General features: G+C 50.1%; 1 protein-coding gene across 2 annotated transcripts; it reads right to left on the reverse strand.

The window, feature by feature from the left end:
• Positions 1 to 17,239: 17,239 nt before the first annotated feature.
• On the reverse strand, positions 17,240 to 34,931 carry AMOTL2 (angiomotin like 2). 2 transcript variants are annotated; one of them, XM_025448884.3, is made up of 10 exons: positions 34,744 to 34,931; positions 31,385 to 32,179; positions 28,419 to 28,725; positions 27,283 to 27,427; positions 26,863 to 26,955; positions 22,785 to 23,080; positions 21,818 to 22,119; positions 20,851 to 21,068; positions 19,897 to 20,073; positions 17,240 to 19,094 (listed from the first exon to the last, which is right to left on the reverse strand). In XM_025448884.3, exons 2-10 carry the CDS (start codon positions 32,116 to 32,118, stop codon positions 19,036 to 19,038), a joined length of 2,331 nt encoding a protein of 776 aa, XP_025304669.1. In that variant the 5' UTR covers positions 32,119 to 32,179; positions 34,744 to 34,931; the 3' UTR covers positions 17,240 to 19,035. The 2 variants fall into 2 exon arrangements, with proteins under 2 accessions (XP_025304669.1, XP_025304668.1); XM_025448883.3 differs by having other exon boundaries at positions 19,897 to 20,076.
• Positions 34,932 to 70,676: the final 35,745 nt, after the last annotated feature.

The raw sequence follows: 70,676 nt of genomic DNA on the forward strand, positions 1-70,676 counted from the left end.
GGATGTGACTACTGGCCAGTGCTGGCTGCTGTGTGTGGGGTCAGGATGTACAGAAGGATGTAAAAGGGCCCAGGCATGAGGGTGCTGGAGGAGGCTGAACTTGTCTGCATGGTTGAACTCCATTCCCACTTGCTGGTCACCTCCAGAATCAAGGCTATAGGTGGAAAGTCAGTAACCACCCTAATACCTTGTGAGTGGCCCTGCCAGCCTGCCCTGGGACTCACTTGGTGCATCTTGTACCTGGTAAGGATGACCCTGGAGGCACCTGGCTCCTTAGCAACTGCCCACTCCAGTCATGCTGTTAAGCCTGGTCCACCAGGCCTTTCTGATCTGACCCTGCCTACTGCTGCACCTGAGCCTCAGCCCCAGGAAACACCTCTGTTTCCCAGGGGGGCTGTGTTGATCCACAACCCATGTCTTTATACACCCTTAACCTCTTTGTCTAAAATGTCCCCCATCTTTTCCTCACCCTCCTCCATCATCAGGGATACTCACCCACAGGCCTCAGGCCCAGGGTAGGCATCTCCCCCAAGCAAAGTGAAGCATGTCAGCTCCATGGCAGCCCCCATCACACTGCCTGCCGTCTCATGTACCCCCCCTCCCAACAGACTATGATCTCCCAGAGGAGAGGATCCAGGTCTTCTCTGTTGTATCTCCGGGGTTTGGCAAAGGGAATTGCTCAATAAACATTGAACAAATCAACTGTCTTAGTCCAGATTCTTTTGGTTACAAGTTTAGACAAAAAGGAATTTTGGGGGGGAAGGTCTCATAACTCCAGGAAGAGGAGGATATAGGTTGGCCTCAGAAAGAACTGGATCTAACAATAGACACAGCTCCAGGATTCACTTGCATTTCCTGCACCTCTTCTACTTCTTCCCTATGGTGAGAGACATGCCCACCAATGACTCCAGAACTTTCTGGCTCCAAACTTTTGGGGGAACTAGGCCACCTCTACGTTCTCACATTAAAAACAAACAACCCAGGGAAGAATACTGATTGGCCCAGATTGAGTCAACCACCCATCCTTGAATCAACCACTAGAAGGAAGGCATCTAGGAAGATGGCAGTTCCCATTTAGAGTGCAAAGTTGGAGAAAAGTGAAGAGCAGATCTTAGGAGGAAAGTACTGCTCTGGGCAGATGAAACAAAGTTAAACATTGCATGAGTGAATGAATGAATAAATGAATGGGCCAAGAGCAGCATATGTCCTTATAGATAATAGCACTGCTTCTGGGGTGTTTGCAAATCATTCTCATCAACTCTTACCAAACCCTTATCACCCAACATTTCAGAGATGAAGAAAGAAGCTCCAAGTCTCTCAGTAATGAAAGCAGCCAGGATTCCACCTCCGTATGGTATATGATATGTGAGTCCATGAAGGGTTTCCTCCTACACAGATGAGGGCCTTGTTGCCAAGGCAGTTGGATCTCTCCTGGGCAGTCTCCAGAGAAAAGGGCAAGTGTTGGCCTATGAAAGAGGGAAGAGGGGACTCTGCCAAGACTCAGTTGCAAACCCACTTCTGCACCAACTCTCCTGTTGGGCAGTCTTCTCTTGCCTCTATCAGCTTTGCACATGAGGACATAACTGCTGCTTTCCCCAAAGATCAGCAAGGATCATGCCATCCTTGCTGTGGGGTTAGACAATGATTATCTGAGCTTGTGGAGAGCCAGAAGGGCCAGAAGGGCCTAGGGCATGGGGGTCATTGTTTAGAAGCAGATGATGGTGAGATGGCCCTTGACCTGGGATTTGGTGGGCAAGGGGGCCTCTCAGTTTTCACCTCCTACTCTCTCCCCACATATGCACTAGGGGATGCACTGCCTTCGTCCTAACACAGTGACTTTCTCCAATTCATTGGTGTCAGGGTTATACCTGTTTCTTAAGGTAAGGCCTGCATTGATCAGTTCTTTTCCTCCCAGAGCTTGGGGTCTGTGTAGGCTATTTGCAAAATGGGTTCAGTAACTCCTTTCATCTCTCTATGTATGTCCCTTTGCTGCATGACTCTGCTACTTCTCCCATGAAAGGGTGGAGTCTATTTCCCCACCCTTGAATCTGGGCTTGCTTGTGACCTGCTTTGACCACTAGAATGCAGCAGCTTAGACCTCAAGAGGTCCTGTGGCCTTTGCTCTTGTATTCTTAGAATCTGCCAAACTGCATGTGAACATGCTTGGGCAAGCCTGCTGGAACACGAGAGGCCACAAGAAGAGATAAGTGCCATCCCTCTTGGGGTTCACTAGACGACTCCTGCCAGCACCTAAAAGCCAGCCATGAATAAGGTCTTCTTGGACCTGCAAGCCCCAGCAGAGCCACTAGAAGACTGTAGCCACACTAATGACTCAGGAGAGACTAGCAGAAGAATCTCCTAGCTGAGCCCAGCCCAAACTGCTGGCTCTCAGAATTGTGAGAAGATAAAATTGTTGCTGTTTTAAGCAGCCAAGTTTTGAGGTGGCGTGTTGCATGGTGATAGATAATGGGTACAGGGCAGTTCCTAGTTGTAGTGGGTTCCATTGTGTGCCCCCTAAAGATAAATTCAAGTCTTAATCTCCAGTACTGTGAATGTGACCTTATTTGGAAATAGGGTCTTTGCCAGTATAATTAATTAAGATGAGGTCATTTTGGGTTAGAAAGAGCCCTCCAGTGGGTCCAGTGGCTGATGTCTTAATAAGAGTAGGAAGAGGGAGATCTGGATACAGAGACGCAAAGGGGACACAGGAAAGAGGCGATGTGATAACAGGGGCAGAGATTGGGGAAGGGGAGTGATATAGCTATAAACCAAGGAATGGCAAGGATTGCCAGGAGCCACAAGGAACTAACAAGAAGTGAAAGGATTGTCTCCTACTGCCTTTGGAGGGAGCATGGCCGTATTGACACCTTGATTTCAGACTTATAGCCTCCAATAGAATAAGATAATAAATTTCTGTGGTTGGAAACAACATGGTTTGTGGCAATTTGTTACAGCAGACGTAGAAAATTAATACACTATTTCAAAAGCTTTGCTCAGAGAGTGCCAGCTGGAGGAGTGGGGAAGCTGAGAAACAGAGGGGAGGTTGTTCCCCTCTTGGGCACTTCTAGCGCTGGCCACTGTCACCACTGCCCAGGGCTCAGATATGCACATCTTCTGCTCAGCTCTGGAGGTCTGGCTCCAGGGCTGTCAGGCATGATGTTCATGGCTTCCTTTAAAATGCAGATATAATTGTATGTATGTGTGCACACACTTTTTCCTGCCCATAAAAGCAGTTTGTGAACCTTTAAATATGCTTAGAAAATATAACAAAGTAAAAAGAAGAAAGAAAAATTACCATAACTTTATCTTCTGGAGACAACTACAGTCAACATTGGCTTATAAATCATAAGTCTCTTATTTATATGAATATTGACATACTGTTTTGTGCCCTATGTCTCCCACTCAGTGATTATGCCATGGATTTTTTCTATGTCAAGAACTATGAGTCGGGACGCCTGGGTGGCTCAGTGGTTGAGCATCTGCCTTTGGCCCAGGGCGTGATCCTGGAGTCCCTGAATGGAGTCCCACATCGGGCTCCCTGCAGGGAGCCTGCTTCTTTCTCTGTGTATGTCTCTGCCTCTCTTTGTGTGTGTCTCTCATGAATAAATAAATAAAACATTTAAAAAAATAACTATGAGTCTATTTCAGCAGCACGTATTTATCGAATACTCACTACGTGTCAGACATTTTATGGAACCCCAGGATGCAATGATGAAAAGACAGTGCAGTCACAGTCTCTGTCTTCATGAACTTTAGAGCCTAGCAGGAGACACAGGCTTTGAGCAAATACTACACAACCCTTTTTTTATTTTCTATTTTGAGACCATTTTCAACTTACAGAGGAATTGCAAACATGATGTAGAATTCTCATATGTCCTTCACCCAGCTTCCCCAGACATTAGCATCTCCCACAACGGTTTTCCAACTCTGAAAACCAAGAAATTAACATTTGTGCAATACTACTCAGTATGAACTTCCTTTTCCATTTATATATATATTTCCTGTTCCAGGATCTAATCCAATGTCCATATCATATTTATTTGTCATGTTTCCCTAGTATCCTCCAATCTGTGATGATTCTTCAGTCTTTCGTGACCTCGAGACTTTTTAATAGTTCTGGTCAGTTACTTAGTAGAAGATCCCCTAATTTGGGTTTGTCTGATGTTTTTTCATGATTGGATTGAGGTTATACATTATCAGAAAGGATGCTGCAGAAGTGGCATGCTCTTCTCAGCACATGATATCAGGAGGTACACGATGTCTATCTATTATGACTGAAGATGTTAATCTTGGTCACTTAGCCTGAGATGAAATCTTCCAGGTTTCTCTACTCTAAAGTTACTATTTTCCCTTTTGTCATTAATAAAAATCTGGTGGAGAAAACTTTGAGACTACGTAAACATAAACATCATGTTTCCTCTTAAACTTCTCCTCACTAAGTCTATTTATTTATTTTTCTTTTCTTTAAAAATCAATGAATTAACATATAGTGTATTATTAGTTTCAGAGGTATTTAATGATTCATCAGTTGCATATAACACCCAGTGCTCATTCCATCATGTGCCCTCCTTAATGCCCATCACCCAGTTACCCCATCTCTCACCCACCTCCCTTCCGGCAACTCTCAGTTTATCTCCTAGAATTAAGAGATAATTGGTTTGCCTCCCTCTCTATTTTCCTCTTATTTTATTTTTCCTTCCCTTCCTCTATGTTCATCTGTTTTGTTTCTTAAATTCCACATATGAGTGAAATCATATGGTATTTGTCTTTCTCTGACTGGCTTATTTCACTTAGCACAATACCCTCTATTTCCATTCACATCATTGTAAATGGCATGATTTCATTATTTTGATGGCTGAGTAATATTCCATTGTGTATATGCACCACATCTTCTTTATCCATTTTTCTGTCAGTGGACATATGGGCTCTTTCCCTATTTTGGCTATTATGAACATTGCTGCTCTAAACACTGGGGTGCAGATACCCCTTCAGATCACAATGTTTGTATCCTTTGGGTAAATATCTAGTAATGCAATTGCTGGGTCATAGGATAGCTTTAATTTTAACTTCTTGAGGAACCTCCATACTACTTTCCAGAGTGGCTGCACCACCTTACATTCCTACCAACAGCGTAAGAGGGCTCCCCTTTCTCTGCATCCTCGCCAACATTGGTCATTTCCCGAGTTGTTAATTTTAGCCATTCTGCCCACGAAGTTTAATATCTGTGGGTGGATCTTGTCTGCAGAGATCCAGTGTTCTGATGGTCATTTCATATTTCCTTATTTCTTCTAAATTTATTAAGTGGAATTCTTCTGTAAGGGAGAGCTGTCACAAATACTTCCGTGACAGCAGTCAAGAGTTTTACAAGGATGCAATGAAAACACAAAACAAAGGGCCCTAACCTGGTCTGGAGTATTTAGGGAAGCCTTCCCTGAAGAAGTGACATTTAGGGTAATTCCTACAGGATCAAAATGAATTAGCCTGGCAAAGGGTTGAGGGTAAAGGGGAGAATATTCTAGGTAAGAGAATAGCATGACCAAGAGATCTACACCGAAATCCAATGGACACGGTATGAAACCTCACAGTTGACTTTGGCCAGGTAGAAACCTTAGCCTCCTGCAGGGCTTCCTCTCTTAAATGGAGCAGGCAATTGCCTCTTACTCTGGCCAGAGTTTTACCAAGTGGATGTGAGGGCCCAGAATTGGCAGTTTCTGGTGTTCAAGAGAAGCTGGACCACCTGGATTTTTTTTTTCCCATAAAATCTCTCAGTCTTTTTAATGTTGGCAAATAATCCCATTCTCCTTTAAAGCCAAACAAAACCTATGAGCTGTCAGAGTTTTTTGTTTTTTAAGACTTTATTATTTTAGAACAGTTTCAGGTTCATAGCAAAACTGAGAAGAAAGTGCAGAAATTTCCTATACGCCTCCTGGCCGCCCCCCATGCATACCCTCCTCCTTATCAACATCCCCCTCCACAGGGCTACACTTGTTATAATTGAATAATGTCTATTAACACATCATAAACACCTTAAGTCCACAGTTTAATCATTCAGTCTCGGTGGTGTATATTCTGTGGGTTTTGATAAATGTATAATAACACATATCTACCATTATAGTGTCATACAGAATAGTTTCACTGCCCTAAACATCCTATGAATTTTGTCAACACATCCCTCCCCCTCTCACCCCCCGCTGTCAGATTTTACCTGTGCATAGCTGAATCATAATTTAGTTATCTCTCTCCTGTGGTTGGACCTTGAACATATTTTCAAGTAGTCCCTGTTATAAACAATGCTGTAAAGAACATCCTTGTACAGACAATCCTGACACTTTCTCTAGCCACAAAAGTTTGCTCCAAATAGTCATTCATGGCCTCCTCATGTCAGGCCACACTCTCCATTACCCTCTATGCCTCATGTCCCCTGATGCCTCGGTTTTCCCTCTGTTGTTCAACTGTTCTTTTTCCATTTCCTTCAAGGTCTCAGTGAACTATGGCCGAAACCACACTGCAATCCACACCATCAGTAGAGTCTGTGGGGTGGTCTGGAATGTGGTTCCACAGAATGTACTCAGCTGTGCTCCCCTAGTTTGAAGGGGCACAGCTGGCCCTGGTCTTGGGGGCTAGCTCTGCTGATCTAGCTTGGCTGATCTGCTTCCTGGAAAAGAAGAGCCCAAGGCCAGCTCTGCAAACACTCTGCTTGTTGGAAGGGCAACAAATACATTCTTGGTGGATTCACTGGATTGCTCAGATAAGGCTAGTGTGGAGGAGATAAGATGCTCAGGCCTGATGCCAGAATCCAGAGAGGAATTCCCACCACATGGGGAAGGAGGAATCTGGGATCCACTCTTAGAGTGGGCAGGCAGAGGCATTGCCCTGGCTCTCTGGTCATGCCCAGCTCTCTTCCAATGGTGCCTTCTTGTGCCACTGCCTTTGTGTTGTGATTGGACTGTTCTTATTGTGAGAGTCAAAAGCCAGCCTGACATATGATCAGGGACGATGGAGGGGGCAAAAGGAAGGGCAGCTTTCCTTGCCCCTAAAGCTCCTACTCAGGAAGACAAGGGAAAATGTTTGGGCTTCTCCTGAAGATTTTCACCTGTGAGGTAGGAGGTGAAGGTGGAACCTTGATGGCTGCTCCTGGGATGGGAGCGGTGGCTTACTCATGTTCTTTGGGTCTTAGATTGGTCAAGTGGCACCTATCGTAGGATTTCTAAAGTTATGAATAAAATGAAAATACAAGAGAACCTGTTTGTCAGTGCACTTCCTCCTAGAATAATTTTAAATACTAGTTTTTTAATCTTTACACTCAATGTAGGCTCGAACTCATGACCCTGAGATCAAGAGTCACATGCTCTACTGATTGAACCAGTCCTGGAACAATTTTTAAGATAATAAACATAAACATAAAAATAATGATATGCATAAAATAATGATGATAAGAAGTGATTTACTGCACTTACTCTATTCCAGGCATCATCACGCTAAGGGCTCTTCATACATTATCTTGTTTAATCCTTCTGCCAACTCCTTTGGGTTCAGATTAATAGCTCTGTTTTCAGAGTGAACTTACAAACCTGCTCAGAAGTTGTATTAAGGCTAGGCCTGTCAGTGGGGACAGGCGTGGCTGCTGCAGTGTCCAGAAATCCCGTCACCCCCACCCAGACGCAACAGTCAAGATTCTGCTATCTCTAACACATGCACTTATCTGTCTTGTGTTTGCTCTTAGGATCCCTAGAGCGCATGTCAGCACCCTGAGACCTTGCCATGTTTCCCCAGCCTGGGGGGGGATCTGCATGTGGAGGGAAGGTCCAAGTCCCCAGTAGCTTCTCCCTCTGGAGTCTGGGCCCCAGATGAGGTATCCTGGCCTGGGGGACCAAGCTGCCCAATGTCCCCTCACCTGGGAAGGGCTTCATTCTAAGCTTGGATTTTTCCTAATCTCCCTGCCTCTGTGCTTCAAAAGGATCAGCACACGCAGACATTTGTGATAATATAATGGTCACTATTTTTAACCTGAGCTCCTTGGAAGCTGTTGAGAGCCTGCATTTTATAGATTCATTCTTCCATTCATTTGTTAGGGCTCATTGAGTCCTCCCTGTACCTGGCCCTGCTACTGGGACTAGGAATCATGCAGCAAGCAGGGCAGACGTGGCCTCAGCCTTCCTAGGCTTATATTCCTATGGGAAAGTCTTCAATGAAATATTAACAGAATCAATCCATATAAAAAAGATTACATACCATGACCAAGTGGGATTTACTCTAGGAATGCAAAGTTGGTTTAACACCTACAAATCGATGTAATCCTTCATTTTAATAAATTTAATGACAAAAACATATGATCATTTTGATAGTTGCAGAAAAGCATTTGGTAAAATTGAACACTCTTTCATGATGAAAACAACCAACAAACCAAGAGTAGAAGGAGACTTTCTCAACTTGATAAAGGGCATCTACAAAACCCCCACAGCTAACATCGTACTTAGTGGTGAAAAACTGGATGCTTTTGCCCCTAGATCAGGAACAAGACAACGATATCTGCTTTTACTGCTCCAATTCAACATATGTACTTGAGTTGTAGTCAGAGCAATTAGGTAAGAAAATTAAATCTAAGGCATCCAGTTTGGAAAGGAAGAAGTAAAACTCTATTTGTAGATGGCAAAAATCCCATCTATAGAAAATCCTAAGGAATCCACTAAAAAGTGATTGGGACTAACACATTCAGCAAGGTGGCAAGACACAAAATCAATATAAAAAAATCAGTTTTATTTCTGTACACTAACAATAAACAACCCTAAAATAAAAATCAAGAAAATAGTTACATTTACAGTAGTATCAAAAAGGATAAGATGTCTAGAAATACATTTAACAAAGGAAGTGTAAGACTTATACCTCAAAAGCTACATTCTGATGGGAACAGTTCAGAAAATGGGAACATCAGCTTGGTGGGGCCATACTGCAAGTGGGGAGCAAGCCGACCCGGTAAGTCTTCCCTGCTGTAGCCTCAGCAATTTGTGCCAGTTTGCAGAGTCCCAGAGCTTTGTGCCCTTCTGCCTGGCTCTGTCTGCCTTCAGTGCCCTTCTGTCTCATTGAGGAAGGGGATCCAGGTGGCCTTGACCATAACAGCCCTGCAATTAAAGTCTATATTTTCAGGTGGTGCAGGTGATAGGAAGTCAGTGGTACAAAATCCAAAATGGCCTTTTATTATGAGACAAGGGGGTGAGACGCTTTGCAGAGGCCCTTCCTTTTTCGGCCTTGAGCACAGAGGCGGTACCTTGGAATGTAAGTTATCTGTGGCCTTCTGCTTCTGGCAAGTAAGATTTACTTTCTTTTTTTAATCAACTTTTTATTTTTGGATAGTTTTAGATTTGCAGAATTATTATGAAGATAATACCAAGAATTCCTGTGTACTTGCACCCAGTTTTCTCTATTTTTAATATCTAATTAGTAGGGCATGTTGGTTACAGTTAATAAACCAACATTCTTATGTTATCATTAACTAAAGTCCATACTTTATTCAGATAGCCTCAGTTTTTCCCTAATGTCCTTTATCTGTTCCAGGATCCCATATAAGATTCCATAGTACATTTAGTTGTCATATCTCCTTAGGCTCCTCTCACTTGTGACAGTTTAAAGTGTAAGTCTTAGCTTCAACACGGGGATACAGTAAGAGTCTGAGCTCTGGAGTCAGACAGACCTGGACTCAAATCCTACTTCTGCCCTTATCGGCTGGCTATCTGGAGTCATTTATTTAAGCCCCCTGAGACTTAGCTTCCTTATCTGCGAAATGGAGGCAATAATCTCTACTGTGCAGAACTGTATCCTGCAAGGTAATACATGGGGACACCCACACAGTGTCCAGCACACACTTGCATTTAATAAGAACAGTATCAGAGATATGACCTCTTGCCTCCCCATCCATCCCATATTGCAGCCCCTCTAAAGCCCCTGACACCTGCTTCCTAGGGCTGCGTAGACCCAACCTTAGGGCTGGAACGAAAGGCAGCACCTATTGAACACCTGCTGCCCCACGAGGGCTGGGTTTTCCCCAAGTCTTTTCCAATTGACCTTGGGTTCGACATGGAGGCCAGCACTTCTCGTGGTGACTTACATGTCTGGAATGCACAAGGCTGTCTGCTCCGGGCCCTGAGTCAGTGGCCAGGAGCTCTGCCATTCTCCTGCCCAAATCTGACCCCACCCAAGCCTTGCCCTCCTGAAGGCCCAGTGGTGAGGGGCTGAACCTGCTTCTTGCTCCTCTGTGGCTGCATGGGTGGAGACACCTGGACACATAAGTGAAATTTGTCCCATCCATCTGCTGCTCACTGTGGATATTGTGTGTTTGCCCCAGATGAAAACTCTCTTGGATAGGGAGTCTCCATGTGTAGGGAGCATGTGTGTGTTTCTGGGGGGTGTCTTTGGTGGGTGTGGGTATGTACGTGTGTATGTGTGTAAGTGTGCATGGCCACTTTAGTGTACCAGAAAGTTTATAATGGATGTTTGTGGGGAGGTGTCATGTGGCCAAGCCCATGAGTATATTTTGAGTCTGGGTGTGTGTTTGCTGTGGAAGTGTGTATATATGACTGGGTATGCATTTGCGGGTGTGAAAGTGTGTTCAGCAAAAGAAAGGAATCTCCACACGTCCAGTGTGCCACATTCCCTGGGATGAGATGCTGAAACAAATTAGATGAATGGAACTTTCTCTACAGTCATGGCCTTGTTCCTGTGTGAACACAGGAACAGGGCTCCAACCACCTCCTAGGCTGAAAGTGCCTCCTCTGTTCAAAGTTGGAGGTAGATGCATTGAGTATGGCAAAAAAACCCACCTCTTTTTACCAAGAAAATGGCCTGTGTTTGGTGTTCTGGGTGACCCTCTTATCAGGCACTGAGAACTGGCTCATGAAGGAAGAAGGTTCAGAAAGAAGGGAAGAGACAAGGTTCAGGGAAACTGTGTACCCATTCCTGATCACAGTGGCTCCCGGGAAGCCCCGCCTGGGCTTGAGAGGCTGAGCAGGACTCTGAGGATTCATGGACTACCCCAGGCCCACCCCAAGCACAGGAGCCACCTCAGGGAGCTTCAGGCTCTGTAGGATTTGGGGGTGGGGCTGTCCTTGGGGCCTCCCTTGCCCAGGGATCCCTATTTCATGCCCCCTTACAGTGCTCCTTCACTTCCTGCCCCCTGTCCCTGGCCTATCAGTAAGGCCTCAACCAGTCAAAATCCTGGTTGTAAAACTACTTTTTACCAAACCTTGATGCACCCTCTTCAGACTCATGTGTGGTGTTCTCTCTCACCTCCTACAGATCTTTGTTCAAATATAACCTTCTCAATAACCTCTTCTTACGATTGCAACCCCCTCCCAGCCCAGCCCTGCCACCTTGTTTTGAACTCCTCATCTCTCTTGCCCTTCTCTGCTTTCCCCCAAAGCTCTTACCACCTGCTGGCACAGTGTGCACCAGCACTGCATGAGGAAGTGAGCACAGAAACAGGGCATAAGCATTTAGGGTACGGTGGCATCCAGAGATGCTACAGAATTTAGGGCAATCTGCATTGCCCAGAAATCCAGATGTAAGTTAGGAGAAAATAAGCTGTCTTTTTGTCCCAATTTTTTTTTAAGATTTTATTTATTTATTCATGAGAGACCCACAGAGGGAGGCAGAGACATAGGCAGAGGGAGAAGCAGGCTCCCTGTGGGGAGCCCGTTGGGGGACTCGATCCCAGGACCCCGGGATCACGATGTGAGCCAAAGGCAGATGCTCAGCCACCGAGCTACCCAGGTGCCCCGCCACACCGGTTTTAAGAACCATTGTTCTAACACGGTCTGCAAAATGTATTCGGTTTCCGAGTTGTCGTCCTCCACCCCACCACTGCTTGAATGCAAGTTCCAAAGTGCAGGGGTTTTGTCTGCTTTATGATCTCCTCGGCACCTAGAACAGTGTCTGGCACACAGTGGGTGCTTAATGGATAGTTGCCGAGTGAGCGAATGTGGGAGGGGGTTCCGCAAAGGGGAGCATGTCAGCTGCACACGGGGTGGGAAGGCAGCAAGTGCTCCCTGCCCCTCCCTCCCCCCCCAGACCGGGCAGCGAGCACAGTGCTCTTAGTCTGAACCCTGTGAGTCGTTCTTGGGACTCAAGTACCACAGGGCCTGGCTGGGAATGTCATCCTGATAAAAAGCATTCCACGCTGCCTCTGCTTCTGGCCCTGGCCTGTTCCCGGAGGGAGGCCGGTGCTGGCAGAGCCAGGCAGGAGAGGCTCTCTCCGAGGAGGAGGGAGTTTGGTTCCACCAGCTGTTCCCACGGCTGGGGCTGCCCGGGGCCCACGTGGTTGGCAGTGCTGGGCCTGCCTCAGGAGCCAGCCATCCTGCAGGGCCGGTTCTGGGCTCACACACCCACAGCTGCCTGCCCAGCCCCTCCTTTCCACCTTGGCCCAGGCCCTCGGGGCTCGGCTTCTCCTTCTCTGACCCCAAGACTCCACCCACAGAGTCCCTTTCATCCTCCCGTACCTCCAGTGAATGGTGGGGGTTTGGCCGAGAAGGAGGGGAGTGGGCCCCCCCCCCCCAGCTGAAACATACAAAGGGGCTACTGTCCGGGCAGTGTTCAGGGCCACTTGTGACCCCGACACAGGGACAAGCAGTCGCCTCTCTATAATCAAAAAGCCTACCTGCTCCCGATCAAGCGAGCAGAGCCCTAGGCTAACGTCTGCTCAGTCTCTGCATCTCCTCTCCTCTGTCCCGTGGTCCTGGGGAACATCAGGGAATTGGAGAGGGGAAGCTGCCAGGAGGGAGCGATGCTCCAGCTGGATGTTGATGGGAGAGTGTTAAATTAAACAGGCCAAAGGACGGAGACAAGAGACGAGGAGGGCTTTCCGGAGAAAAGAGACATCACGGGCAAAGGCCTGGAGGTCCGGGAGACAGCAGTGGACTCAGGGCCATTTTTCTCGGTGTGCACAGGAAAGTGACGGAATGGGGTGCCAGGAACAGAGACAGGGCGGGGGGCAGTTCTTGCCAAGACTCCTCTTCCAGCCAACACTTAGGATCGCCCCTGTGCCGGGCTCAGTGCGGGGTGTGAGGGTGAGACGGGGGTGGGAGCATAAAGATGTTTACACCTATAGTGTGCTTTATTCACCACCGTGTGGCAGTGCCTGCCAGGGGGCTGGCATCATGCTGGGCGCTCATCTGGGACAGCGACAGATAAAAGGAGTGAGGCGAGGGCCCCTACTTACAGAGACACAGGACTGGGTAAAGGGAAGTCAGTCTCATCGAGGCAGAGAACCCAAACCTTAGAGAAAAACCTCTGGGAAGGAGGGCTGTCTCTCTTCTTTTAAGCTAAAGAAGGTTGCTGTAGTTCTCAAGGCAAACCTTGGCTGTGGCTGCTGCGGTTCGTCACTCTCTGGTTGAGATTTTGGCATTTATGCCGCTGATGCAACATGCTGTGACGATTTCCACAGCGCATCGTGTTGAGCAAGTAACGGCTGCAGAGGAGAGCCTGGGCAGGGCCTCCCAGAGCTGGAGAAGCAGCCGCGTTCATGCAAGAAGAGGTAAACCTGCGCGGGGAGGTGTCCACGTTGTTGCCCAACCACCTGGAATGTGGCCCCAGGTAGGAGCCTTTGGATTTGCAAGAGGTATTTGTCTGAGGACAGTCTGTGACACGTGGCAGGTCAGAATGGATTGCTGACAGGCCCTCAGAGGAGGGAATGTGTAGAGAATGTCAGGCCACCATGGAGTGGCGTGGCTCCCAGGCACCCCCAGAACTAACTGACGGATGTCTCCCTCACCGCCAGCTCTGGCTCAGAGCTGGAGATTGCTTGGCAGGTGATGGCAGGGTGCAGATGTGGGCCAGCCACAGCTCTGGTCCTTGGCAAGCTCGTCGGCCCTACTGTCCAGGCTCTGTGGCGATGTCTCTCTCTCCCTGCTGGACTCCAGGTCCCCTTGTGTGGGCATTGTTGGCCCTCGAGGAGAGGGTTAGGTTAAGGTGGGTGCCTAGAAGCACCACTCTATCTGTCCTTGGTGGGGAAAAACTGGAGCTTCATTCATCCCCAGCCCCGAGCCTCATGGGGGAGAGAAAAGGTTGAGCTGGAGTCACGGGTGCCTCCCAGAGAATCTGTTTCGGGAGATACGATGCCCATGCCTGGATACAGATGGACTGTGGAGTTAATGGAGCTTTTGCCTCAAGATGCTTGCTTGAAAAAGCCCCTTCCAAGCTTAGACCTAATTTTATATTTGCCATTTTGCATTCTTTCTCTTAGAGAGGGTTCCCATTATTATATAAGCGTCAGGTTCACAAACCCAAACCCATCCCTCCTTAATGCTCCTTGACTCTGGAGAACGTCGAGTAGACAGTGGATGCAAGAGGTCAGGGCTCACAGGCCTCACAGGCCTCTTTCCCAAATCTTTGGCTGGGACCTCCGCCCTGGAGGAGGTAAGATGGTGGAGGGCTCTAGGGCAGAGCAGACTGTCCTCTCTGCAGCCTGGAGGGGTGAGCTGGAGCTGCTGGGCTGGGCCAGGTGGAAGGAGACTGTCCGCTATAGAAAGGTCAAAGTGTCATCCTGAGAAATAGGAGCCCACAAGTGTGAATGCGTCAGATCAAATAGCACTTCTAATTCTGTCCATATGGCCCACTGGTGGGACATTTGCTGATGACCCGTGTTTGGCTGCTGGTTTAAAATGAATGCTGTGATATAAAATACTGCTGAATTTTAGACCTTCAAAGGACGGGTTTTATGGTAGGTGATTTATATCTCAAAAAAATAAAATGAAATAAAATAAAACGGATGCAGAGAGCCTGGTTGTCGTGGTGCTTTTCTCTCTTGTTGGATCGAGGCATGGTGGGTGTGTGAAGGCACCGCTTGGTGCCAGGGTTTCCAGGCCACCTTTTGAAGTGTCGGTCACACGCAGCAAGTGCTGTTCCGGGACCACTGTGTCCTGGCTGCGTCCTCACGGAGTAGGAAACAAGACGGTGGCACTGCAAACAGGTTTCCTGTCCAGCTGGGGTCCTTGGGAGCAGTGAAGTGGCTTCCGCCATTTCTGGGTGACTGGGCCCCAATTTACTGCCCCTTATCATGGCACATTTTGCCAAGCCCTCTGAGCCTGACACATGCCCGGGCCAGGGGAAGAGTTAACGATTAACTGGGAAGTGAGAGAGACGGCTGGGACAGGTGGCCTGCCAGCCCTCTAGGGCAGGCAGTGTGGGGCCCCTCTGAGCCGCACCCCAGCCCTGTGAGTGGAGACACTGGTGAGGGCAGGGCAGGCAGGGCAGGGCTATCTCTCTTGGAGAAACTTGGCCTCCAAAGGGCCCAGCAGAGCCAGCCATGGGACCCAAGCTCCCTCATCACCAGTGCTGGGCACGTGGGCTGCAAACACTCTCATCCCCAGGAGCCTGCCCAGCCCCACCACAGCCTGCAGTTCCACCAGTTCCAGAATTTTGTTAGGCTGAATTTCAAAGTGCACTGAGAAGCCTACTCAATCCTTTTGCTGAGAAGAAATGGCTCCTCAGACCCACTGGTGATGCTGGGGCTAGAGGGTCCCACTGCCCTACAATGGCACTAGCCAGCAGATATTGGTGCCCTTCCCATCTTTTTCTCTGACACGTGCTCAGGCACACATGTACAAAGACACATAAACAAATACACATGTATGCACATGCACTGGGCACATGATGGTTTCTTCGTCCCTCCTGGTCTGTGCCAAGAAAATACTAAAATGACTCGCAGCAGACTAGCTCTTACAAAAGGCACAGATGTTTTGAGTCCCTGGCCAAAGGTGCTGCGGGTGGGATGGCACTCTTGTCAGGGCTTCCTGTACCCAGCTGTGGGCTGTCCTCCCAAAGCTCTTTTGGGGACAGGTGGAGGAGAACAGGAGGGCATCCTTTGGAATGCTCTCTACAGGCACCGGCATCTTAGCAAATGCAGCTGTGGGCTGATATGGTTGAGGGAAGAGTTGTGGGAACAAGAGCCCCATGGCTGACACCCTCAGATTGCAAACTGTCCCCATAGCAAACCCTAAGCCAGGGCCCAATAAGAGGAAGACAGGCATCAATGCGTCCCAGGTGGCGGGAGGCAGGCTGGAGAGGGCTGGGGTGTTGGTGTGGCCACAGGGTGGGGATGGTTGCATTGGCACGGTGTTGGGTGGGGAAACTGCATGGAGAGCTTCCCATGTGCTGGGGTTCATCAAAGTTGGTGATGCAAAGTTGCTGGAAAAAGGTCCTTGGATAGTCCCAATTCTTCTTCTTGTTTGCTCCCTTTTCTTGTGGGCAGGTAGGCTGGCTCAGGAAAACATGGGTTACACATCAACATTGCCACTGAGTCCCTACATCTGCCCTGAAAATACTTCACCCACAGCCATGGGGGGGGGCAACTGCTCCCCTCAAGTGCCCATAGCCTGTATGGCCTGCTGCCTCGTGGTCAGCCTGACTGCTAGCCTAAGTCCTGACTGGGAACCTGATTGTGCGGACTGGCTCATGGAGACAGATACTTTGCTTCTAATTAACAACTGAGACTGAGAATGGTTTTCTCTTATGGATTAGAGTGACATGCTCTCTCAGGCAAAGGGCAAGAGTGGGGATACGATAGTAAGGTAGGAGGCAGGCCCCCAGAACGTTCCGCACACACGAATACCCTCTGCTTGTATCCAGGCAAGGGCAAGCACGGTGCCTGGTCTCTTGGATGGCTCTGGAACTCCTTGTGCTGGGTGGAGCTGCGGGTGGGGGGGGGGGGGAGAGGATAAAACTACCTTTGGACAGCCAATCCTACTGTGGAATAAGCACAGCATGTGGCCAAATAAAACCAGCTAGGATAAAGCAAAATGGAGAGGCTGCCCACCTGCCAGACCCTCCCAGACTGAGAGAAACAGCAGCGACCCTGAGCTGCCCTTCATGGGTATGGTCTGGCCAGTGTTTAAGGACCAAGGCACTCGGGAGCATGGGGTAGGGGGCAGTGAGGGTACAGTTCAGAGCCAAGAGCGCTCAGGGACGATGACATGGGTGGCCCGCCAAATCCTCAACCCTTTCTTTTTCTTCTTTCTTTTTTAAAGATTTATTTATTTATTTATTCATGAGAGAGAGACAGAGAGAGAGAGAGAGAGAGAGAGAGGCAGAGGGAGAAGCAGGCTGTATGCAGGGAGCCTGATGTGGGATTCGATCCTGGGTCTCCAGGATCACGCCCTGGGCCGAAGGCAGCGCTAAATCGCTGAGAGCACCCGGGCTGCCTTCTTTTTCTTCTTTCTATCCCAGGGTAGTCTCTCATGTGGGCAAAGACACATTTAAATTTTTTTTTTTTTTTTTATTAAAATACTGTTATACCCAGCGGAATGCAGCAGCAGTCCTGGTAGAGGGTGGCATAACAAAACAGCCATGTTTACATTTTAAATATTTACGATAACTTAAACATACAGACACACATCATGGTCTTTGGCAGAAAACGTTCACAGCACAAAAAAATACTTTAAAAGAAATACCAAATATTAATCCAAAATATATTAAGTTGTTTTTTTTTCCTTTCACAATATTTTTTTGCCTTTTTTTCTTTTTTTCTTTTTGCTTTGTAAACAATGCACATGAACCAAATGTATCTTTCAGCTTTAAAGAAGGGTGGGTGGGGGGGGATTTAAAAAAATATGCAATTGTCCAGCAAATGCAAATGTTTAAAAAGGAAACTTGAGGAATCATGGGAATAAGAGAACACATACCGAACCTAAAAACAGTAAAGGATAAAACAAAGATTCAAGGAAAACTAAAAAACAGTCAAGACAAACTACTAAAACCCACCAATCAGTCCTGGGGCTGAGCTGGGGGACTCTTTAAGAGCAGAAGTCAAAGTCACTGCTGCTGGCAGGCTGTCATGTGGATGCTCTGCTCTGATTCCAAAGCACTGGCCCTGCTGCAGGGCGCTGCTCACCAGTAGCTTGAGGAGCCAGCCTCATGGGCGCCATTTTGTGATGGGGGCTCCATTCAGAGGACGATTTGAGTCCCATCTTGTAGCTCATTGATCAGTTCTCACCAGCATAACTCCCTCTCCCAATCCCTCCAGGTGGGGACAAAGACTCTGATGAGAACAAGGCAACTTCTCCAGTTTCCTTCAAGAGAAGTGGTGCTGGGAAGCCCCCCATGGCAGATGTCTGTGTGTGGTGGCTCATTTCATCTGGCTCAGGGTTCGTAACCAAACCGACAGGATGTCCCAGGGACAGGAGCTGTGGAGCCACTTCAAGAGGTTGGTGATAAGGGTCCCATGGGCATTTAAAACAGGGCTCAAGGTGGAGGGAAAGACAGCCAAGTCGTGTGGATCAACCGGTATTAAAAGAACTGGAGAAGGGAAGAGAGCTGGGAGGCTGGTCAGCAGTTACAGGAACCGTGGTGACGGGGACGGGGGAATGGAGAGGGCGCGAATCTGAAGCCTCACGCTTCAATCTTCTGTTCCACAAGAAGGGGGTTATATACAAACTGCACAGCTTATTCTAGTCCACTGAAATAACCCCTATCCACTCCAAGTGAGGGGGTGAGGCTGTGGCTTCTGTAGGACTAACATCCTCAATGGTCCCCCAAAGATGCCAGTCTCAGTGACCTCAAGGAGGCAGTGAGGTGCTGAGGAGCAGATAAGGTTGGCTGGGACCACACTTGAGCCACAGGGGAATAGCACGGCCAACTTCCTACTGATGTCCATGGGCAGCCATCTTTGGAAATCAGGCTTCCAAACCAATGTATCCCCTCCTTCCCTGCCTGAGTGCCAGCTGCGGGGGGAGGGGGGCGTCCAGAGAGGGCTCAGCTCCCTTCTGGGTTTCCAGTCGCTACCCCAACAGTCAGCCTGGGAATCCTCATTCTGCATGGGCTCAGGAGGGATGTGGGGCTGAGGAGGGTCTTCTGGGTGCAGGTGCTCTCAGAGCTCCCCTCACCCCGGCAGCATCCTTCTTAAGCCCTGGGCACCAGATGCTCAATGGGAAGGAGTGCCCGGTTGGGGAGAGCGGGGCAGCAGCCGTTGGGGGGCTGCTGGAATGGCCGCGAGGGGCAGAGGGCAGAGGAGACAGGGAATGGTTCGGAGTACCCCAGCACTACCTCCTTCCTTCAGATCAGTATCTCCACCATGTCCGACAAGTCCTGGACTCTGGATGCAGCAACAGAATCTGGAGGAGACAAGAGCACAGGCAAACGCCAGCGAGCGTTACAAGACTGTCCTTTTAAATCCTGGCACATTTTAAAGACAGGATCTCTCTTCCCCAGCGCTGCCTCCCTCCGCTGCCCAGGTGCCCGGGCGCCCCTAACCTGGCCAATCAAGCACAAGGCTCCGAGAGCCTCCCTCCCACCCAGCTCTCCACCCAGGCCGTCAAGGTCCAACGTGGAAGAAACATTTATTTATAACTCTAAACTGGTTGGAGGCTCAGAGGGAGGTGGAGCCCTGGGGGAGGGAAGCTGCAGCATTCTTTCCGTGCCTGTGGTTTTCTGGGACGGCGAGGCACAGGCACACACACACATGTGAGGGCTAATGTGAAAGGGAAGCAAAACATTTAAAAGGCATCTTCTCAAATATCTCTGTCTTGGACTCTTTTTAAACAAACTCCTCTAACTTGAGATTGCCATCGGCCAACTCGCCAAGCTCCCTGATCTTAGATGCTTAGATTGGCAATAAAATATGTAAGGAAGGCTATGGAAGAGGAGACAAAGCGCTTCCCACGCGGGTGCTTTCTTTCTGAACTCAGGATCTGTCTGTGATCAGGGTTTTCAGTTTCTCCAGTCATGCGTCCAACCGGCCCTCACGTCCACACGGAGGTGGCCCACACAGCCTGCTCGTCCAGCACTGTGCACGGCTCCCCATGGAGCGCCATGAGCCAGAGGGGTCTGGGAACGAAGGGGGCTTGGTGCTCCAGCTCACACGCCGGCGTGCCCGCAGCCCTGCCACGCACAGAAGTCTGGGGAAGGGGGACTCACCCAGCGAGGCTGTCCTCTGGCCCCCGCTGTACCCCAGGAGGCTGTCGGGATCCAGTCCCAGGCAAGCAGAGGCGCCTTCTGTGGGACCATCGGTCTGGGTGCTCCCATCTCTGCTCCCGTGTTTGGCATGCGCAGGGAGGGGAGCTGCGGCCACTGGCTCCTCCTCGGGGGCCCTGTCTGCTGGAAAGGCAGGAGGTTGATAGTTATTGCCTCATAAACAAATGGTAGCCCATGGAGGGCGCATCACGTTAACTGTACCGGTTTGGGATGTGAGGTGGTACAGGTTGCTCTTGATTTGCGAGAACCTCAGTTAAGATTAAGTACTGTTTCCAGGGGATCCCTGGGTGGCTCAGCGGTTTAGCGCCTGCCTTTGGCCCATGGCACAATCCTGGAGACCCGGGATCAAGTCTCACGTCAGGCTCCCTGCGTGGAGCCTGCTTCTCCCTCTTCCTGTGTCTCTGCCTCTCTTTCTCTTTCCCTCTCTGTGTCTATCACAAACAAACAAATAAATAAATAAATCTTTTTTTTTTTTTAAAGATTAAGTACTCCTGTTTCCAGATACCAAGGACTATCAGGTTAGATTGGTTTCCAAACTTTTTCAGTGGCAGGACCTTTCTTTGCGGATTAAATCTTAGAACTGCTCAGAGGAGCAGAGGAGCTTGCCTGGAAGGTACATCTGCACAGGAAGCTCTATTTTTGCTTAGATGGCAAGCGGCTGGGATCCAGGGTGATAGAATGCACGGAGACGGAGACGGGGTCGGGGACGGGGACTACGCGTGCCCCTTCACACCGGCAGGACTGCTGTGGGCTGCAAGGTCACTGGAGCCACAGTGTAAGCTGGCTCCCTTGGGCACAAGGTCAGGAAGCCCTGGCTCCTCCGAGCCTCACTCCTTCGAGCAAAGGCCTGAGGGCAACCCAGCCCTCTACCTGCACCTCCCATCCGCCTCCTCTCACCTGTAGCCAGCCGGGCAGGGGCATCCGCTGGTCGCTCACTAGAGGAAAGACTTTGCCAGCCCTGGGTGCCTGCTGCGGCAGCCACGAAGACAGATGGTACAGACTTGGCGGGCCTCAGGGAGCCCTGGGTGGCCTTGCCCGGGTCTTTCCTGGAGCGCTGCTGAAGGACCTTGATCACCGCATCCTTCTCCAGGATCTGGGCATGGAGCACTTTCAACCTGATGGACGACAGGCCACGCTCACGTGGTCAGACGAGCAAATCCAGTGGCCTCCACCCTCCCCACCTCATGAAGGCTGGAGGGAAAGCCCTCCCCGCCGAGGCTGTACTCTCTTGCCCTTATAGCAGGGGCCAGGAGGGGGCCTTCAGAAATGTCCTCACTATTCTGTAATTTGAAGGCCTGAAAACTACCACTGCATGAGGCCCTGGGCCCTTTTTTGCCAATAAAGGGAGGTCAAGAGTGGGTTAGATTCATCTGATGATAGCAATGGCACAACCCTTGCTCCGTGGGGCAATACCCCAGAGCGGCTGATCGTCCAATGGGCTCGGTTGATGTGCTTGTGCTTTTGAGTTAGACATAGGTCAAGAGAAATCTTGTGGGGCCTCTGAGATTGTTTTTGGACAGAAAACACCAGCTATCCCCAAGTGAGGGACCAGTCCATATGCCTTCTGGGGTGGTGCCTGGTGTGGACTCAGTTGGAAAGTCTTACTCTCTGATTTACTGGGGGTAGGGGGCAGCAAGTAGAGGCCAGGTGGCATCCAGCACCTCCACAGCCAAGGTCCTCCGCAGACCAAGGAGTCTGGGAAAGAACATGTGCGTGGCGTCTGGTGTGCCAAACACCCAGGAAACCAGCCCAGAAGCATGAAGGACTAGTGGAGACAGGGGGTTTATCAGGGATTAAGCATGGCAGGGATCGGACAGTGCCACCCCCAACCCACCGCAGGTGGCCTGCGATGCCAATGCCCAACCTGCTTTCCATTTCCTGATGCCTGTGGCCGCCGGTGAGCAGACCCTCATTGAAACTGCTGCTGGGCGAAGGCTGGGGCGAGTGTCGGATGAGAGTGGTGTCACGCTGGGCGGCGGCCGTGGCCGCTGCGTCCATGGCAAACTGCCTCATGGCACGTTCCTCCAGATACTTCTGCTCCCACTTGGTCATATCAGCCTCCAGCGCCAGGATTTGCTCCTCTTTCTCCCGCAGTTGCTCTGACAGCCGCAGGGCACTGAGCTCCGGGGATCCACCACTGGCACCAGTGGGGGTGCCCGCCTGTCTCTGCGGAGAAGGGACCACCACTGTGATCAAGGGCAGGGGTTGGGGTGTGGCCGCCACTGGTCCTCACCCCACGCGAGGACTCTCACTTATGCACGGGGGCTTGTTCGGCCATTCCCAGCACACCTGCCCCCATGACCCGCTACTACCAAAGATGAAGCAGGTGCTGTGGTTTCCCACACCCCTGTTGCCAAGAGCGTAGGGAAGATCAGGCCTGCCTTTCATAGGGGACCCGATTAAGTATCTTTCAGACTGGGAAAGGGGTGCTCTTCATAATTACACTATGACAACTAGGTGTAAACTAGGACCCACCTGGGCAGCCCAGGGCATTTGGTCACTCTACCTCCGTGGGGAGAGTAAGGTTGGGCGTGGAGACAGAACTTCTCTGGTTTGTAAACACTAGAGTTATTAACGGGGCCCAAAGTGAGGATAAAGACTCGGATCTGGGTGACCGTCTCTCCATCCTGGGGAGACAGGTAAGAGCTAGCTAGTCTTCTACATCAAGGCTCCTGAGCTACTTTCTCTAGAGACGAAGGATGCCAACCCCTGCTGCTGAGGACCGAAGCCCAGGTCTTGAGTCCCCAAGGCTGGCACCCAGCCAAGAGGCAAGGCTGGAACACCGATCACTCTGGCTTTCCAAGGGGTCCTCCACAGGTCTCTGAGCTCACCTGCTGTGCACGCAGGGCCTTGAGTTCCTGCTCCAGGCGCGTCCGCAGACGTAGCTCCAGCAGCTCCCGCTTCTCACAGGCAGCCTGCAGCTGCCCGAGGGCTTGCTGCAGCCGCTCCACCTTCTCCACGTAGGCCTGCTTCTTGCGCAGCTCCTCCTCGGCTCGCGCAGCCCGGCCCTGTGCGTTGCTCAGAGCCTGCTCCAGCAGCTCCGCACGCCTCCGCTGGTCCTCGATGGCACCGCGCAGCAGGGCCATCTCCCTCTCCAGCTTCTCCTGCTCCTGCTGCTGCTCGTAGCCTGCGGTGGGGAGGTAGAGGGGGGCTCAGTCAGGGACAGCAACCACCCTAACTGGTCCCACTGAGCGCCTACCACAGGCTGGGCTCCGCACTGATGGCTGGATGAGCTCGACTACATCCTACCCTCTCCACAATCCGGAGTTAGGCACTGTTATTACCATTGCCACCTTACAGAGGAGGAACAGGTTAAGTCACAAATAAATGGCAGCACTGGACCTGGGCCCTTGCGGTAATAAGCGGGCTACACTGCCTCTCTGCGGGGACGAGGACAGCCCCGAAACACTGTCTACTTGTGCCAAGTGGCACCATTTTCAAAACACATTCACAATTTTCCTGGAGCCTCATGATGAGGCTAGAGACTGGCCAGATGGGAACTGTGATAGGAACTCATGACACATGAGAAGGCTCATGACCTTCATTGAAGTAAGAGAACAAATGAAGAAGGGAGAAAAAAAGCATCATTGGCCTCAGCATGAGCCAGGCACTTACACATCTTATTCCATTGAAGCCTTCAACAACAGCCCCTTGAGGGAGGATATGTGATCCCCAACATATTGGGGAAGAAATAAAGGTGAATGGTGCTGCTAAAGTGGGGACCCATGTCAGCCTGGCCTCCAGAGGACCAGCCTGGCCCCCCCACCCAGAGTCCTCTCAAAGTGGGCTCCAGGACTCATTCTGTGGATCCAGGGCCTCCCAACATAGTGCTACATTTTCTCCCCTGGTCTGGAGGACCACTGCAATGTAGACAACCAGGCTTATAAAGAAATGCAAAATCTGTGGCATAATGAAAATGACTATGGTCCAAAGATTTGTGTCTAAGGTCCTAGCTCTCCTGACTTCCAAATCATCTTTTTTGCTCCCCAGAAAATTCTGCTCAGAGACTCACTTTACATTGTGGAGCCAAGCAAGGCCCAAGCCAGGCCATGCAGTCCTCCAGCTGATGCTCTGGGTGTAAATCCACCTCCCATGCACCTGCCCTTTGGGAGTCCAGCCTGGCCCCCCAAGGAGGGTGTCAGCTGCCTGCCTTACTGGAGGGCAGAAGGGGGTGGGCTCTAGGGCCTGCCCAATGAACTCAAAGGCACTGTCTCTAGAGCAGCACTATCACAGTACCGTGGGATTTTCTGCTGTAATAAAATTGTTCTATATGTGCCAACCTGTGCAGCAGCCACTATGTTCTCGTGGCTATTGACCACTTGCAATATGGCAAGTGTGAGGAAGGAACCAGATTTTTCATTTTACTTAATTTTAATAATTTTAATATTTGGGCCACATGTAGCTAAGTACCTATTGTATTGAACAATACAGGTTCTGGAATGAAAGAATGAAGCCTTGGGACCTGCGTAGGCAAAGGGAGGATTCATGGATTCCTGGAGGCAAGAGGGCACAGGGCACTTAGGTCAGCTCTGGCTCAATTTGGGTTTTTCCGGATTTGGAAATCTGGGCCTAGGGTGGCCTTCTCCTTTAGTGTGGAGTGAAAAGATGAGGAAGCTCAATAATATTGAAATTGAGGCATCCAGAGTGGGCTGACCGCATCTCATGAGCAGCACGGTGGAGGGGCAGGCAGACAGAGTAGACTGGGGATTTGGGCCTAGAGACAAGGACCCCGTCCTGTATGTGCTCACAGAACCCAAAGCTTACAGAGCTTGCAGGCAGCCGCGGCCTCTCCTCCCAGTCTCAGCACGACTGCCCCATCGTCTGGCCCGAGACCCGAGGCTCAGGCAAGAAGAAACTGCTCAAGAAGGATAGGGAGCTAGAAGGATAGGGAGCTAGAAGGATAGGGAGCTAGGAGAGCTAGGTCTCAGGGAGGCCAGGGCCAGACCGGAGCAGCCAAAGCTGGGAGTCTGTGCCAAAAGCAGGTGGCTCGGGGCACAGTGCTCCCGCTTCCTACTACTGTTACTTCCAGAAAAAAAAAAGTGAGGTCAACTAGAGACATTTTTTTCCCTGGGACTTTTGTGTTTTTTTTCTCCGCGGGTATTAAGGAACAAGGAAGAGCTGCTTGGCTTTCCTCAGCCCCTGCAGAGAGGAGTGGGGCGCACCCCGCCTTCTGTTTCCCGCAGCTTCTGCGGCCCGGGCCATCCGCGGGCTCCAGGGTGAAACCAGGGGCCAGTCTGGTCCGCTGGGGAGGCGAGCTGGGGGTGGGGGGGTCGGCCTGGCGCCTCGGAGTAAGCCCCCGGCTCGGCCGTCCCTTTGTCCCAGTGGCTCGGGCGGCGGCGGGGCGCGGGGGGCGGGGGGCGCGGAACAGCCCGGGGCTCCGGAATGCCCGGCATCCAGGTCACCCGCGGCTGCCAGATTAGTGGCTCCAGCGAGGAGCCCAGCAGCCGGCGCGCTCCCCGGGAGCGGAAACGCCTCCCCCACCCCAGAAACCTGCCTGGCCACTTCCCTTTGCCGCAGCGCCGCGCCCCCAAGGCCTCCCCTCCTCTGCAGGCGCCCCCACTCTGCACCCCGCCAGCGACTCACCCCTCCACCCCCAGACTCCCAAGGGCTCCAGCCCCCTTGTGGTCCTGCCCCTCTACCATCACCTCCCTCCTGGGACCCCAAGTCATGGCCACCACCTCCTGCCCAACCCCCACCCCATCCCTTAGGTGTCGGGTTCCAGGCTCCATCCTTTAGGAAGGAGGTGCTGCCTGCCAGAGCTCAGTCCTCAAGCTGCCCCCCCCACCCCCACCTTCTAGATACCCCCTACTATCCAGGCCCCTCACACACAGTAGGTTTCCTCAAAGCCAGCCTCACCAGGACTCGAGCCACCCCTATTCCATTTGTCTGCAAACTCCCCAAGGCCACAACAGCACGTACTCACTGCTCACTGCCCGCCCAGCTGTGCTAGAGCTCCTTCCTGCTGCTGAGCTCGGCCTTCCTAGGGTACCACTCCATGGACCTCCACCTCCACCTCCACCTGAGCTGAGCCATTGCGCTGCTTCACCTGTGGGCACCTCTCCGCCCCTGCCTTCCCCACAGAGCCTCTCTCTCAGGCCAGTGGGGACTTCCCAGTCACTAGTCTCCAAGGCCAGGGACGCCTTGGTTCCCTTGAATCTGTGGTGAGAAGACCCTGCTCCTTTCTCAAGCTTGACCTTCCTACCCTGGTACATCCCCCGCCCCCGGGCCTGCTCCCACCCTCTGCCCAATGCCCAGAAGGGGACTTAGCGTAGTTCTGCTAATGAACAAATGACTGACTGACTGACTAGACTAGTCAACAGTGAATTCACCCACTCTCTTTCAGAAGACTTCCACCACCCGTGTAAGAGGAGTTCCCCAAACTCCTTCTTCAGACTGCTGGTTAAGCTCCAGGAATCCAGTTTTGGTTGTCTGCGGGTACCTGGCCACCGGTTATGGCTCAGTTTCTCACATTCCAATCAGGCACCCCAGTTTCTCACATTCCAATCAGGCACCCCTAACCTTTCTGCTGCCTAGGACTCCCTGAGAGAACTCAATATTCCTTCTCTCTGCTCCCACTTGCCTCCAGGGCTATCTGGACTCCGCCACTGCCCACTGCCCCTCTAGCTCCGAAGGAGACGGTACTGAAACAGCACCACAGCTCAGCAAATCACTGCGCCCCGGCTGTCCCTCTTGTAGCCACTGACCTCGCCAATAAGAGAGAACCAGATCTTGTTCCTTGGAAGCCACCCCTCCCAGCAGGACAGTCCAGTGCATAGTAGGCATTCAGTAATCCCGGGCTCGAAGCACTGCTTTGACAGGCCGGAGGGCCGATCCTCCACGTCCAAAGTCACCGTCCCAGTGTCACCACCCACATAACTGTATGGGCATCTGAGCGTGAGCCCTACTCACTCTGAGCAAGCAGCTTGGCCACCATGTCCTGACTGCCTGCCTGGGCCTCCTGTGTCTTGCTTGCCAAGCGGCGGTTCGCAGATTCCAATCTCTCTGTTTAAATGAAGGAAAAATGTTTTAAGAAAAAATATTTGAGTATCAGGTGCCCGCCTGTGGGGTTGCACCGTCTAAACCGGGGATGGGCTGATAGGGAAGCCCTGGGTGTGCTCAGGGCCTAAGGAGGAGGGAGCACTCTGGGCCACAAAGGTGAGGAGGTCCCATGGGTGGCCCCAAGGGGTAGCACAGAGACAAGCATGCCCCCTGTCAAGGCGGCCCCCAAGGAGTTTCAGCCTGGCCCCCTTTGAGTCAATTTACACAACTTCTCTTTTCAAGCCTTCCGCAGGTGCTCACCACCCCCTCACCTCGGGCGACCTCTCTCACCTCTCAGATCCCTGTTGAAGTCCTGCAGCCTCCTCATTTCACTATCCATTTTGTTCCTCATGGTCTTTTCCAGGGCCTCCCGCTTGGAAGAGGCTCTCATTAGGCTCTCGTGGGCCTCAGAGAGCCGCTGGATTTCACCTTCCAGCTGCAAGAAGCAGACAGGAGAGCTGAAGGAAGGGGAGAGATCCCTGTGTGGCCTCAGGGTCCCCTCCACAGGCCCAGGCTGCTCTCTGACTCTCCATCAGAAAGGATGAGAGAGGACAGGATAAAAGGCAACAGCAAAAAATCCAAGTGGTTAGAGTGGGACGGTCAGAAGCTTGTGGCCTCCAGATTTGAATCAGATGCTAGAACCAGCAAGCAGGGGTCCCCTCAATTGTGCCAGGGCCCCAGTGCTGAGTGAACCCAGGGCCAGGTACCCTGGAAGGGGCTGCCTCTGACTGACCAAGCATAGCTTTCCCGCACCCAATGTCCAGAAAGCAGCATTTTACTTTTGTCCAGTTTCTACTGAGAATCTGAGCACTGTGGGCCAGGAGTGGGCACAAAAAGACTCCAGCCACGTTCTAGGGGCCAGAAGAGCTCAAACCACAGGACAGCCATAGGAGGCCCGAGGCCACCTGTCAGAACTGAACGCACAGCTGGCAAACCTCCTCTAAAGAACAGGGTGCTGGCCCCTGGGCTGAGCTGCCTCCTCTCTGGAGCGTTTCCTCCTCTGGCCATCCCCGTGTACCGCAGAGGGCCAGCCTGGCCCCAGCTGCCCCTCCCACTTGGCTGCTGGCAGGTTCCGCACGTGCTCCGAGCTGGCCTGTGATTCCAATAAGTAGCTCGTTTTTTCCAAGAGGAGGGGCTTTCTTTCTGGCCAGGGCTGGCCCAGAACAGACTTGCTGTTGTGTGCGGGACACAAAGGGCTCTCTGTGGGAGGTGTCCACAGGAGGGGGTGTGTGCAGGGGAAGGGTGTGCAGCGAGCTGGTGAATGGGCTCTTTCTAATCACCACTGGCCAGCAACTGCTCACACTCCAGGCCTGCTCTGCTGGCCTTGAGGCTGCTCCCCAGCTGTCTAGAGTCAGTGAGGGAGGGAGGAGAAAGGATATGGGGGTAGAGAGCAGGCCCCCGCCCTCTGAGGCCCCAGCAGGGCCTACCTTCTCGATGCGGCCAGCCTTCTCCGCTGAGCTCTCCAGCTCCCTCTGCAGCCTCTCATTGTCCCTCTGAAGCCTGGCATTCTCCCTCAGCAGAGTCTCCATCTGGGCCAGGTGGGCACTGCCAGAGGGGGCCGAGGAGGTCTGGGTGCTAGCCGGCCCCTCCACCTCAGGTGGGCTGAGGGCGCCTAGGGGGCCATGGCTAAGAACAGCTGGGTGTGGTGGCAGGGGGTGCTCCTGGGGCTGCTGTAAGTACTGGTACTGCTGTTGCTGCTGGAGAAACACAGGGGGCACTTGGGCCTGCAGGATCCTGGGGAACAGAAGAGATGGTGCTCAGAGACTATGCAGGCCCTTGTGGCTCCCACCCCTGAGCAGCCTTGGGTGGGCCCAGCCCTCCTGGCATACTGGCAAGTCTCCACACAACAGGAGGCAGTGTCCAGTGGGGAAGGCTCTATCCGAGACCCTGAAGGGCCAAGGGAGTGGGGCTAGTGGGGGTTAACATCAGGATGCTTGTTTCATGTCCAGCCTCACTGTGGCCAAGGCCTTGGGGATCAGCCTGAGTAGTCCTGGACCTTGTACACAGCCTTCCAGGACTCTGGGCCACTTCCTGCGTCTGTTATAAGCCTCTTCTGCTAGTATTTGCCAGTGTAGCACACTCACATTTTCTACTCCCTATTTTGGGTCTCGTCACCCGTTGCAGAAACATTTTTGTGAATCCCCGTGGCTCAGGGCAGAGTGTAGATAGATATTGGCATAAGGGTCTGAGCTCCAAAGTCTGACAAAATAGGAATTCAAATCCCCATGGTGCAGGCTCTGCTAAATCATGAGGATGAGTGTTTCCAGCCTCGAGGGGCTGGCCAGGCCTACACAGGGCCTGATGGGATGCTGGGCCTACAGCGCGTGCTCCCACAATGGTGGTCCATCTTCTACCTCTCCTAGTGGTAACTGCAACATACTGTCTGCTTAAAGAGTAAACGTGGCCCACACACTGGATTTTCTTAGGTGTAGGGGCCACCTCTGGACCACTGCAATAGCCTGAGTGGAGGGACAATGTTCCACTGGCCTCTAGCAGTGCTGTAATGTCACCCTCAGCCCCATTAAGGGAAGGAGCAAAGAGCAAGAGGCATGGGTGTCAAGGCTGGTCACACGGCCTTTCCGGGGTCTTGTGACTCCGAGTGTGAAAGAACAAACTGCCTCAGTTACGCCAGGAGCTTTCCAGAAGCTTCATGAGAGTTGAATTCCACTTGTAGGTCCATCACCTCAGCATTCAGGCCCTCCATCCCCCTCACAGCCTCCTCTCCCCTGCTCCCCTTAGGACCCTGGGCTAAAAGAAAAGTCTCGCCCCAAGTTCCCAATGAACAATCCTTGTGTGACCAGCTGAAAGGAAAGGCTGGGCAGATCTATTTGTCTTATTGCCTAAGGCAGAGCTTCCAGTGAGGGCTGAGCAGAGGGTCCCCACTGGAATGTGCAAGCTCTCGGTGCACTGCTAAATGTGGCATTCTCAGGGTTGCTTCACGAACTTTCTCCCCCCTGCACCGGGCCAGGCAGACACAACTGGCATTCTTGGGGGATGACTTAGCTCTGAGAAAGAATAGAGTCTCCTTTCCTTTCACACTTGCTCTCCCTTCCCTGTCCTGCTCCTCCCCCGCCCTCCCTGTTTTGTTCTCCTGTGGTCTACTTCCTTTCCACGATATTATCTTTTCCTGACAGGGTTCAATAAGGCTGCTCCAAAAGAAGAAACCCGCGACTCAGCTTCCGAAACTCTCCCTGACCAAGCCCTGAGAGAGGAGATAAGGTGGGGGGCACGAGCGGTGGAGGATGGAGAAAACCCACAAGGCCCCGTCCTCTGGTTCCCCCATGCCAACACCATGGCGTCACTCATTTCTCGAGAGCAAGGAAAGGCATCTATCCCAGGAAAAGGCCAAATGGTGGGAAAGCGGGTGACTAAATGAAGACTCAGCAAGCATGAAGAGGACCAGACTTCGGCCTTGAGCTCCCAAGGAAAGGAGTCTGCAACTCCGCAGGCCCCTCTGGTGGGGTTTCCTGGGCCAGCCCGGGGGGAGGTGCGGTGTGTGAAATGATCGGTGTCCCTGCTTCTCGGAAGGGGCCGGGCCGAGTGAGAAGCCAGGGGCAGAGCCTCATTTCTAGGAACCAGTATTTCTGCAAACTATCCGGGGTTTCTGTCCCCTCCTTGCACCCTTTGCCCTTAGAATCCATTCTCTCTACGTGCTTCCCGGGGGGACCTTTTTAAAGAGGTGAGCCAAATCCCATCCTCTAAAGGCTTCCCTTCACACTCAGGTTCAAAGTCCACATTCCCCAGCAGCCCTTTCCAAGGCTCCACAGAAAGGGGCTTGCCAGGACCCCAAGTCCTCTCCTGATAGGAGCTCCAGCCACCTGGAGCACAGGGAAAACGTGAAAGGAAACGCAGAGTAGTAGGAGGGTGGCTCCTGCCCTGGTGTAGGCCAGGGAGAGGTCTCGGAGGAGGCCATCTGGTCCTTCCTGCCTCCAGTTAGGAATGCCTCCCACTCATCACAGAAGGCAGACTGTCCCGTTGGTCTTAAAGGTCTCCAGAGAAGGAGGTCCCATGTCCTGCCAACTCAGCTTGGAAACCGTTTGGCAAGGATTCCCAACCCTTGTCTTTAGCAAGTTCTTTCGAAAACCTAACCTTTAACCCCCTGCTGTAAGCGGTACCCCCGGGAACCCTAGTTACTTGACTGCTACAGCTAAGCACACAATGGCATCCATCTCCAAATTAAAGCAAAAGGTCCCACTAAGTTCTCACGTGACCCTGGCTAAGTCCTCCTCTACATCAGGCCTGAGCCCCTCCCTCTCGGGACAGGGAGGGGGTCTCAACAGCCTTCCTCTGGGGCCTGCCAGCCCCGACACAGGGTGTCTGCAGGCTCTCCACCCCAGGGGAGAACGATACCAGAAGAAAGTCAAGAGCTTGAAAGAGCAGGGCGGGCAGTTACCTGACTTCAGCATGCTGGAAGTGTGGGCTCCCGCGGGTGCGGTACCGCGGGTCGGTGACAGCAGTGGCGGTCTCGTGAGCTAGCACAACGTGTGGGTACTGAGGCGGCGGTCCGCGGGGCTCTGGGCCCTCGGCAGGTGGGCCCCTGGGTGCGGGGCCCTGCTGATTGCGGGCCAGCTGCGGGAAGCTGTGGGAGGAGCTCATGTGGCTGGGGGCCCGGGCCCCGTTCCTCTCCAGGGACAGCTGCAGGAGCCGTTCACTCAGGGAGCGCACATGCCCGTGCCTCAGCTCTCGCAGGGCCTCATCCTGGCTCCGATGGCCTCCTGGGGCCCCTCGGGGATCCCGGTCCCCCACATGTGGCCGGGGCCCCGCCTGCTGAGCCGCATAGTACTGGGAGTGGGCTTTAGCCTCTTCGTAGGTGGGCAGCTCCTCACCCTTGCCGGGCTGTGGACACAGCCGGTAGAGGGTGTTCTCTGCCAGGTGGCTCTCACCGCCCTGGTGCTCCTGGCCCTGGGGTTCCTGCCTGGTGGCTTGCTGCAGCACCTGAGTGTCCTCAGGTGCCAAGATCTCTGCAGAGGCTTGGGGGCTCCCTGTGCCCCCAGCCCCAGCCCCACCCCGCAGGGCCTGCTGTTGGATGGCCAGCAGCGTGCGAGTCTCCGTCAGGTTGCCATAGCGCAGCTGCTCCTGGATGAGGCGGTGCAGGACCGTCCCGGAGGAGTCTTCTAGCGTCCTCATGCTTCCTTGCCTTGTACACAGCTGCCTGGACAATGGCCGGTGGCACCTGGCCCCAGGGCACCTGGGAGGAGGGAAAGAAGAGCAATTAGTGGGAGCACAGGGGAAAGAGGGCAGGGGGTGCTTTCCGTTACAGTGTGGTCCAAAGCATAATGGTGAAGAGTAAGGCTATGGGGGGGGGGGAGGTCACACAAGCCTGGGTTCAATTGCCAGTGCTGCCACCTACTGATTAAGGCAAATGACCTAACCCATGAGCCTCAGTTATTCCATCGGAATAACGCTTGCCTCATGGAGGTGAAAATTAAATAAGGCGATGGCTGCTGAGTGCTGGTGCACTGTAAATCCTTGGCAGAGGGCCACCGTTACAGTCATATTCACGGAGACTTACTAAAGAAAGCCACCAGTAACCTCCAAGGTAATCCATCACCCAGCCTCTGCAGTCAGCTTCCCAGTGAAAAGGCTGAGGAGAGACTCCAGGGCAGGAGTAGTTCAGCTACAACCACTGAGCAGGCCAGTCTAGGGGTAGACAGGGCCCCAGTTCATTGGCAGGTGATAAAGAAGGAGTCCAGCCTAGTAGAAGCCCTAGGCAGACAGCCCCTAGCTCCCTCTAGAATGTAGCATGCCTGAGCCCTAGGCTTGGCACGGGTAACTCACCACCCTCTACCACCTTTACCATGCTGGGCCCTCTCTGTCACGGGATGACCTTGACGGTCACTCTGCAAGGTGAACAGGAAGGACAAAAATGCATCGGGTTTGGCAAATAATAAGGGATCAAAGGAGAAGCTACAACAGGACGATGGTTTTGTGAAATGAGGTGAAAAAGATGCCACCCGCCAAGGTTTGTGGGTCAGTCATAGTCTGTGTGCTGACAGCAACTGCATGGGTGCTCCAGGAAAAACAAAGGGCGGCACCGTGTCTTTGACTTTAGGACTGTCCCTCCTACACACGTACACTTGCTACTTGGAAAAGACCCCGATGGCCCTCTGCCACATAGAGGGTGGGCACTCAGCATTTTGCCATTGGTAACACTTATCTGAGCTAACTGGAGGAGTAGGGGAGCGAGGGAGAAGCTCTTGGTTGCAGGGACCGGAGTCTGGGGTGGGGATGGGCTGCTGGAAGCTTCAAGAGCAGGGAGTATCTCCTGAGGAAGGTATTGCCCTCTGAGCTTGGGCTCTCAGTGGCTCATGTCCCGAGGCTGCCTGCCTCACCCAGCTTCCTTCCACAGCCTCCTCCCACACAAAACTCCTAACTAGATTCAGGGAAAACCAAACAAAACCCCTATCCCCACAGGTCTTATGTATGGGGGGAGGTCAGTGGGAAGAATGTGGTCCCTTCTCGGCCACAAAACTAGCCCCATTGCCCTGCTGCCTTTAAGGTTTGGTAGGTTGGCAGAGCAGCCAGTGCCAATCTACTCCTCCCTCCAGGCTGCCCAGAAATGAGGAGAGGGAGAGGAGTCTGGAAGGCATCTCTGTGCCCATCCTTCTTGGCACCCAATCGGCCGCCCCCTCTCCCTACACCCCGGAGGCGTGGAGATGCAAGACTCCAGAGTTACCAGAGGCAAAACAAACTGCAATCAATTCGCCCTAGAGTTTCCTCCGCGGGGCATTTCCTAAAGTAATCAGTCTGGGCTGACTCTCCAGCCGAGAATGACGGTGGGGAGCGGGGTGGGGAGAAGGGGGGGGGTGGCGTGCAGAGCTTTCGGGACGGGCTCCTCGTGTCCCCCCCGCAGCCGTGAGCCTGGGAGCCGGGAGCACCTCCGGGGCCCCTGTGCCGCGTTTGTCCCCGTCAGACCCCTCAGATGCACATTCTTTCGGCTGAGCCGTTACTAAAATCTGTGACCGCGACCCGGCCATGCACCTTCGCTGCACCGGCGCACCCCGGCTTCCTGAAAACCAGCGCCCCCTCCCCGGTAAGCAAACCACTCCGGCTCGCGCCGGGGCTCGGCCTCGCCTACGGAACCCACGCGAGGGTCTCTAAGGAGGCGTGCACCGCAGCAGGGATGCCGCCCTGCCCGGGCTCCCGGCCGACCGCGAGCACCCGGAGCGCGCGGGGGGGGGGGGGGGGGCGGGGGCCGGTGGCCCAGCAAGGTCTTTAAGCGTCGCGGGTCCGCCTCCCTCCCGGCCTCCCGAGCCCTCTTTGTTTTCCGAATGCTCCAGCGCTGACGTCACCGGGCTGGCCGGCCGGCCGCATTCTTTCTAAGTGAGAGCCGTTCCGAGGCTCCAGAGAGGATTTTCCAAGGAAGACAAAGAGGAATTCTTGGACGGGTTGGGGGCAAGGACACCTGTGATCTGCCCCCAACCGGATCGGCCCCAGGGCCCGCACCTTGAACCCGCAGCGGCGCCCCTCTGCCCAGCCCACGACCCGAAGCATAAGCCCCCGCTCCCCGCAAAGGCTGCCCCCTCCCCCCGCCCCAGGGGGCCCGCGGGCCGCCCAGAGCTCGGGACGGCCCCGGGCCGCCTCTGCGCTTCCTCGCAAGGGCGCCCCGCACCCGGGGTCGCTCGCCGCGCCGCGCCGGGCTCCGGCTCCCGCTCCCGCTCCCGCTCCCGGGAAGGGCGGGCTGCGCGGGGGCTCCGGCTGCACCGTGGCTCCCGGGCCGCGCTCCCCGAGGCGCCGGGCGGCCGTCCTTACCGCTGCGGCCCGCGGGTGCTCGGCGTGGTCGGCCCGGCGCGGCTCGCCCGGCTCGGTGGCGGCGGCGGTGGCGGTGTGCACTCGGCGGCGGCGCCGACGCTCTGGCCGCCCGGGCCCCGGCGCGCAGCTCCAGGCTCGGCCCGCGCCGGAGGCGGCTGCTATGCCAGGAATGTGAGAGTTTCAGGTTCCCCCTCGGGATCAAAGCGAACCACAAATAACCTCGCAGCGCGCCGCCCTCCTCCGCCCTCCGCCGCCCTCCGCCTCCTCCCCGCCCTCCTCCCGGCCCCCGCCTTCCTCCCGGGAGGCGGTGCCGCGCGCCCCGGAGCTCGGTCCCGGAGCTCGGTCCCCGGGACGCGCGGCGCCTCCCTCCGCGGCCTCCCCACGCCACCGCCGTGGGCCCCCGGGGCTGCTGGGGACGGATTCATGCCCTCGGCCATTGCCACCCCCCCCCCCGACCCGTCCCCACCTCCACCTTGCACCCACTCCTTCAGCCCATCCGCGAAACGACACCCGGAGATGGGCAGTCGCGGGTCCCCAAGGGGTTCTGGGCTTTGCTGCAGGGAGAGGGGCCCCGTGTGTGTGTGTGTGTGTGTGTGTGTGTGTGTGTGTGTGTGTGCAAGGGGAGGAGGACTGTCAAGATGTCCACACCCGCCCGGCTTGCTTGGACTCTACCTCGGTCCGGCTCGAGTCTCCGAACCCCCACTGCTCTCACCGCCAGCGGCCACCCTTGAATTGCCCTGTTATTGTTTACAAACACCTTTGCCAGCTCTTTTAGGGCCTGTCTCCACAGGAAGTGTGAATCTGGGTTGAGAATCTTCCGGTTAATTGGAGCCACCGAACTACTTGAATCACCCGCGGGCAGGCGCTCTGTCCAACATTTCTGGAAAAAGGTAGTAATGGGCATCCCCGAATTTACGCAGGGTGCACGGTGTGCCACCACCCGCTCCTCGCCTCGTCATCCCAGGCAGTCCTCCCAAGTCATCCTCCCAGGGAATTCTGTTATCATCCCTGAGTTTTAAATGAGGAAACCAAGGCCCAGGGAGGTTAATTAGCTTGCCCCAGGGTCACGCGGAGCAGAAGTGATGAAGCCAAGTAACCGATGGCTGCTCAGTTTTTTCTTTTCTCTTTTTAAATTTCAATTCAATTCAATTTACCAACATATAGTATAGCACTCAGTGCTCATCCCATGCCCTCCTTAGTGCCCATCATCCAGTTACCCGAGCCTCCTCACCCACCTCCCCCTCTGCAACCCTTTGGTTCCCAGAGTTAGGAGTCCCTCATGGTCTCCCTCTCTAACTTTTCCCCACTCAGTTTCCCGCCTCCCTTCCCTTATGGTCCCTTTCACCATTTCTTATATTCCACACATGAGTGAAACCACATGATGATTGTCCTCGGGTTGACTTATTTCACTCAGCAAAACACCCTCCAGTTCCATCCAGTTTTACTTACTTACTTTTTTTTTTAAAGATTTTATTTATATATTCATGAGAGACACAGAGAGAGAGAGAGAGAGAGAGAGAGAGGCAGAGACACAGGCAGAGGGAGAAGCAGGCTCCATGCAGGGAGCCCGATGTGGGACTCCATCCCAGGTCTCCAGGATCATGCCCTGGGCCGAAGGTGACGCTAACCACTGAACCACCTGGACTGTCCCTCATCCAGTTTTTCATTCTCAAAATCGTCCCGGTGCCACCAGAATCCAGGCTCCCCAGAGGGACTGGACAGACCCTGGGAACCCTCCTCTCTCCATCTGCTCTCTCTGTTCCAGTCTCTTTGTCATTTCCCCGTAGGCACCTGCCAGTCAGGGGCCTTCCCCTAGTATCTACCTCTGTTGCTCCTGCTGTTCTTCATCTGAATGCAGTTCTTTCCTCTGCTCTTAGGACTCTTACTCCCTCACTTTTCCACTAGGCTGGCCCATCTGTGCTGGCACACATCTTTTCAGACACACTCTCCCCACCTGCCCTTAACCAACCCTGTCCCCACCTGCCTTTCTCCACAGAACCCGCACAGTTCAGTGTGTCATTCCTGAGCCCTGACCACACAGGGCCTCCCGACATCTGCATGAGAGGGACTCAGTCTCCTGTCCACTGGGAGGGTAAAGGCTGAGTCCTCCCACCCAGTAGGATCCTCTCTTCTTCCCTTCACCTGGATTTCCTGCTGGAGAGATCAGGGCCAAGAAAACTTTGTAAGTTCAAAGAGCTATTTACTAGCCAGGGACGTTGTTAATTTTTAATAAAGCCCTCCCCAAAAATGTGTGTATGTGTGTGCGATTTACTTGTTAGCCAAATATTGCCTTACAAATAATGGTTGGCTCGGAAGCAAATGAGGAAATAAAGTCATCTGTGCCAAGCTAAGGGATATTTGACCAGCCCAGGACCATCTCACAAAGAGAAGCTAAGGCCAATAAGCCACTGTCCCAACTAGATATACTCGGTAGAAATTTTAGAAATGAAAGGGAAGAGAGAAGAAGAGGTCCTTTTACCCTGTGGACAGCATTCTTCGTGCAGACACTTGGTGGAGGTATGAGAGTAGGCGGGGGCATGTGCACACTGGGGTTGCAAAATCAGGGGAAAGGTCATGTGGTACAGTCCCGTCTTTCAGGGACTTTCAGGGGGCCACCTGACAAAATACTTGACAAACATTCTTGAAATGGTTGCAGAAAGGGGCTGCTCACAGCAGCTAGAGATGAGGAAGTACATCTGGGAGGGGGTAGGCCTCCTGCAGGCCTCAGTGGCCCTCTGTGATCACTCACCTCTGTGTCCCAGAACAACAGGAGGAGGTGGGAATCCCAAAACCTGGGTGGGAAACTTACACACGTACCTCCTCCTCCTACTTCTTCTTCTCCTCTTTCTTTTCTCCTCCTCTCTGAAAGCAGGATGGAGGGCAGAGCCTCCCAGGGAGGGCAGAGCCAGGGGCCTAAGTAAAGCCTGCCTGAGCTGGCTGCCACACTGGCTGTGCAGGGTGTTTAGGTGAAAGGGTCACCACGGCTCAGATGTGCCAGAGGCAGGTGTGCGCAGGTGGACAGAGGGTTGGCCAGCCTGCTGGTACATAAAGTTTCACTTACAGGAAGGCAAGAGGGGCTCTCTTCTTCTTCTTTTTCTCCTCCTCCTCCTCCTTCTTCTTCTTCTTCTTCTTCTTCTTCTTCTTCTTCTTCTTCTTCTTCTTCTTCTTCTTTTCTTCTTCTTTTAAAGATTTTATTTATTTATGAGAGAGAGAGAGAGACAGAGACACAGGCAGAGGGAGAAGCAGGCTCCATGCAGGGACTCGATCCCGGGACTCCTGGATCATGCCCTGGGCTGAAGGTGGCACTAAACCGCTGAGCCACCAGGGCTGCCCAAGAGCGGCTCTTCTAGTGAGCCAGTGCTTTCTTCCTTCCAGCTTTGTCCCTTTCCACCTATGTTGTCCTCTTCTCTCTTACACCCCTCCCCTTGCAGGTAATGATTCTTCCCAGGTGACAGTGTGGCTACCTAAGTCTGGAATCCTGCCCGGGGAAGATGCAGCGGTGACCCAATTCTCAGAGTAAGCCAGTCTTGATGCCTTTGCTCTGGAGAATTCAGCTCCTAGGGGTGTGGCTGCAACATAGGTGTGTGTACGGGGCTTAGCAAGGGATCCTCTTCGCCGAGACCTGGGCTGAGCCTTGGATCTGTGCCGGTGATATGGCCTCAGTCTGGCATTGTGTCCTGCTGTACCAAACAGGAATATGAGGGCAAGCTTTGAGCTGGGCTGTAACAGCCATGGAGCTGGAAAGCGATCGGTCTCCTCATTTCCCAAACGGTGGAGGAGGGGCTCCAGGGCCCAGGTGGCAACATCAAAGAAAGACTCTGCTAGTTGTGAATTCTCCCTTCCAGCCTCCCCTGGACACTTCCTTTGATAGGTTTTGGGAAACAGGAAGCCCCCCAGAATCTGGAGCAGGTAGTGAACTCACAGAAGAACCTAGGTAGACAGTGGGATGGAAGTTCCAATGTTCCAGTTCCAAAAGCCAAGCTAAGAGCCTTCTTTTTGTTCTTCTGTATTTCCCCTTCCCCTACCCTCCCCCAGTCAGGTTTTTTCCTCAATCCTCTCCTACCACTCTGGGTATCAGGCCCAGAATCTCCATCAGGTACAGGGTGCCTCATAGAGTCTGTGTGTTTGGGTGATTAATTCCCCCAGACTCAGCGCATCTTTGGAATTAAGCCCCACGATGGTTGAGGTAGGAGAGCACTGTCCTAAAAAATGAAGGAGACTTGACTTTCCAAACTGCATATATCCCTCGACCTCCCAGTCTTCCTTGGTGCCCCTTAACTTCTGATGTTCCTACAGGCCCAAGGCTGGGATGATTCCTGCAGGTGGTAAGGTTCCACCCTGGGGAGGGAGCTATGAACACTGCTCCCGTTTCCTCCCCCTGCTCGGGGGTCTGTAACAGCCCAGGCTCTCCACAGTCCCCAGTCTAGTGAATAAACAGATAAACTGCAGGAGTTAATCTTTCAGTTCATTCTTACCTGAGCAGTTGTCAGTCTGGGGCTGGGGATCTAAGAACTGACACATTCAAGGTAGTAAAGAAGGGAAGATCACTCTGAAACTTTGATATGACCCCAAATACCTGCCTTTTCTGTACTTAGCGGTATTGGTTTGGTGAATGTGCGGCTGCTACTTGGAAAGACCCTCTCCGTTATTGGCAGAAGCTGTAGGGCATGTAAAGAGGCCCCTGGGGCTTGCAGGGTCCTGGTAGAAAAGAGCCCAGGGCAGGGTTCTGTGGCCATTGGGGCAGGGCCAGAGTGATGAAAGAGTGCCCCCTAGTGAGCCTCATCTCCAGCTGCTTGAGTTAGCTCCTCCCAGGGCTCCCAAGGTGAGTCTTGGGTCCTTGAGAAGGGTTGACAGGGGTTGTTTGGAACAGGGGACAGGTGTCTCCCAGGTTCCTCCAAGTATGGATTATTAGCTCCAGTTGTGCTTTCCTCCTATTTCAGCCTCTCCTCTCCTGGGCTTTTGCATGGTCTTTAAAGAGATACCATCCATCTTTAACACAAGCAACCTTAAATCATTGAAAATGGGAAAATACCTTGCACTTACCTATTCATCTTTCCATGCATTTCTTTTTTGTATCTCATGTATTCATTCAACAAATATTTCCTGAGCACCTGCTCTGAGTCAGGCCCTATGAATGGAAAGAGGTCTCCGTCCTTGCAGATGCGCAGGTCACTGGGTGCAGGAGAGAAAGAGTGTAGTACGCTAGACAGTGGAGAGTTCCATCTTGAAAGAAAGTACTATGCACACAGGGAGGGTGTCATGGCAGGCTACCTGGAGGAGGTGCTTCTTGAGCTGAAGGCCAAGAGGGAAGCTGCGAGGTGTCTTCCCCAGGTTGGCATATGGAAAACTTGTGCTAGAAGCACAGACTCCTTGGTTCACTAAAACAGAAGCAGGAAATGTTGAGCCACTGAGCCAAAGCCACCTATATGTCCTTCCCCAGAAGTAATCCTGGGAGGGAGGGATTACAAAGGGACACTGTGTGCTGTAAATATGCCAAAACATCAAATTGTGTACTTTAAATAAGTGTAGTTTATTATTGCAACAATACCTCAACAAAAAAAGAAAAAAATTTAAAAAGTCAAAGAGCACTATAATGTAAAAATCAGTGCCCTGTTCCACTCTTTCCTCATCAAATTCCATTCCCAAGAGACAACCACTTTTAAGTCTTACATGTTCTACCCTTTAAACCTAAATTTAAAAAGTTTTATTTTTTTTAAAGGGTTTATAAAAAACCTTTTTATTTCACAGTGTTTCTGTTTCAGGTATTATCTACTATTTTCCACCGGAAAAATTAGGATATAGCTCTCTTACACACCACACCACAGACCCATGCACACACACAGTTACACACATGCACACTTCTCCTCCTCTTCCTCTATTCTCCCTTTCTTTAAAGTTATTTTTTAAAGATTTATTTTAAAAAAAAGATTTTATTTATCTGAGGCTGGGGGGAGAGAACACAAGCAGTGGGGAGGGGTAGAGGGAGAAGTGGGCTCCCCGCGGAGCAGGGACCCTGATGCAGGACTTGATCCCAAGACTTGGGATCATGACCTGAGCCGAAGGCAGACTTAACCGGCTGAGCCGCCCAGGTGCCCTAAAGATTTAATTTTTAAATAATCTCTACACCCAAAGTGGGGATCCAGCTCATAACCCCGAGATCAAGAGTTGCATGCTTCACTGACTAAGCCAGCCAGGTGCCCCTCTACCCCCATTCTTTTGTTATGTCTACATGCCATTTTCTGGTTAAATTACTATTCAGTGTTTATATTGTTGTGACTAAATAGTATTAATAGCCGAATCACATACTGTGCCATGTTTCTTACACACTTCCTATTTTTCTTGGAGTTAAATATCTGCTTCATTTTCTATTTTTTGGTGTGCTATATAACTAGCATTAACTTGTGCTCAAATGGGCAGACAAAAATCCTAAAATTCCATTCCATGCATGGCACTCTATCAGGTCCTGTTTGGTCTGATGGCATCCCTTCTGGGGAGCTGGGAGGGGTTGCTGTCTCTTCTCACCAAACAGCTTTCATCTTGAGACCTCCCTTTATCTCCATCATGGGCCCTTCCCTCACTTCTCATCTGTTGCTTCTCTGTTTCCCAGATTCCTCATCTTTGTCTTCTGGTAGCTTCCTAAGAATGGATCCGTGGGAGGCGAAAACTCTTTCAAGTATGAAAACCTCTTCATTCTACCCTCATACAGTATTATTACTTGGCTGGGTATAAAAGCCTAGGTTAGAAATAATTTTCCTCTGTATTGGAAAGGGTTGCGTCATTGTGTCCTTGCTACCACTGTTGCCATTGAGAATGATGATGTGACTCTAATTGCAGATCCTTGGATATCAACTGTTTTCTCCTGCTCTGAAGCTTTGAGGATTTTCTCTGCATGTCTGATGTTCTATACTTTCTCAGTATTGTGCCTTTTGATATGTTTTTGTCCTTTGTGGGTCCTGCAGCCTGGCACCTCGTGTTCCTAAGTGCTGAGAAATTTCCCACATGATTTTGTTGTGACCGTTCTCCAATTTAACTGTTCTCTTTTTTGAACTCCAGTTATTTGGATGTTAGAACTCCCAAAATAATTCTCTAAATTTTAAGCAATATTTTCCCCCCTTGTTATCTTTTATTTTTCTGGGAAATTTCAATCCTCCTATATTTTTGCTATCATGTTTAATTATCAAGAGCTGTTTTCAATCCAGCATTCCCTTTTATAATATCATCTTGGTTCATGAATTAATTATCTTCTCATATCTCCCCGGGAGTAGCAATTATAATGAAAATTGTTTTCTTATTCCAATCTTCACATTATCTCTGTTTCCTTGGAGTTCATTTTTTTCTGTTTGTTTGTTTTGGTCTCTGTTTCTCGTAGTTAAGGTTTCTCTCAAATGACTTTGATTCTTGGCTGTCTGGTCCTATTTAAGAAGGAGGCATTTAACAGCTGATGGAAACCCTGTGTGGATGCAGAGCTGGTTTCCTGGAGGGCTCCACAACAAAAAGAGGATAGGAGTGGGTTTTGGCTTTGATGATGGGGACCCCCAAATAACAGAATGTGTAGGGCATTTCCCTCGGGCCAGCCAGCTCCCAGTGAAGGACCCTCTGAATCTCCTGCCTGGAGACTGAAAGCCTGGCAGTCATTGTTTGGAGAGAAGAACAGGGAGGGGAAGCAGAAGAGGGTTGGGAGGAGTGGGTTAAGTCAGACCCCCTCCCCACCAACACGTCTTCAGTCTCTCCAGTTTAGCAGCAGGGGTGGAGGGAGGAGAGTGGTACAGAATAAGGTGCTGATCTTCTCATGTGACAAGGGAGGGGACCTCCTCTTCATAAAGCTTTCAACCAGCCTGCCTGGTTTTGGCAGCACCCTTGCCCCTGTCTTGGAGGTGTCCAGATACTGGAGTCCAGTATCTCCATTTGCTAAGATAGTCCGAGGCTCTGCTGAGCTACTTCTTTCCCTTCCCAGGCACTCAGCTGTGGGGGAGAAAGCTAAACCCTCACTTGTCTGCGTTCCATCTTCCAGAATTTTGTTGACATCCCTTTCTTGTTCTCTTTCCTCTCCTGAATTCTTTTGCTGAGGGGTCAGGCTTCTTCCTTTCCTCTCTTTCCTGCCCAGTAGGCAGGTTTGGGGCAGAGCCAGGCTGAAGGTGCCCTCTGTCCTCCCCATGTGGTTGCACTCAACCTCCTCTTGATTTTTCTCACTGAGATGGCTCATTCCAGGCCTTGTCAGGACAGGTGTGAGCACCTGGGGCAGGAAACTGGCAAGGGCAGGGTTGTTCAACTGGTTCGACGACTTCAGGGCTTGCTGGATTCCCAAACATCTGCCAACGATAAGCCTGGAGTAGGGATAAGCCTGGGGTAGGGGTGCTTTTGTGATGGTAGTGTAGTTGGTCGTCCTTTGGATGACACATGGTACTCTGTTCCCAGGGTAGCCCTGATATTGCAGGGCTGCCACCAAGACCTTGCAAAGAGGTCTTCAATTTGAGGGGATTTAGAGGTCCAGGGGCTGAGCTGGTTCTAGGAGGCATGTGGTACTCCATTTAGATGCCACCTTACCTTCATCGAACCTGGGTATCCAGGACAAGCCTGGCCTAGAGGCGTCCATGCCTCCACTCTTGGCCCTTTCTTCTTGGTGCATTCACAGGACAGGGTGGCCAGGAGAACAGGCCAGGCCCACCTTGACTGCCTCCTGAGGGCAGAGTCTCTGGCCTTTCATTCCCATTGAATAGTTTTGTTGTTTGACTGGGCAGTTCACTGGAGTCACTTGGAAGGCATCATAATGTCTGGCTGATTTTGTGCAAGGGGTCTCATGGTATGTTGTGTGGGTGCTGGCCCTGTGAGGTGCTCCCCAAAATCTGTGGTCAGAAGTGCTAGACAGACTCTATAGATAGTGGTCTTCTTTCAGAGATTCACAAAGGCATCAACCTATACGAAGAGTCTAAAAATCCCTACTGGAGAGAAACCATATATTTTGTTGAAGGCACCCACATAAGCAAGGACAGACTAAAAGAAATTAGACTGATAGGGGACATCTGGGTGCCTGAGTGGTTTAGCGCCTGTCTTTGCCCCAGGGCATGATCCTGGAGTCCCAGGATCGAGTCCCATGTCCGGCTCCCTGCATGGAGCCTGCTGCTCTCTCTGCCTGTGTCTCTGCCTCTCTCCTTCTCTCTCTCTCTGTGTCTCATGAATATATAAATAAAATCTTTAAAAAAATTAGACTAATCTTAGGAGATATCAGGCATGGACAAATCAAATTACATAGTCTATCATCCTGGTGGAAAATAAGAGAGCTGCTGGAGGCAGGGACAAGGCAGTCCACATTTAGTCCTTGCTTAAACTATTGGAAACCAAGTGGGTCTTGGCTTCCTGGCCTGCTTTTTCAGATCCTTTTGGCAAACACTTCTCCAACCCCAGGCCAAATCCAAAGTGGCTGGTGTTGGAGGAGATGTGAAACCCAGAGCTGGGACAAAAGAGTGACCCTGGAGAGGCACAAGGAGAGTTTCTTTTGAGGCCAGAGGCAACATAGGTACATTGTCTGCAGGGAGGAAGGGGCAGGAAGATAGAGAAGCAGAGACTTCCCATAAATTGTCCCTAGAAGAGTTACTGTCCCTTGTACTTTTCAGACCCCTCCTTTTGTGTCAGGGTCCTATAAACGTGCTGCCAAGAAAGCCACCTCATCTCGGTGAGGAACAGTTGGCTGAGGGTGGAGGGTTTAGGGTAGTAATAGAGATGGAGGAGAGGGGTGGACGGGTGGGATGTGGCAGGCATGAGGGAAGAGGCCTTGGTCTCTGCAGCTGCGAAGCCTTAATGCTGAGACCTGGTCAGTTGTCTCCTGTACCTATGCTGCCACTGCCCCCAGGGCCCACAGAACCCCCTTCAATGTCACAGTCAGAGGTGAGGAAGAGGCTTAGCCCAGGCCTTCAAAAGTGGAAGGGGGAGTCAAGTCTTCTGGCTCTCTGTTCCCTTTCCTTTCCTTCCACACTGTCTTCAGCCCCTGCTTTTCCTGCATGTCACCCTGATGGGCATTTCTGGAGAGGGAGGGGTGGACCTGTGAGGTGCTGATGGTGACAACTCAGGAAGCCTCCCTCTGCCCTCATTGGCTTTGCTACCTTGGGCAGAAAGACAAGCCTCCCTCTCCTCTTCTGTAAAACCAGCATCGTAACAGAGCCTGCCTCATACAGAGGGTTGTTGGGAGCATGAAACGGAACATTCTTTCTAATGGTATCCAGAATGTGGAATAACACCCTCTCTGCAGAACAGTTCCTTAAATTCTCACCACAAACCAGGTAGCAATGGCACCTCTCACATGCCAGGTGTCCCCTCACGAGGACTCCAGCAACATCCTCAGCCAAAGGTATTCACGAGGACAAGTTATATCCTTCCTGAATCTTTCCTCTTGCTTTGGCACAAGCTGGTTGATGCATTTTACCTCGTCATTTGTCCCCTATTCATTCCCTTCAGGTCTTTTATCAAATATCACCTTCCAGTATGGCCTTCCTTGATCAAACTGAATAACCGTTATTTGAATTGCAGCCTACCCCATTCCCTGTTCTCTTCCTTCCACTTTTTTCCTCCATCAACTTTTAACCTTTCTCCATGTGATTAATCTCGCTTAAGTATTTGCTTATTGTTTGTAAACTGTGGTAGGCTGGGGAGTTCTGTGTTTTGTTCATTGCTGTATCCCTGATGGCAAGAGCAATATTTGTCACGTAGTAGGTGCCATATAACTACTGTTGAATGAATGGAATAAACTCAGGGACATCTGTTCTTGCCATGGCAGGATATAATTGTTGGCTGCCTACAAGAAATCCCCCCGCCCAACTTATTTAAGTTGCTTTTGAGGCACAATGGCAATATCCGTTTGGCTTTTGGATGGGCACTTATGGGGTATTTGTGTGAGGTCTCAATCAATTAAACTCCCCTGAGGTCTAATTGGTCTAAGTGGCCGCTGCTCTTAGAGTGAGGTCACACTGTGCTCATTAGAGGTTTTACATGGTACACAACCCAGTGGATTTAATTGGTTTAACGTTGAGTGAGTTTTGCAGATATAATGTCCTAAGCCTTGTGTATCAGGGATTGTACATGGGTGTGAGTATTAGACACCACACAAAGAGTGGCTTAAACAAATTAGGGGTTTGTTTTATTTTATTTTTATTGAAATATAGTTGAAACACAATGTTATATTGGTTTCAGGTGCACAATATTCACAGTGAATTGACAATTCTATACATTGCTTTATGCTCACCATCATAAGTGTAGTCACCATCTATCACCACAACATTATTACAGTATCTTTGATAATATTCCCTATGTCTTACTTTTCATCCTCTTGACTTATTTATTTTATTACTTGAGGTTTGTACCTAATAATTCCCTTCATATATTTTGCCCATCTCCTAATCCCTTCCCCTCTGCAACCACCAATTTATCCTCTGTTTTATGATTCTGTTTCTGTTGTTAGTTTGTTGATTTGTTTGTTTAGATTCCATACATAAGTGAAATCATGGAATTTGGTTTTCTCTGACTTATTTCACTTAGCATAATACCTTCTAGGTCCATCCACGTTGTCACAAATGGCAAGATCTTGCTCTTTTTTATGGCTGACTAATATTCCTGTGTGTGTGTGTGTGTGTGTGTGTGTGTGTGTGTGTGTATCATATCTTTTTTATCCATTCATCTATGGATGGACTTGGGTTGCTCCCATAATTTGGCTCTTTTAAAAAAAAAATGCCACAGGGCATCCGGGTGTTTCCATCAGTTAAGTGTCTGCCTTCGACTCAGGTAATGATCTTAGGGTCCTGGGATGGAGCCCTGCATTGGGCTCCCTGCTCAGCAGGGAGTCTGCTTCTCCCTCTCCCTCTGCCCCTGCCCCCACTACTTATGTGTGCACAGGTGCCCATGTGAACGTATACTTTCTCTCTCTCAAATAAAAAAATAAAATAAAAAAAAAAGCCACAATAAACACAAGGGTGCATATATCTTTTCCAATTAGTGTTTTCATTTTCTTTTTTTTAAATAGATTTTATTTATTTATTCATAAGAGACACACACAGAAAGAAGGCAGAGACACAGGCAGAAGGAGAAGCAGGCTCCATGCAGGGAGCCCGACATGGGACTCGATCCCGGGTCTCTAGGATCACGCCCTGGGCTAAAGGCAGTGCTAAACCGCTGAGCCACCCGGGCTGCCCAGTATTTTCATTTTCTTTGAGTAAATACTCAGTGGTGGAATTATTGGATCACATAGTACTTTTAATTTTTGAGGAACCTCCATGTTGTTTTCCCACAGTGACTATGCCAATTTACATTCCCACCAATAAAGAGTGCATGAAGGTCCCCTTTTCTCCTGGCACAAAAATAGACATAAGATCAATTGAACAGAATAGAGACCCCAGAAACAAACCCATGCATATACGGTTAATTAATCTATGACAAAGGAGGCAAGAATATACAATGAGAGAAAGACAGTTTCTTCAACAAATGGTGTTAGGAAAATTGGTCAGCTACATGCAAAAGAATGAAACTGGACCACTTTCTCACATCATACACAAAAATAAACTCAACATGGATTGAAGACCAAAATATGAGACCTGAAACTATAAAACTCCTAGAAGGAAACGTAGGTAGTAATCTCCTGGACATTGGCATTAGCAACATTTTTCTGGGTATGTCTCGTCAGGCAAGGGAAACAAGAGCAAAAATAAACTCCTGAGACTATATCCAAACAAGGAGGTTTGCACAGCAAAGAGAACCATCAATAAAACGAGAGGCAACCTATTGAATGGGAGAAGTTAGGGATATACTTTTCTCTCACAAAGCATGAAATCTGAAGGTGGGTCACCTAGGGCTGTTATGGTAGCTCTTGGCATCTTTGGTGTTCCAGGCTCCTTTTATCTTTCTGCTCCTTCATCCTTTGCTCACAGCTTCTTTTTTTTTTTTTTTTAAGATTTTATTTATTTATTCATGAGACACACACACACACACACACACACACACACACACACACACACAGAGGCAGAGACACAGGCAGAGGGAGAAGCAGGCTCCATGCAGGGATCCCAATGTGGGACTTGATCCTGGAACACCAGGATCACGCCCTGGGCCAAAGGCAGGCACTAAACTCCTGAGCTACCCAGGGATCCCTGCTCACAGCTTCTAGATTGAGCCGCATGGTTGCAAGATGACCACTGCAGCTCCAGCTATCAAGTCAGCTTCCCAAATATTGACAGGTTTAAGGCTAAGAGGAGTCAGGCAAGAGGGTGCATGCCCCCTGAGTCAGCCTTCCTTTAAAAAAAATCCAGGTTGACAACTTTTAATTTTAATTGGCTCACTTAGCCTATTTATATTTAATGAAATTGCTGACATATTTGGGTTTACAAAGTCACTGTCTTTTTAGGGGAACATAAAACATGTTTTATGTTTTATGTTTTATGTTCCCTTTTTCCTCCTTTCTTACTTTGTAAGTAGATTTTATTATTCCATCCCATTTAGCTTGTTATATAATTTATTATTGTTTTCAGAGCTCACTTTAGAGATTACAATATGCCCTCTTTGACCTATTAAAGCTTAATATACGTTACTACTTTTGCCACTTCCAGGACAATGCAAAGATTTCAGGACACATTAACTCCCATCTGTCCTCCCATCTTTGTGTTCTTGTCATGAATTTTAACTACACGTATGTATTTTTTTTTACACGTATGTATTTTTAAAATATTTTATTTATGTATTTATTTGATTGAGAGAGAGTAGGAGGAGAGGGAGAGGGATAAGCAGAGAGAGCCACGCCCAACACCGGGTTCAATCCAACGATCCTGAGATCATGACCTGAGTCGGACATTCAACTGACTGAGCCACCCAGGCACCCCATCATTTCTATGTATATTTTAAACTTCACAAGACATAATTATGATTTTCTTTTTTTTTTAAGATTTTATTTATTTATTCATGAGAAACAGAGAGACAGAGAGGTAGAGACACAGGCAGAGGGAGAAGTAGGCTCCATGCAGGGAGCCTAACGTGGGACTTGATCCCGGGTCTCCAGGATCATGTCCTGGGCCGAAGGTGGCACTAAACCACTGAGCTACCCAGGCTGCCCTAATTATGATTTTCTTATATATCATCAATATTCATTTAGGTTTTCCACATATTTACCCTGCTCATTGCTCTGCATTTCTTTCTTCATCTCCATGCTCCCATGTGGGGTCATTTTCCTTTTGCTCTGTAAGCGCTCCCTGAATGAGGATTTGCCAGTGTCAAAGCTCCCCATTTTTACTGGTTGGAAATGTCTTTATTTTATCCTTCCCTCTGTGTCTGGATGGCTGCCAAGGTAAGGCCCATGTAGAGCCAGGCTGTCCTTCTGGATAACACAGACCAGGTGGAAAGTTCACACCCTGTTTCTTGGGTGTGAGAGGCATCGAGGAAAGCCAGTGTTTGACAGAAGTCAGAGGCAGTCATTCAATTCAGACTCGGGCCAGAGGATCAGATCTGGCTCTGGTCAGAATTTGGATGGAGAGCTGCTCTTGGCACCGTCTGTGACAAATCAGCGTTGTCCATCGGCCTCCACATCCAGCCTCCCTGTGAGCAGGTGGTGGGGGAAGGAGAATCGTGGAGTCCACCCAAACCTTCACTTTCTCACACAACAGAAGAGCTTTAACAGGCCTAGTTTCTTCACAGGGCAACTCAAAAAACATTTTGTAAACTGCTCTCCCCATGAAGTCCTCAGATCAGGCTAAGCAGATGCAAGTGGGTGGTCCTCAGTGCCCCCAGCTCCAACCAACACTAGACAGCCAGAGTGGCCCTGGCTGGAATTCTTCAATCCTGAGAGGGTTGGGCCCCCAATGTGAACTGGGGGCCCCGAGGATCCCAGAGTGAACTGAGCAGTTCAAGTGTTCTCCAGGCGGTACCCCTCTGGCCTGGGGTCTCTGCAGCCCAGCCCCCCACATCCTATATTCCACATCAAGCAGGAAAGCCACACCAGGGTGGAAGGCAGGGCAGAGAGGCATCAGACAGGCTCCTTCCTCCCCTCGACATCACAAAGCCCCCCCTTGCCAAGCTGAGTAACTGCCTCTATCAAGGACACAGGAAACAAACAAAATAGAAACACAGCTTACCTCTGTCTGGACTCTGAGCTCTCTCTGGAGCCGGAAGAAAGTTGGAATGCATTTCTGGTGGGCTGTCTATGTTTGGTTATTTTTCTACAGGCTAAAAAGAGAAGCTGAAAGTCTTTCCTTCAGAATGAAATTTTAACTTTGCTGAGCAAAACAAAAACTCATTCTAGATTGTTCTTCTGTCTGGAACACTTTTCCCCTGGTTGCCCATAGATCATGCTCTCCCTGCAGGTCTCTGCTCAAATGCGACTTTCTCAGGCTTCTCCAAACTCCCTATTTATTTATTTATTTATTTTAGATTTTATTTATTTATTTATTCATGAGAGACACAAGGAGGGAGAGAGAAGCAGAGACACAGGCAGAGGGAGAAGCAGGCTCCATGCAGGGAGCCTGACATGGGACTCGATCCTGGGACTCCAGGATCACACCCTGGGCTGAAAGCGGCACTAAACTGCTGAGCCACCGGGGCTGCCCCAAACTCCCCATTTAAAAAGCTAAAACCACTACCCCCTGCCCCAACCTCCCCTTACCTACCGGCCACTGGAAACCCGGCAATCTCCCATTCCCCTTCACTGCTTTATTCTTTTCTGTCTTTATTTATCATCTGCCACCCTTTATTAGACTGTCAGCTACATGAAGGCAAAGATGTATGTTTTGTCCTCTGCTAGGTCCCAGGGCACATAGTTGGCGTATGAATTCTTTACTGCCTCATAGCAAATTACTCCAAAACGTAGAGGCTGGAGACAACACACTTATCATCTTACAGTGACTGCAGGTCAGGAACATGGATGCAGGTGGCCGGATCCCCCTCAGCGTCTCTCGCAAGGCGGCTGTGGCTGTGCTATCCTCTGAAGACTCAAGTGGGGAGGAGCGGCTTCCAGCTCCCAGGGCTTGTTGGCAGCATTTGATGGCTTGCAATCGGCTGACGGATGGCCTGGGCTCCTCACCAGGCTGTCGGCCAGGATCTGCCCTCCATTTCCCGGCACTCGGGCTTCTCCATGGAGCGTCTCACGACGTGCAGCTGACCTCAGAGTGAGTAAACTAGACAGGCCATGGACAGAGTGTGAGCAAGATCGGAGCTACTGTCTTTTGTTAACTAGTGTTGAATTGGATTTCCCATCACTTTTTTTTTTTAAGATTTTATTTATTTATTCATGGAAGACACAGAAAGAGAGAGAGGCAGAGACACAGGCAGAGGGAGAAGGAGGCTCCCTGCAAGGAGCCCGACGTGGGACTCGATCCTGGGCCCCCAGGATCATATCCTGGGCTGAAGGCGGCGCCAAACCGCTGAGCCACCCAGGCTGCCCAGATTTCCCATCACTTTGACTGTATCCTAGTCGAGGCAAGTTATTAACCCCAGGGGGCCTAACACTCATGGGGAGGGGAATTACACGAGAATACAAGTACCAGGAAACAGGATCACTGGGAACCATTTTAGAAACTACCAACCCCATTGGACTTTCACTTGGTGTTTGTTGAATGGATGGATGAGTGGATTTGGATACATACAGAGAGAGAATGGAGACAGCTGGGGGCATAATGCTGTTAAGAAATTGTTCCCTTACTACACTGGAAAGCCAGGGGACATGGGCATCAAAGGGCTTGTCACATGGTTCAGCTTCAAGATCCGTTAACTGCCACTCTGATTCCATCCTCCTCATCCACCCACAGATGCGTGGGTGCATAAGACATACTGACAGGAGGACAATTCATTCTTCAGAGAGGTGAAGACACTGGCAAGTTTACACACTGGGCACAGAGGTTTGTGAGTTGTTTTCAGAGGAAAGGCTGGGGAATTTGTTAATTTGGGGAAAAGCACATTTTTTCCCACTTGCACAACTCAAATAAGGCTGAACACTCCCCTGCTGGAATTTTCCAAACCATTTCTCAGATGGAGAAGAGAAAATCTGGACAAAGCAAAGTCTTGTTTTTGAGGGAGAAATGAATGATATCTGTGGTGTACCTTATGTGTGCTCAAGCACAAGCTTGCATCTCAGGGATATAAAAAAATAGAGACGTAGGAGGAAGACCCGAGTTGGCTGTGGTGACCAGGCCAGCATTAGGGGCATAACAGGGAGGCACAGGGACAACACTGCCTCAATGTGGTACGCTGCTGGAGATCAAGAAGAGGGGATTCATAGGGCTGATGTGACAGGGAACGGTTCTGGAAAGAGGTGGGTTAGATCTTTGCCTTTCAGAATGAAAAGTGTTTGAATAGGAGGGCATTCTAGGCAAGGAGCAGCATAAGAGAAAGGCCTAGAAATGGAAATTGGTGTGGTATAACGACTGGGCAAACAAATATGCCAGAATAAATGGAAGGTATACACCAGGTCACAACTCAAAGTAATGAGAGTCTGAGGGGCAGCACCTTCCTGAGTTTAGAAGGTGGGATTAGTGAGACTAGTCTTGGAAGGGAACTGAGGAAAGTACGACATTTTGGAGGGTAGTTAGCTCATCACTGGGCCCAGGGCTGAACAGCCCCCAGGAACAACCTGCGGTGGGCAGGTGTGTGGGTGAGGGGGTGCCATGATGTCAGAAGCTCTGATGAATACAAGTGGGTCTTGGTTATAACTTCCAGAGGAACAGCAAAGTTCACCTGGATTCTCTGGTCTGCTGTCAGGGAAAAACCCACCACAGAGAGACAAGACAAGGGTCCTCCAAGAACTTCCTGCGACTCCACCTCTTCCTCTCCTAGTTGCACCCGCACGCCCTCCCTTTCTCCTCATCGCCTGTCTCCGCTTTCTTTTTCCGCACTGTGTTTACAACTACCTGACACTTGTGTGTTTACTTACTCGTCTCACGTATGGTCTGCTTTCCCCCCGCAATATAAGCTCCATGAGGGCTGGGATTTCCAGATGAGGGCCTGGTTTAGGAAAACACTAGGGAGCTGTTGGATGGAAGAGGCCTTGTTAGGAGGTGATAAACAGTGCTAATGGAGTTTGATCTGGTCAGGAAGACGGGGTCATGAATTTGCTGCCCTGCCCACTGCCAGGGCAGCTGCAGCAGTGCGCATGTGTACCTCCACCCGCTGAGAAGAGCTTGCCCTTGCTGGGAACAGCCACCACCTCGGTCTGCACAAAAGGGAAAGCCGCAGGTGACTGCCTCCCTCAGGGTCACGCAGGTGCCCCTGCACTCACCTAAATACTCCCTCCATGCCCCCATGTCTCTGAATTCGGGGCTTCTGCATCAGCCTGCCTCTACCTCCCTGGATGCCTGCAGGAGTTCCATCTCCTTGGCCCCCTTCTGGCAGCCTCGATGGTGGCCTGCTTCCGCATGAGACCCTGGCTGGAAAGGGCGGGCACACAGAACTGGGGTCTTCTCTTCTCCACACCCACTCCCAGCCCAACAAGCACTAAGGAAACGGGTTGTTGGTGGTGTTTCAGAGGCTCCATGACCCCATAAAATATGCTTCATTTTTCTCAGAAAATGAGCCATTTTTTTTTCCCCTCTCATGTTTTCATATGGTGCCCAGAAGTCCCTGGATTTCCTGGAATTTATATGAAGAATTCCAGCTATTCCAGCCATAGTTTTCACACACAGAGCTCCTGCCAACAGACTTTGGCCATCTGGGGGCAGCCTGTGGCGGTGGAGTGAGCTCTGCTCTTGAGCTCTAAGGATCTGGCAAGGGCTTCTCTGCTGAGCCCCTACATGCTTTTGGACAGTGTTTTTTAAAGATTTTGTTATTTATTCATGACACACACACACACACACGCACGCACACAGAGGGAGAGACATTGGCAGAAGGAGAAGCAGGCTCCTTTCGAGGAGCCTGATGTGGGGACTCGATCCCAGGACCCCAGGATCACAACTGGAGCCAAAGGCAGACAGACACTCAACCAATGAGCCACCCAGGTGCCCCTGGATAGTTTTTAAAAACAGTTTTATTGAGGTATCATTGGCATATAATAAACTCCACTGAACAATGTGTTAAGTTTTGGCTTAATATATACACCAGAAAATTGTCACCACAACCAGGGTAATGAAGATATCCATCCCCCCGAAAGCTCCCTGTGCCCCTTATAGCCCTTCCCTGCACCCTTCCCTCCCAAGGTAACCTCTGCTCTGCTTTCTGTTCCCATAGATGAATTTACCTTTTCTAAACTTTTATAGAAATGGAATCCTCCAAGAGGTACTCCTTTTATCTGGCTTCTTTCACTGAGCATGGCTCCCTTGAGTTTCATCCATGCCATTGCGTGTATCGACGCTTTCTTCTATTCTAGGCAGTATTCCGTTATATGGTTGCTCTATCATTTGTTAATCTATTCATTGTTTGAGGGACATTTCATTTTTTTTTAAAGATTTTATTTATTTATTTATTTATTCATTAGAGACACAGAAAGAGAGGCAGAGACACACAGGAAGAGGGAGAAGCAGGCTCCCCACAAGGAGCCCAATGTGGGACTTCATCCTGGATCCCCGGGATCAAGTCCTGAGCCAAAGGCAGGCGCTCAACCACTGAGCCACCCAGGTGCCCCAACATTTGCTTTTTTTGTCTGGCATTTAGCTATTATAAACAAAGGTTCTGTGAAGATTTGCTCATATGTTTTCTAAGAGTTGTACAGTATCAGCTCTTATGTTAAGGATTATGATTCGTTTTGTGTTCATTTTTATGAATGGTGCAAGAAATGACTCCAGGTTCTCTCCTCCCCTTGGCCCTTATTCCTCTTTCTTCATAGTCTTTGTTTTGCAATGTACATATCCAATTACTCCAGCACTATTTGCTGCAAACGCTGTCCTTTCTCCACTGCATTACTTTTGTGCTTTGTCAGACTAGTTGTTTTTATATGCATGGGTTTGTTTCTGGATATTCTCTTCTATTCTATTGATTTATTTGTTTATCTTTGTACCAATTCTTTCTTTCTTTCTTCCCCTTATGACAAGAGGGACTTTATTTTTTTAAGCTTGTATTTAAATTCCAGTTAGTTAATATACAGTGTAATATTAGTTTCAGGTGTACAATATAGTGATTCAGCACTTCTTTACATCACCCTGTGCTCATCACATTCCTTCATCCCCATCACCTATTTCCCCCACCCCCCTACATACCTCCCCTCTGGTAACAATCAGTTTATTCTCTATAGTCAAGAATCTGTTTCTTCATTTGTCTCCCTTCTTTTTTTCCCTTTGCTGGTTTTTTTTTTTTTTTTCAATTGATTAAAATCAATGTCTTCAGGGTCTGTTTACTTTCAATCACCACAACAAAATCTGGTCTCAAGTTCCAGTCATTACATTGCTGGGCTTCCACAGTCAACCTCCTGACTAGACTCTTCTTCTCTAGGTTTGAGTCTCTTCAAAGGTTATCTGAGCTACAGTCTATTGATTCAAAATGCATTCAGTTGCAAGTCACAGTGAATTTGGCTAAGGGTGGCTTAAACAAATAGGGGTTTGCTTCCCTCACATAACACAAAGACTGGAGGTAGACAGTTGCTTGTGTTGATTCAGATGATTTGTCAGAATACCAAAGAGCTTCCCCTTTGCTGATTTACCAAGCTTAGCTGTATTGTCTTCATTCATGAGCTTGTTTACCCATGGCCACAAGATAGCTGCCAGGGCTCCAGAAAACATATAACTTTAAGGCAGAAAGAAGGATGTGGGAGAAAGAGAAACTTTCTCAGAATACTTTCTCCCCAGTAGGCTCCCGCTTATTTCACATTGTCCAGAATAAGCTCACATGGCCACCCCTAGTTGCAAGGGAGTCTGGAAGTGCAGGGAATAGAATTTTTGTGACCTGTCACCCAAGCTTGGACACATTCTCACTCCCACAAAGGTTCTAGGAACAAAGAAGATGTGGAGAATGGGTATTAGGCAGGCAATGGGCAGTGTCTTTTACACTTAGTTCTCTTACTCAAGAGAAGAGATAATAATGAGGTCCTTGTGGGGTTAAATGAGGTGATGCATATAAGGTGCTTGCCACTGTGCCTGGCCCATGTTAAGTGCTGAATAAACAGTATATATTATTTTTATTACAGTTAGGATCCTCCTTGACAAGGTCCAAATAATTCCTTCATTGCTCAAAAAGCCCATTTGGTCCCCAGTGAAATTAACTGCTACCAGCTCCCTATGCTCCTTTTCTGACCACAGAGCATGGCTGCAGCAGACATTTAAGAGCTGCAGTGTGTTCTAGACAGTGGTGCTGCGGCAGAGAACGAGGCAGACAGCTCCTGCCCTCGTGGGCAGCAGGTCATAAACAAACAAACAGGAGTGATTACAGTTAGTGATGAGTGGTGTGCAGGAAATAAACAGGGTGGAGAGCTGGAGGGCTGGGAGGATGCTCTTAGATAGGGCAGCCCGGCAAGTCTTCTCTGAGGACCCCATCTGAACTGAAGAATGAACAGAAGCCTTCAAGGGAAGTGTATTGCAGGCCAAGAAAACTAGCAAAGACGGAGACGTATGGAAGGGTTGGTGTCCTTGAGGAGGCTAGAAGGGGGGTAGGCTCCCCAAGCTCAGAGACAATGTTGGGAGAGAAGGTACCATTTGCTGTGGGTGAGGGCCAGCATAGGCAGGCTTTGTAGCCATGGTGAGCAGTTTAGGTTTTAAGTGCAATGTGGAGCCACTGAAAAATTTTTTAGCCTGGGAGAGGTGATCTGACTAAAATTCTCGGATGATCGCCGTGGCTGTTCATTCATTCATTTGGCCACTGTTTTACTGAGTGCCAGGCAATGTGCTAGGCACCAGAAAAAGAAGTTGTGAACAAAATAGAGAAAACCCTTGCCTTATAGATGACCTAGATCTCAGTTTCCCAAGGACTTCCTGGGACATAGTAATTTCAGTGCTTGAATAGCGAGAGCCCTGGCCAAACTGGGATGGTCATCATACATGGAGCATACAACATCCTCCACTGGAAATAGAAAATAAGCCAAACAAACTAGTAAATTGCATAGTTGGTTCGACAGTAATAAGGAAGGGAATCTGAACATTTGCATAAAGGGTGAAATTTTGGATAAGGTGGTTAGGGGAAGTTTTCCTGGGGAAGAGAAACAAGGGCACTAGCAGTGTTGAAGTCTGGGGGAAGAGTTTTCCAGGTAGAGGGAACAGCAAATGCAAAGGCTCTGAGGCCGGTGTATGCCCAATGGTGTCTGCAGAGCAGTAAGGAGGGCAGTGTGGCTGGAGCAGAAAGTGTGAGGGCCAGAGTCCTAGAGAGGTAGAGGAGTGTGGGCAGGTTATGTAGGGCTTTATAGAACATTATAAGGACTTTGCTTTTCTCTGAGATGGGAACCATGAGGGATAAGGAACAGAAACTCTAGAGCATATGAGTATCACTGGTTGCTGTGTTAAGACTGAAGAGGCAAAGGCACAGCAGGGAGAACAGTTATGAAGCTACAACAGTCATCCAGGTGAGAGCTCCTGGGGCTCTGGAGCAGGACGAGGCACACTGTAGAGGCGGCATCATGTTGATGAGTTGAATTTGGTGGTGGGGGTCAGGATGAAAGTGGGTGGAAGGTGATCCTTTGCATCTTGTTTGAGCAAGAGGGTAGGCGGGAGGACCACTGCTGGAGTCTGTTTTTGGGGGTAGGGAGGGGAACCAAGAGTTTCACTTGGAGAAGTGCATGGTATCTGCTTGTGGAGATGGGCGGTGGCGGGGAGGTTGTTTAGAACTTAGGGGACAGCTGTGGATTGGAATGTAAGTTAGGGAATCCTTAGCAAATGTGTGGTATTAAGGCTCCGGGTTTGGGTGTTATCTAGGAAGGGAATGTATAGAGAAGGAATTGAAAGATTGCTCCCAATTCTTCGCTCCAAGGTAATACATACCTTTGCCAGTGTTTCCTGCTGGGTACAGTGAACCTTACTCTCTTGACCCTTCAATCTAGCCCCTGAAAATTCAAGACACATGGAATGGAACCATTCCAGCTACCCCACAAATCCATGACCTCAAGCAGAGCTGCAGCTGGCCCACAAATGCTAAGCAAGAATAAACTGCATATTGTCATATACAGTTTGGGGTTGTTATGTGCCATAACCTGACTGGCACACCTCCCTTCAGCCTCTTGTTCCCATTTTTTCTTAACTCCAGCTCTCCTCCACATTATAACACCCTAGAGTCTCCCAGCTGCCAAGCTTTCCTCTTCTTATCCAAGACCTTCAAATCCTATTCTCTTGGATCTTGCTATGCCAGGGATGGGGTGTGAGAACAGTGCTCTCTTTTCTTTTCTTTTCTTTTCTTTTCTTTTCTTTTCTTTTCTTTCTTTTCTTTTCTTTCTTTTCTTTCTCTTCTTTCTTTCTTTTTTAAAAGATTTTATTTATTTATTCATGAGAGAGAGAGAGAGAGAGAGAGAGAGAGAGAGAGGCAGAGACACAGGCAGAGGGAGAAGCAGGCTTCATGCAGGGAGCCTGATATGGGACTCAATCCCTCAACTCCGGGATCATGCCCTGAGCCAAAGGCAGATGCTCAGGCGCTGAGCCACCTAGGAGTCCCCAGTGCTGTTTCTGATAGTGAAAACTCACAATCACACAATGCTTCGGCAGGCCTAGGACACATTTCTTAACCTCGTTGTACTGAGGAGGCAGTGGAGGGTCAGAGAGGAGAGTCTTGTACCAGATTCCACAGCTGGAGCAAAGTCAGGAGCCCAGAGGCCAAGAGGGAGGCCTAGTCTTCTTGGGGCCAAGCAGAAACAGAAAACCAAATGCAGGCATCCTGGGTACAGGGTGGAAGAGAAACTTGTTTTTCATCAGATAACCATTTGTTCCTTTTGAATTCTATACCATGTGCATGTATTACCTACACACACACACACACACACACACACAGCCCAGGAATCATGAGTAATATTAACACACTTAAAGAATCCATCCATCTGTCAGTTGAAGGGGATGGGAAAGGGGATTCACAGGAGTACATTTTTTCTGTTTCTAGTTCTGTTCAAGAGGGGGGTCTGAGGTGCATTATCCCAGCAAGGCTTTTCCATTCCCTTGCTGGGATAAGGGAATTTTGATTTCTCCCTATCAGGCCTTCGTTTGGATAGAGAATTAGAAGTTGGAAGCACTAAATGTTTTAGAGGAGGAGAGGGAGAGGGAGAGGGAGAGGGAGAGGAGAGGAGAGGAGAGGAGAGGAGAGCCTCTGCAAGGGATCCTGCCCTGCCTCATGTGGAGAACATGCTTCCTGAGGGTCAGAAACCTCTGGGGTGCCAGTGCTCCCTTTTCCTGGCAGCAGGGTCAAGAGACAGCTACTGACATGTCAGCCTGGAGAAGCCCTAAATCTAACCGCCTTGAGCTCTGACACTGCTCTTTGCATGGATACACCTGCTAGTAATAGTAGTCCCAATTCAGTGTGGGTGCTTTTTGTTTTAAATCCAGAGGGTTAAAGTCCGCATCTATTCACAGCATCTCCTGTCTCTCTGCCTTTGGTTTCCCATCTATTCATGAAAAGAGGTGTTGGGTGTGGGGGGACCACCACCACTGGGATGGTGGGATGAGGTTGGGTGGAGGGAGGGTGAGCTCCTCAGGCTGGAGCTGGAGAGGTGCCTAGGGAGGAAGGATTAGAGTCTTTGGGGGACAAAAGTCCTACTCTGAAAAGGCAAGCTCACAAGGACCACAGTGAGCATAGCTTTGTTTTGTTTGGGTATGTTTGTTTTCTTTTTTGGTCGAGATATGTCAAAGCATTGGAAACTTCCAGTGGCATTAAAGGAAGATAGATGTGAGATATTAAACAAATGTGGGTGAAGAAAAGACTGCCAGGACAGCAGGCTGGCTGGTAGGACTTGAAAAGGCTGCATTTGCAGTCGCAGAAAAGAGAAACTCTTCTTTCAAGCCAGAGGCCTGGACAATTGGGATAAACTTGGGAGGATCAGACGTGCAGACAAAACCAGCATCTGCATCTGAAACGGGCTCCCGGGGGCTCCTCCGGGAAGCCGGCGGCGGGATCCGCGGGCTGACAGGTTCATCTAGTCCCGAGAACGTCCCAGAAAGCCCAAGCAGGAGGCTCCCGCTCCGACCGTGGGGTCTGGGTCCGGAGGGGCCCCGCAAGAGACCCGGCCCCCAAAGCCCGAGGGTCCGAGCGGACGGAAGCCCCCTCCCCCCCCGCCCCCGGCTTGGCGATTTCGCTCAAGGTCACCTCCAAACGGGAGCGGGAATAAACTCTCCTTGTTTGCCTCTCGCCCGGCCTGAGCCCCGGGTCCCCTTGGGTGTCGTCCAGGCGGCCGGCACGGCTGCTTACAAAGGCGCTCAGACGACAGATGGCGGGCGGGGCGGGGAGGGGCGGGGCGGGGCGGGGCGGGGCGGGGCGGGAGGGGCCGCCGCGGGCAGGTGCGCGGGGAGACGCGCCGCCGCAGCGCGAGACGCCGTCTGTCGGCTGAATGGCTCGCAGCCCGCCGGCTGCAGCGGCCCCGGCCCCGCGAACAATGGCCCGATTCTCCGGCCGCCTCCCCCCCCCCCGCAGGCCGGGCTCGCCCATCCCCATCCCCGGGCGCCGAGTCGGGGCCGCGTGTGCACTCGGGCCCGCACGTGCTCCCTCTCCCGTGCTCCCGCTCCCGGGGCTCCGCTTCCGTGCTCCCTCTCCCGTGCTCCCTCTCCCGTGCTCCCGCTCCCGGGGCTCCGCTTCCGTGCTCCCTCTCCCGTGCTCCCTCTCCCGTGTTCCCGCTCCCGGGGCTCCGCTCCCGAGCTCCCTCTCCTGTGCTCCGGCTCGGTGGCTCCGCTCCCGTGCTCCCTCTCCCGTGCTCCCTCTCCCGTGCTCCCGCTCCGTGGCTCCGCTTCCGTGCTCCCTCTCTCGTGCTCCCTCTCCCGTGCTCCCTCTCCCGTGCTCCTTCTCCCGTGCTCCCGCTCCCGAGCTCCTGCTCCCGGGCTCCCTCTCCCGTGCTCCCAGCCACCGAGGCCTCTACCAGGTCCCAGGTGCGGCGGGCCCCGCCCCGGGGGCGCCCCAGCTTTCTTGGCTGGCACAGAGGCCGAGGCCGGCTGCAAGAGGGGCGTTCGCTTTGGAGGGCCTAGCTCCGTATCAAAAGCCAAGCGGCGAGAGCTGGGGGTGGGGGGTGTGGGGGTGTGGGGAGGGGTGTCTCGGCGGGGGCGGCGACACAGGCCAGGAGCCCTGGGCCGGAGTTGGGGGCGCTGCAGCCCTGCCCTCGCTCTGCCGCTTGGTGGTGCCACGCGGGTGTGGCCGTCACCCGCCGCCGAGGCCCCTCTCAGGAGCCTCGTTTCGCCCCGCTAGCCCGCAGGCCATCGCAGCCACTGTTCCAGGCCTTGTCCCCTCCCCCTGCTTGATGCTCCTCCCGCAGAGTGAGCCTGAACCGGGCAAGGGCAAGGCCGGCGACAGGGCGGCAGCGCTTCTGTCCATCAGCCCCTGAGGCCTGCAGCTCTCCTGGAGTCAAGGAGGCACGAGCTCAGGAGCTCAGCGGAGGGTTCGGCCCTTGGGGAGGTGGAACGGTTGGGCAGGTCGTTGCCAATGGAGGCAGGACGCGCGCGCTGTGCCAGGGCCCCTTTGTTGAAGAGAGCTAAAGGCTGCCCCGTGCCTTGGGGCTGTGCGTGTGTGAGTGTTTAAGGCATGCGTGTGCATCTGTGGCTTTGAGGGGGGTATGTGTGCCCTCAGGGCTTCTAAGAGGTGCCACAATGACCTTCCCTCCCCCACTTCCTCACACTGCAGGAGGGTGACAATGAACACTAAACAACAGGGAACACACGAGGCTCTAATTTGGAAAGGAATTCTTCCCTGCCCGCGAGAGGCAGTCCCTTATGAGGGCACAACTCCTGTCCTGCCTTTGTCTAACGGCCCAGCGTTCTGTGCCCTTGCTGCTATCCTGCAACTGGATTATGTACAAAACGTCATAATCCCTGCCTCTTTGCTTTCTTTAATTATCTGCCTCCATCTTGAGACCTGTCTATGTAGATGCTACACCTAGGATACATCTGTGTCACCCCCGCATGGTGTACCTATAAAAATGTATCTGGGGGATCTCTCTACCGCTCAGCGGTTTAGGCCTGCCTTTGACCCAGGGCCTGATCTCGGAGACCCGGGATGGAGTCCCACGTCGGGCTCCCGGTGCATGGAGCCTGCTTCTCCCTCTGCCTGTGTCTCTGCCTCTCTCTCTCTCTGTGTCTCTCATTAATAAATAAAAAAAATCTTTCAAAAAAACGTATCTGTATATGTATCCACGTGTGTGTATGTATGTACAGGTATATGTATATATGGCTTGTCTGACCATGGAGAAGTCCTTTCACTAGTTCAGTCTTGATTGTGAGGTCTCCTTGTGGGACCCAGGAAATCTAACAAAAATCCCCTACCCCTGGACAAGCAGAGCAGGACTAACTCCATTCTGTGCTACACCCGCCATCTCATGTAAACCCCCCCCCCAGGACCTGCCTATTGTTTAAGGTACTCCCTCACCCTAGTTTAGCTATTAAGCACACCCTTATCAGAAACCAGCACACTTAGGAATGCGGGACCTCTGACCTTTAACCAGCCAAGGAATGAAAACCCCTCTTTTGCCCGCCAAACCTGCGTGCCAATTCTAACCAGAATAATAGGCTAGTTCAAATGGTCACTATAGGGTGAATCGTGATTCAATTGGCCACCTGCGTGTGGACCAACATGACTGTGCAACTTTCTGCGTATGTTACAATCTCATTGGCCACTGGCCCCTATAACACTGCTGTGCTTCTTAGTCTCGGGGTCCAAGCCCCTGCTCTGCTGTATGGAGTACACTTGGACCCAAGCTCGAGCTTGTAAATAAACCCTCATGCACTTGCATCAGTGTCAGCTCCTTGGTGGTTTCTCGGATTCGCAATCTTGGGCACAACATCCTTTTTTTTTCTTTAAAGCAGTGCATAACATGGTTGGAAGAGCATTCAGTAATTTTGCTATACAGAGTAATAACCTACCAGAGTTGGAAGGGAAATTCGACATTTTCCTGGTGCAGTATTTCTCAGGCTTTGTCATTCACATACCACCTTTGTGACTTTCGTCGTATCATGTACCATCTATAACATTATTTACTTAATATGTTTCTGTAAACCCTCTTGCTTTTTTACTTTAAGTTATTTTTAAGGGAGGGGCGCCTGGGTGGTGATAGTCGGTGGGGTCGCAGACTCGTTTTTGGCTCAGGTTGTGATCTTAGGGTCTTGAGATCGAGCACTCAGCAAGGAGTCTGCTTAAGGACTCTCTCCCTCTTCCTTTGCCCCACCCCTCCCTCTCTAAAATAAATAAATGAATTTTTAAAAATTTCATATTTAAAGGATATCTTAGAGGTGATTCTGGGGGACATGGTAACATGAATGTGGTCCCCTTTCCATCCACTCCAAAATTCGTTTCTCTCTCTCTCTCTCTCTCTCTCCTTCACTAAGCAGTTGTAGGGACCAGTGGAAAGAACGAGAGATAGTTGTTCTATCCTATCAGTTCATACAGAAAGCAAGGTTTGAGAAGAGGTGGAGACTGAGGAACTTGGACCTTGATCTGTGGCCCCTCAGGGGAAGGTTGACCCAGGGTCACTTGTGCCCCTGTGCCTCATCTCAGCAGCTAAGAAGTTGTTGAACGAGTAAGGGTTAAGTCCCCTTGTTCCTGAGCTTGGAGACTCCCTGGAACTCGGACCAGAGAAGCATTTTCTAGATGGTTCTGCAGGAGATGGGCAGCATGCCTACATTGAAGCTACTTTGATTAGAACAGGGTTCTTTCCTCCTTTTTCCACTGACAGAATGCCATCCCGTAGGGTGCTCCAGCACTTGGACCTGAGCCTCAGGGAGCTGGCAAAGAGAGGAAGGACAAACAGAACACACATCCAATGAATTAGAACTGCTGAAAGAGGCAGATGGCAACACGAATTAAAAAAAAAAAAAAAAAAAAAGCCCTACAGATATATAAATATAGTCAAAAGAGACTGTGGAGCTAAAAATGTGATTTCCCAAATAAATAGTTCAATTGATGAGTTGAAGGAGAAAATGATCACTACTGAGATTCAGGTAAGCAGCCTGGAAAGTCAAGGTCAGCAAATAAAGTACAGAACAAAACTATAGAGATGGAAATTAGGGGGGAGGGGAAATTGGTCTTGGAGGGGAGATCTAATGACCTAACATGAATAACAGCACGTCCAGAAGGAGAAAGGGAATAGGTGAAAAAAATAATAAATGTAATAGGAAAATATTGCCCTGAGCAGAAGGAAGACTTGAACCTGCAAGACTGAAAGGATTTTCTGAGTTTCAGGCTGGACTGACAAGAAAGTCCCTAGGCCTATTTCTGAACCCTAAGGATGAAAGAGGAAAATGTTCTAAGGTCCAGGCAATTACCTCAACATACCTATAAAGAGAAAAGAATCAGATTGGCATTACACTTCCCTTCTAGTACTAGAAGCTAGAAGCCAATGAAATAGACTCTATAGGACTGTGCCTGTTCAAGTGATTCACCTGTTAAGGAAAAAGAAATGTATTTAAGGCTAACTCCATCTGCTGAAAATGTTCTAGAAAAGATGCTCCCCAAATGTAAATGATCCAGGAAAGAATGGAATGGAAAAGTAGATAGAACTTTCAACTTAAGAAAGGGGTAAAATGGAAACCAGCAAAAATAAGAAAAAGCAAAAGAGGGAAGAAAATAAGTACAGTGTATTTTCATTATTCTAGGATTCCATATTTGCAAATGCACCTACTTGCTAAGTTTCTTTGGAACCCCAAAATCGATATTGCAAGATGCAATATGTGTAGGGCATACCAGATGTACAGCTACTTTGGAAGACAGTTTGGTAATTTCTTGCACACTAAACGTACTCTTACCATACCATCCTAATTGCACCTCTTAGTATTTACCCAAATGAGTTGAAAACTTATGTCCACATAAAAGCTGCACGTGGATGTTTATAGTGGTCTTATTTGTAATCTCTAAACCTTGGAAGCAACCACAATGTCCTTTAGTAGGTGAATGGATAAGATAAACTGATAAAATAAACATGCAGACAATAAATATTATTCAGTGCTAAACAGAAATGAATCATCGAGCCATGAAAAGATATAGAGGAACTTTAAAGTATATTACTAAGTGAAAGAAGCGCATCTGGAAAGGCTGTGTACCATATGATTCCAACTGTATGACATTCTGGAAAAAGCAAAACTATGGCAATAATAAAAGATCAGTAGTTTCTAGGGGTTGGGAGGAGAGAGGGAAGGATGAATATACAGAGCACAGAGAATTTTTAGGGCAGTAAAACTACTCTATATGATCCTGTAATGGTGGCTACACGTCATCATATATTTTTTGAACCTATAGAGTGTACAACAGCTAGAGTGGACCTTAATGTAAACTATGGACTTTGGGCAACAATGATGTGTCAATGTAGGTACATCACTTGCAGCAAATATGGCACTCTGGTGCTGGATGTTGATAGTAGGGGAGGCTGTACGTGTAGGGAGACAAGCGGTATATAAAAACTTTGTGGGGCATATATATATTTTATACATATTGTATATATGTATTATATAAAATACATATATTTTTATGTGTATGTGTATATATATATGTGTATATATATTTATGGTTCTGTTTCTCTGAAAAACCTTGACTAATACGATTGAACTTTGAGGTTATTATAACTGAAATAAGCCAAACGCAGAAAGACAAATACTGCATGATCTCACTCCTAGGTAGATTCTAAAATAGTCAAATTCATAGAAGAAGAGGATGAAATGGTGGTTGCCGGCGACTGGGGGGCAGAGGTAATGGAGAGGAGATAGTCAAAGGATACAGAAGTTTCAAGTATGCAAGAGAAGTACGTTTTAGAGCTCCACTGTACAGCATAGTGCCTGTAGCTAACGATACTGTACTACTTAAAACTTTTAAGGGGCAGATCTTATGTTAAGTGTTCTTACCACACACATAATAGTAACAATGACAATAGTAGTAACAATAAAAGGGCAAGAGGAAACTTTGGAAGGTGATGTCTATGGCCTAGGGGGTGATGATTTCACAGGTGTAAACTTATCCCCAGACTCATTGAGTTGTGTATGTTAAAAAATTGTACATGTCGATTACACCTCATTGAAGCATTTCAAAGAAAATCAGGGCCTGAGAAGTGGGACCAGAGTGAGGGTAAGGGGGAGTGCTGAGGCAAGAGCACCTACAGGTTATAGCAGGAAGGAAGGCGCTGCAGACAGAGAGCAGAGTCCTGGCCAGAGGGGCTCTGGGTGGCCAAGAGTGGCCTCCTGCCCTCTCCCAGGCTCTCTCTGTGTCCCTGGAGGTAGCTCTCCCCCATGGTAAAATGCTTTCTTATGTACCTTCTGGGAGGTGAGTGAGGGGTGAGCAGTGACACACAGGCCGTTGCCCTGCTGAGCACTGTCAGGAACAGTCCAGCAAGCGTCAAGGGTGGCTTTTTCATACTGTGAGTCACCATTCACTAGATGTTCATCAAATCACCTAAATGTAGAATCTTAAAGCACTTTTTAAAATAAAATAGAGAACAAAATACAAAATAGCCTAGAATAGAGAACAGCAAAGTGCTTTGCGCATAATGAAACTTTTATGTTATTAAACTTTTGTATCAAGAGTGTGTGTGTGTGTGTGTGTAATTGTCCTATGCTAGGTTGCAATATAAAATGCCTTTTTAAAAATTATTATTATTATAGACTGTGGTCAAAGGGTTTGAAGAAACCAAACCGCTGGTCTCAAGATCTTTCTTTGTTTGTTATCTTTGCTTTTCAGAAATGTGGGAAAGTGCCAGCTGAATATAAGCACATTTTATTCTATCAGTCAAGTGAGCACGCACTGAACAGCTGCTACTGTTGGAGACTCAGAAGGGCTGTCTGCCCCGAAGGAGTTCATGCTGGGGCTGGAATAAGAACCAACACAGAAGGCAATGTGACGAAAGGGGTGCCATACTAAGGGGCCAGGGTGGGGCTAGATGAGAAGCCAAATATTTTAGTGTGGCCACTCTGAGGCCACCTTCTTGACACGTTGGCAGGTTATGTCAAAGTGTAAAACACTTTTTAAAATCATCAAAATTTGCAAAACAGGATCTTACCACGCCTACTCCATTCCTGATTCCCACCCCAGCCAGGAGGTCTGGCTCAGGAATAGGATAAGAATGTCTCTGTACTTGGCTTTTTTTTTTTTTTTTTTTACATCTAAAGTGTAATGGCTGGGCTTTGGACTGAGTCAAAATGTCCCCGCATCAAGACAACTGTGTGCAGCAGCTGCTGTTGTGGCAGTCAAGATGCTGCAGGAAAATCCCATGGACCTTCCCTGTGGGCCCCCCTCACACAAACTCTCATTTCTCCACTCTGCCAATTTGAGGTCAGGGTGCCTTAAAAAGGGTGGCATTTGTGTCAGCTGGTCCTGGCCTCCTGGGCGAGAGCTAAGTAAACTGGAGTCCTGGGGAAGACCATTTCTTCACGAGGGCCCACGGTGGATTTTTCCAGGGGAATGAAAGGTTGCCTTTGTACCGAGGAGCAGGGAAACAGAATCTGCTATTTCATGGCTGCCCATTCTCCATGACCTCATCGGTGTTGACTCTCTCGCCATTTCATCTCTGTTGGAGCCACAGAGAAGGCAGGGAGGAGCCTGGCAACAGTGCCACCTTCCCTGTAGAGAGCAGTCAGGGAAGGTGGAGAAGCCACTGATGGCTGCCCCTCACGCCAGGTGACACGGGCTGAAGGAAGGAGGGGTCAGCCCAGGAGGCCCCGAAACAAAGCTGCCTTGCCTTGGACAAGGTGTGTCCAGGTTCCAAATGCCTACTGGCCAGACATCGATTTTTTGGCTTTTTTCTTTTTTTCTTTTTTTTCTTTTTTCTCAGGAGGAAGCAACATGGAAATGACACCTGCCCTGTAATTTAGGCACTTCCTGGAAAACCATAATTACCCATCACATTATAATTACCCGCCACTGCCCTCTTCCATTTGGAAGCCTTGCTTCCGTGAGTTCTATTCTTAAATTCCTTCTCCACCCTGAGAAATGAGACAAAGCATTTGAAATGGTTTCTTGAATATTTTAGTCCTCCCAGGACCTTTATATATTCCATGCTTCCCCTTGAAAATCTATTTTAATTTTCATATAAGTGAGATTATTTTTCTAAGTGAGTGAAAGGAAAAAGAGCAAGGGGTTATTTTCTGTGACCAGCAAAGAATAGAACTGAACGTCATCTCCTGATTTTGCTTCTTCTTTAAAATGTCTAGAGAGAATCCGGCTTCTTCAGGTGGAGCCAGCCTGGTGTGGCAGTCAGGACACACTACCACCTGGCTCTTTGACCTTGCATGAGGCACCCATCTTTCCAGGGGTTGGCTTTCCAATGGGAGAAATGAAATTTAGACTAAATCGGCATTTCCCAAGGACTGGCGCTCCAACACCAGGGATTTTCGGTGACATAAGAGCAGAGTATCAAAGGACATGGAAGCAGGAACTGAGAGTGCTTTCCTTTGGGATAATCTTTCGGTTTTTTAACCCTATAGGATAGAAGGTCTCCGTTTGATGCTGGCAGGCCTTTAATGCTTCTCTAATGACTTGGATCTTCCTTTATGACAGATTGTGTAGGTCTTAGGTCCTAGCCATCTGCTGGCAATAGCAGCTGGAATTTAGTAACTTCATTTTGATTTTATTCTTTTTATTTTTTCTGCCTCCCTCCACTTATTTTAACTATATCTAATTTTCTATGGTGAAAATATAGCCTCCTTTTAGTTTTTATTGTCTTGTTGAAAAGGGCTTCCCATTTTAACATGGGTGGGGGAAGCAGGGCCCGAGGTAGGGAGGTGCTTTAAGTAAACCTGTCAGGATTAACCTCTCCAAATATTAGAAAAGACCAAGGAAAAATATACAAAGGGTTTTTAAAAAGTTTTTATTTATTTATTTTAGAGAGAGACAGACAGAGAGCACAAGTGTGGGGAGGGGTAGAGGGAGAGAATCTTCAAGCAGACTTCCTGGTGAGCATGGAGCCCATGTGGGGCTCCATCCCAGGACCCATGAGATCAGCACCTGAGCCGAAACAGAGTCAGTCATTTTTTATATATAAATAATATATATATATATATATGGACATTTATTATAGGAACTGACTCATGCTGTTAGGGAGGCTGAGAAGTCCCACCGTCTGCCATCTACAAGGCAGAAACCAGGAAAGCTGGTGGCTTCAGTTCAAGTCTAAAGGACTGAGTGAGGAGCAGGGGAGCACTGGTATAGGTCCGGAGAACCAGGAGCTCCTATATCTAAGGGCAGGAAGAGATGGATGTCTCAACTCAAGAAGAGAGCATATTGACCCTTCCTTCACTTTTTGTTCCAATTTGGCCCTAAATGGAGTGAATGATGCCTGCCCCTGTGGGTGAGGGTGCATCTTGTTACTCAGTCTACTGAATCAAATGCTAATCTCTTCTGGAAACACTCTCACAGGCACGTCCAGAAATAATGTTTTACCAGCCATCTGGACATCCCTTAACACAGTCAAATGGACACATAAAAGTAACCATCACATCCATACATGTTGTTGCAAATGGCAGGATTTTTTTCTTTTAAAGCCAAATAATATTCCATTGTATGTATATGTTACATTTTCATTATTCACTCACTCATCTGTCAATGGATATTTAGGTTGTTTCCATTGCTTAGCTATTGTGAATCTTAGCCCCAGATTCAGCCTATCCAAGCCCACAGTGCCCCATGTGATAAAGGTCCTGATGAACTGGACCTTGGACCAGAATATGGTGCCCATGCCCTCCAGATAAGGTCCAGCTGTTGTGAAGGAGACACTGTTTTGGCACCTCAGAACTAGAAGGGATTTGAGCCATTATCTACTTGAAGCCTGCCTTTGTTTATTTTTTAATATTTAATTAATTTACTTATTTAGAGAATGAGCAGGGGGAGGGGCAGAGGAAGAAGGGAAGAGAGAATCTCTCTCTCTCTTTTTTTTTTTTAACTTATTCATTCACGAGACACACAGAGAGAGAGAGAGAGAGAGAGAGGCAGAGACACAGGCAGAAGGAGAAGCAGGCTCCATGCAGGGAGCCCGACATGGGACTCGATCCTGGGTCTCCAGGATCATACCCCGGGCTGGTGGTGCTAAACCACTGTGCCACTGGGGCTGCCCTGGGAGAGAGAATCTCAAGCAGACTCCTTGCTGAGCATGGAGCCGGATAGGGGGCTCGATCTCATGACCCGAGCTGAAACCAAGAGTTGGACATTTAACCAACTGAGCTATCCAGGTTCCCCTTGAAGACTTCATTTTATAGACAAGAAGGTTGGGGCTCAGGGCCTCTCCCAGATCTTCATGTTCCAGCCGCATGTACTTGCCTGACATTGCTTAACCCCTATCTGGGCTGACTAGGATGCCAGCATTGGGCCCTGTCTGGGGCTCTCACACCACTGGTAGTTGACCCTTGGGCAAAGCTATTAGCCCCCATGACGTTAGCATACTAATCCGTAAAAATGGGGATAATAATCCCTGTCAAAAACAATTGTTACTGTGATAATTTTACTCATTGATTCATTGAACAAACATTTATTAAATTATGAACTATTATGTGCCAAGCTCTGTTCTAGATGTTAGGAAAACAGCAATGAATAAGAAATACAGAATCTGTCGTCATGGGATGTTTGTCCTACTGGGGGAGAGAATTCATAAGCAAATCAATAGGTGCACATATAAGCTAATATTCAGGAGTGAAAAGCCTATAAAAAATGAGAGACAGAGAAAGGAAGAGACTGATTGAAAGAAAGCACTGGGTAAATTATACAGCACCAAAAAACTGCCTGGCACTTAGAAGGTGCTCAATAAATGCTAACTCCCTTTTCCTGTCTATATTTCTTATTTCCACTGTCCTTAGGCAATTCCATGCTGCTTGCTATTCTCGGGATACCCATAACCCCTATTTGAGATTCCTTGCCATGTCCTTCAGCCACCTGCCCAGCCATGCTGTGTTGTTTTCACATCCCACTGCTTGCAGACCCTGTGCCACCCAGCA

The sequence above is a fragment of the Canis lupus genome, chromosome 23 (assembly GCF_003254725.2).
Source record: "Canis lupus dingo isolate Sandy chromosome 23, ASM325472v2, whole genome shotgun sequence".
Lineage (NCBI taxonomy): Eukaryota > Metazoa > Chordata > Mammalia > Carnivora > Canidae > Canis > Canis lupus.

Excerpts from the sequence above, each read along its gene's own strand:
- AMOTL2 (XM_025448883.3), bottom strand. The coding sequence starts at position 32,118 with ATGAGGACGCTAGAAGACTCCTCCGGGACGGTCCTGCACCGCCTCATC. Across the intron at positions 26,956-27,282 it reads CTTCAACAGGGATCTGAGAG|AGAGATTGGAATCTGCGAAC; the intron begins GTGAGAGAGGTC and ends TCATTTAAACAG. Across the intron at positions 20,077-20,850 it reads CCCTGCCCGGCTGGCTACAG|CAGACAGGGCCCCCGAGGAG; the intron begins GTGAGAGGAGGC and ends CTGCCTTTCCAG.